At 42.4% G+C, this 72,089-nt stretch overlaps 2 protein-coding genes across 2 annotated transcripts; both read right to left on the reverse strand.

Moving 5' to 3' along the window:
* Positions 1 to 20,535: 20,535 nt before the first annotated feature.
* Positions 20,536 to 31,137, reverse strand: LOC146784388 (gastrokine-1-like). Its single transcript, XM_085636323.1, has 6 exons — positions 31,042 to 31,137; positions 28,604 to 28,657; positions 23,881 to 24,018; positions 23,077 to 23,187; positions 21,529 to 21,673; positions 20,536 to 20,788 (listed from the first exon to the last, which is right to left on the reverse strand). Exons 1-6 carry the CDS (start codon positions 31,051 to 31,053, stop codon positions 20,697 to 20,699), a joined length of 552 nt encoding a protein of 183 aa, XP_085492449.1. The 5' UTR covers positions 31,054 to 31,137; the 3' UTR covers positions 20,536 to 20,696.
* A 2,920-nt stretch (positions 31,138 to 34,057) lies between these two features.
* On the reverse strand, positions 34,058 to 45,456 carry LOC146784389 (gastrokine-1-like). The gene is made up of 6 exons (XM_085636324.1): positions 45,379 to 45,456; positions 44,758 to 44,811; positions 40,081 to 40,218; positions 39,640 to 39,762; positions 37,101 to 37,236; positions 34,058 to 34,321 (listed from the first exon to the last, which is right to left on the reverse strand). Exons 1-6 carry the CDS (start codon positions 45,388 to 45,390, stop codon positions 34,242 to 34,244), a joined length of 543 nt encoding a protein of 180 aa, XP_085492450.1. The 5' UTR covers positions 45,391 to 45,456; the 3' UTR covers positions 34,058 to 34,241.
* Positions 45,457 to 72,089: the final 26,633 nt, after the last annotated feature.

Consider the following 72,089-nt stretch of genomic DNA (forward strand, 5'->3'; position numbering starts at 1 on the left):
AAGTCACTGGAAGAGTGCTAGAAGAGTGACAGGGTATTTGGTGAAAGTACATGCATACTGACTGGAGAATTCAAGCTGTTAAAGACAAGTGTATAGTAGGTTAGAAGCCTGCATGCATACTGGATAGACATTTGAAGCAGTCCATGTGGTAATGCACAGTTCACTGCATGAGTACCTGCGTACTGACTGAATCATTAAACTACTGCTAGGAGACTGCCAGGATGAAACTTTTAAGTTTTTCGGTTTTGGCGCAGTGAATAGATTACTACATGGTACTGGATCAGTCACTGGAGGTGTGCAAGATGAGTGACAGGGTGTTTATTGAAGTATATAGATACAGACTAGTTAATTAAAGAAGTCAAAGACAAGTGTGTAGGTGACTAGAGGCCTGCATGCAAAGTGGATAGACATTTAAACAGTCCATGAGCTAAGACCTCAGACACTGCATGATTACCTGGGTACTGACTGAATCATTACACTACTGCAAGGAGAGTGCCTGGGTTAATCTTTTTAAGTTTTTGTGTTTTGGTGCAGTGAATAGATTACTACATAGTGCCAGATGAGTCAGTAGAGGTGTGGAAGTGGACTGAAAGAGTGTTTACTGGAGTTTCTAGATACTGACTAGTTAATTGAAAAAGCGAAAGACAAGTGTGTAGGTGACTAGAGGCCTGCATGCATACTGGACAGACGTTTGAAGCACTCCATTGGCTAAGGCATAGGACACTGCATGAGTACCTGGGTACTGACTGAATCATTAGAGTACTGCAAGGAGAGTGCCTGGATAAATCTTTTAAGTTTTTGGGTTTTGGCGCAGTGAATAGATTAGTACATGCTCCTGAATGAGTCACGGGAGGTGTGCAAGGGGAGTGACAGGGTGTTTATTGGAGTGTATAGATACTGACTGGGCAAATGAAGGTGTGAAAGACAATTGTGTAGGTGGTCAGAGGTCTACATGCATAATGGATAGTCATTTGAAGTAGACCATGTGCTAAAACCGGATTCACTACATAAGTACCTGGGTACTGACTGAATCATTAGAGAAGTACAAGGAGAGTGCCTCAGCGAATTTATAAGTGTTTGGCTTTTGGCGCAGTAAATGGATTAGTACATGGTGCTGAATGGGTCACTGGAGAAGTGTAAGGGGAGTAACCGGGTGTTTGCGGAAACTGTATAAATACTGACTAGGATATTGAAGGTGTGAAAGACAAGTGTGTAGGTGGTTAGAGACCTGCATGCATACTAGACAGACATTTGAAGCAGTCCATTATCTAAGGCCTGGGTAATTGCATGAGTACCTGAGTACTGACTGAATCATTAGAGTACTGCAAGGAGAGTGCCTGCATGAATCTTTTAAGTTTCTGGATTTTGGCGCAGTGAATAGATTAGTACATGGCGCTGGATGAATCACTGGAGGTGTGCAAGGGGAGTGACAGGATTTTTATTAGAGTATATAGATACTGACTGGGCAATTGAAGGTGTGAAAGACAATTGTATAGGTGATTTGATGCAAACATGCATAGTGTATAGACGTTTCAAGTACTCCATGTGCTAAGTCCGGGTTCACTACATAAGTACCTGGGTGCTAACTGAATCATTAGAGTACTACAAGGAGAGTGCCTCGTGAATTTATAAGTGTTTGGGTTTTGGCACAGTGAATGGATTAGTACATGGTGCTGAATGGGTCACTAGAAAAGTACAAGGGGAGTGACAGGGTGTTTGCTGGAAGTGTATGGATACTGACTGTGGAATTAAAGGTGTGAAAGAGAACTGTGTAGATGGTTAGAGGACTGCATGCATAGTGGATAAGCATTTGAATCAATGCATGTGCTAAGGCCTGCCTCACTCCGTTACTACTTGGATATTAACTGAATGTTTACAGTATTGCAAGGACAGTTCCTGGGTGAATACATAAGCAATGACTGCCTTCTAATTCTACCAAAACTTGAGAACAGGAAAGGTTTTTAAGCAGTTATGCGTATGCAAGGATGTGAAGTACCCAAATGCTTCTCTCACAGTGGTTCCCAAATGCACACAGACTCACAGTGTGATTCTAGACTATCAACACTATCCTAGGAGTTTACCAAAACCCATTCACTAGTCTGGAAGGGGTAAGGGGACTGACTGCACACAATCTACATATTTAAGTACTGCACTTTAGGGTCAAAGCCTGACTCATTTTATCAATGCATAAGCAAAGACTGGCTTTTAATGCTACTAAAACTTGACAACATGACAGGTTTTAAAACCGTTATCTGTCAGCAAATACACAATGTTGCCAAATGCTTCTCTCACAATCCTTACCCAAATGCACACAGACTCACAGTGTGATTTTAGACAAGCAACACTATCCTAGGAGTTTACCAAAACTCGTTCACTACTGTGGAAGGGGTAAGGGGACTGCACACAATCTACATATTTAAGTACTGCACTTTAGTGTCAAAGCCTAACTCATTTTCTCAGTGCATAAGCAAAGACTGGCTTTTAACGCTACTAAAACTTGACAACATGACAGGTTTTAAAACAGTTATCTGTCAGCAAATACACGATGTTACCAAATGCTTCTCTCACAATCCTTACCCAAATGCACACAGACTCACAGTGTGATTTTAGACAAGCAACACTATCCTAGGACTTTACCAAAACTCATTTACTACTCTGGTAAGGGTAAGGATACTGCACACAATCTACATATTTCAGTACTGCACTTTAGTGTCAAAGCCTGACTCATTTTATCAATGCATAAGCAAAGACTGGCTTCTAATGCTACTAAAACTTGACAACATGACCGGTTTTAAAACAGTTATCTGTCAGCAAATACACGATGTTACCAAATTCTTCTCTCACAATCCTTACCCAAATGCACACAGACTCACAGTGTGATTCTAGAGAAGCAACACTATCCCTAGGAATTTACCAAAACTCATTCACTACTCTGGAAGGTGTAAGGGGACTGCACACAATCTACATATTTAAGTACTGCACTTTAGTGTCAAACCCTGACTCATTTTATCAACGCACAAGCAAAGACTGGCTTTTAATGCCACTAAAACTTGACAACATGACAGGTTTTAAAACAATTATCTGCAAGCAAATACATGATTTTACCAAATGCTTCTCTCACAATGCACACCCAAATACACACAGACTCAAAGTGTGATTGTAGACAGCCAACTATCCCTTGTACAAAATACATTTACTAGTCTACAAGATCTAAGGTGACTGCACACATTGCAGAAAATCTTCTACTACAGATTAGTACCAAAATCTTTCTCTCAAAATGATTCCTAAATGCACACAGACTCACGGTGTGATTCTAGACAAACAACACTATCCCTTGCACTACACCAAAACACATTTCTTAATCTACGAATACTACATTTTAGTGTAGAAACATGACTCATTTTGCAAATCCATAAACAATGACTGGTTTCTAATTGTACCAAAATATAAAAACAGCACAGTTATCTGTCTGCAAACACATGAAAAACACAAATGCTTATCACAGAATGGTTTCTACATGCGCACACACTGTCAATAAGATTGTAGACAGAAAAAAGTACTCCCTGCACTTTAGCAGGAGAAACACATTAGTTTGATTAAAATCAAAATAGACCACATACATCCCCTCACAATTAAATAACTCACCTTTCAAGTTGTTTTGTAGATTAAGAAGTATATCAGTCACACACCAGATTTTCTTATACAGAATCTCTGCACTGTGCACCTGTCAGCAAAACCAAAGAATGGCAAAGTTTCCCTCTCATTTTCCACACATATACATGTAAACATCAAATCACATTCCTTCCCACATAAATTCAAAAGCTAACACACATTTCTATTGGTTAAACATTTCAACCCTTTCAAAATGACATACATTTGAACCCTACCCCCAATCTGCCTTCTGCCTGTTACCATAGAAACAGGTCATGGAGCACTGAACTGAGCACACAGGTCACATGTTCAGCACACAATGTTGCTAATCAAAACAGCAAGTGTGCTTGACTTTTCAACATATCAGCTTATCATATATAATTTTCCTTTCAATCACTTTTTGTTAACCAATAAGAATCATGCGTTCAAAAAACAGAAACATGCACCCTACCTTTCAGTGTAGAAGGTTGTCAAACAACCAATGATTTCTTGTCTTTTTTCAAAACTGCATCTTAGCCACCATTTTAGAAAAATCTTACTTTTCAAACTGCCATTTCATTTACAGAAACCATCTGAGTGCATCCAGTCCTCCCTTCGACATGCTTAGAGTGTGGCTTGTGGGACACAGATATATTTTCTGGAGCCAAAGGTATGCAGAAAACAAAGGCATTCACAAAGACCTAGGTTTGCCAAATGTAGACATTAAATGGATTGGACAGAGAGGGTTAAAGTGGCACCAATTGATGCCATTGGTAAAATCCTTTATGCATATCCAACACCCTGACCTCATAATAGTGCACTGTGGTGGCAATGACCTAGGCACTTTGACTGGGGTAGGTCTGGAAATGCTTATGAAGGACACCTTTGCAGAATTGATTTAACTTTTTCCCAAAACTGCCTTTGTGTATTCTGACATACGCCAAAGGCAGAAATGGAACTGGTCCAATCATTTTTGTCCACAAATTGAAAAAGCTAGGAAACATGTGAATAAATCGGTTTCTGCTTTTCTCCGAGACTATAGAATGGGGTCCATTTACAATAACAATCTGCGCTTTCATATGCAAGAGATGTATAGGAGAGATGGAGTACACTTTACTGATGAAGGAAACAGAGTCTGCCTCAACAACTTTAGACTCTGTATATGTACTTAGTTATAAGTACCAAAAACTCTCAATGAACACAACGGCTCTTTTTAGAGCCACTCAAGAACAAAACACTTAAGCTTGATGTTTATCTCCCAACATTTTCAGTTTTTATTCCTTGGATCCGCACACCCAACGCGTTAGGAACCGCGCACCAAATGCGAGAGAAACCGTGTACCCAACGCGTTAGGATGCGCGACTCCTAATTTTACCGTAAAAAAAAAAATAGCCCCTATCACAAATTTTTATTATCCCCGGGGACCCCATCCCCCAAGGTTTATTAAAAAACATTGGGGACTGTGGCGGGAGCCCCAACGCCCCCACGGTCCCAGCCAGCTCCCCGCGTCCTTCGGGAGCCGGCATTGCTTTTCCACATGGGGAGCTGCTAACATGCAGCTCCCCGTGTGGAAAAGCAATATCGTTTGGATTTTGAAAGAGAGAGGAGGTTTCCCTGCTCTCTCTTTCAAAATCCAAACGAAGTTTGCTATGGGAGGGTGGGAGACTCCCGCCCTCTCATAGCAAACAGTGTCCTGGGGTGGGCACCCCAAGACACTGTACGAGCTGGCCCTGGGGGTGGCGGTCCCCAGGGCCCTCAAGGGTTCCAGGAGGGGGGCCACGCAGCCCCCCTCCCCCATTCATTTGAAAAGATTTTGCCCCCTGGATTTGGCCCCCCCAGGGGCTAATTATTAATGAAGCGCGGAAGCCCGCGCTTCGGGGTCTTTTTTTTTGGGGGCGGATCCGTGCACCCTGCGTGCATTTCGCCGTTTAAAAAAAAAAAAAAAAGGGGGCCCCAGGGGGTCCTTCTGGGACCCCCTAAGCAAAACTAGAGGGTCAGAGTATTTATACCCTGCCCCCTTTACATATTTCACACACTTATTTCCCTTCCTTAATCAGCCTCGCTTCTACCGAGGCACAAAATGGCTGCCAACAGTTCCTGGTTTCAAATGTAGACAGACACTTGACAGCCAATTAGCATGCAGCGCGTGATTGGGAGGGTGCGCGCTCGGTTCGCAGAGGGTGCGCATAGGGTGCGCGGATCCTCCGAGGCCTAGATATATCTATCTTTTTTACTCTAATTTTCTCAGGAACTACTGAACAGATTTACACCATTTATGCAAGAGGCACGAGTCTGAACTGAGGACTACTTCTTTGCCAAATTTGGTGTAATTCCGTTCAGCAGTTCGGGCTGTAGCTGCGTCAACAGGTCCTCTGGGAAATTGCATGGGGAAAACGTGTTTTGGGACCCTCCTTTTTTCTCGGCCCCCACTTGACAAATCACCATGAAACTTTCAGGATAGGAGCGGACCGGAGCTGGCCAAAAGATTAGAACATTTCACGAAGATTCGTCAACCAGCGCCAGACTTATTGGGAATAGAATGTTGCGGATTTCCTATGGAAAATAGGTCCTAACTATAACTACCTACTGGCGACCGCCAGTAGTTATATATATATATATATATATATATATATATATATATATATATATATATATATATATATATATATATATATATATATATATATATATATATATATATATTATCTACTGGCGGTCGCCAGTAGATAGTTATAGTTAGGACCTTGTTTCCATAGGAAATCCGCAACATTCTATTTGAAATAACTTTGGCGCCGGTTGACGAATCCTCGCGAAATTTTCAAAATAGGTGGGGCGCTCCGCTCCGCTCCTACCCTAAAAGTCTCGGGGGGATTCGTCAAGCGGGGGCTGAGAAAAAAGGGGGGTCCCAAAACGAGTTTTCCCCATGCAATTTTCTATAGGGACCTTTAGTCCAAGGTACAGCCCGAACGGCTGAACAGAATTACTTGAAATTTGGCAAAGAGGTAGTCCTCAGGTCAGGCATGTGCCTTTTGTATATATGGTGTCAATCTGTTCAGTAGTTCCTGAGAAAATCAAAAGTAAAATCACATACATATCTGGGCGGAGCCTAACCACACATCTCATCGTGAGATCTGATTGGCTGTCATTTCTTCATCCAAGAAGTGTTGGCAGCCATCTTGGGACCAATATACATGATAGCACCTCATTAAAAAGCATTGCAGTTAATAGAAGGTTTTAAGACTTTAGTTACATTATAAATCATTTGTTGATGGTACCATACTCATTTTAGGAATTGTGGTGTGTTCTAAGGTGATTTTACCATGTGAAAAAGCCTTCTGCTGTGATATCACGAACCATGTTTGAGAGAAAACTATTTTCTCATACTTTTCCCACAGAGGTTTGGAAGGTGATCTATAAGCTAAACTGAGAGCATATTTTCTGTAAATTCACATTATCTTTCTCAGTCATGTAAGAATGAAGTCTGACATTCTCAGTAAAACATGTACATCCAACAAGGGCAGAGACTGTCAGTTGATTCCTTTGTGTTCTACTGCAGCTTCCCAGAGTGCTCTAAAGAACAACTATAATAATAATAATAATAATAATACAGCATTTTGTAAAGCGCGAACAGCTACCTCACAAGGAGGTGTCCCGGCGCTAGGAAAAAACACAGCTAACCCAGAGGACTGAAGTGGGGGAGCTTAGCATGGTTGGGTAAAGAGCCAAGTCTTTAGCAACCGCTTGAAGCAATATTCAGAGGGGGCTTGCTGAATTGCTGGGGGCAGGGTGTTCCACAGTGTTGCAACATTAGCCGAAAAAGTTCGACCCCCCCAGCCGAGCCCTTTTTGCTCGTGGGACGGCAAGACGAACGCGGCAATTGGAGCGAAGCGCACGGGCCTGGGTGTATCTCGGGAGCCGGGTTTTCAAATACTTAGGGCAGGTGCCAAACAGAGATCTAAAGGCCAACGTGAGTGCCTTAAATTTGATTCGCTGGCAACTGGTAGCCAGTGCAGTGATCGAAGATACGGAGAGACTGAGTGCTTAAAAGGAATCCGCATTAGCAGTCTCGCAGCCGCATTTTGGACCAGCTGAAGTTTTTGAATAAGGTATTTAGGTAAGCCCAGATAGAGGCCGTTGGCGTAATCCAGCCTAGATGTCACTGTGGCATGGATTACTGTTTTCCGACAACTCTCAGGGAGAAGTCTCAAAATCTTGCGGAGATTCCTCAGCTTACTCAAGCAGCAGCCGACTACTTGTTGAATATGCGAGGTAAAGGACAGACTGTCATCCCACCGCACACCCAGATTTTTTGCTGTTAGGCTGGGTGAGGGGGCTTGTCCCATCTCCGCTGGCCACCATAGCTCTGAGGGTGGAGGGGGGCCTTTACCAAAAAATATCACTTCCGTTTTATTAGCATTTAGTTTTAATTTATTCGTATTCATCCAACAGGCCACATCTTGGAGACAGCCCTTGAAGCTCGAGAAGGACTCCTGCGACACCTCTGAATACGGAAATACCAATTGGGTGTCATCGGCGTATGAGATTGCCTTGACACCCCAATTGGCAATCAGCGTAAAGAGTGGAGCGAGGTAGATGTTGAACAAGAGGGGGCTGAGTGCCGACCCTTGCGGGACGCCACAACTAGAGCACTAACAGTCTTACTTATGACAAAAGTATGGCACACCTGAAGCCATCTTGATTGGAATAAAGTGGTAACACTTAAAACATTTTAATTTACAAAGGAACATAGAAAATGTGTGACACATCTGAATGCCTTCTTGATGGAATCAAAGTAAAAAACTGAAAGTATTTCATACTGAGGAGACTGCAGTAAATGAGGAAATTAGGAAACTTCATAACAAATAAATCTCCCAAGATGGCCACCAGAGACAAAAGAGCCCAAATGTAGCCCAAATATCACCCAGATGTAGCCCAAGTATAGCCCAATGACAGAATGTCCCAGAGTGTTCTTAAGAACAACTAGAGCGCTTACTGTCTTACTTATGACAAAAGTATGGCACACCTGAAGCCATCTTGATTGGAATAAACTGGTAACACTTAAAACATTTAATTTAAAAAGGAACACCATGAGGGGGTTCATTTTGCCATAGAAATTATGATTAGTGCTGAAGAAAGAAAAATTAGGGCACATTTTGAGTGACTTCTCAAATCCTCTTCTATTTCATTAAAAAATTCTGATATGCAGACCGAAACATGCACTTCTAATACTAGCAGCAGACTTCCGTGGTGAGCAGTAGCTTTACTACAGTGATCTAATGAGCAACTAGAGTGCTAACATTCAGAATTTATGGCAAATGTGTGACATATCTGAATACCTTCTTGATGGAATCAAAGTAAAAAACTGAAAGCATTTCCTACTGAGGAGACTGCAGTAAATGAGGAAATTAGGAAACTTCATAACAAATAAATCTCCTAAAATGACCACCAGAGACAAAAGAGCCCAAATGTAGCCCAAATATCACCCAGATGTAGCCCAAATGTAGCCCAATGACAGAAGTGTGCAAAACACTTATTTTTTGTGTATTTGCAGTTTTATATAGTGCAGACTTGTCAGGTATTGGAGTGCTTTACATGAACATTGGTTACATCACAAAAGATCAAATTCATTTTGGTTGTAGACATGGGGAGATTAAGTGATTTGACCAGAATCACAGAATGTTGAGCTGAAGCAGAAACTCCAACCTAGTTCCCCAGTTGCAAAGTCTGCAGCTCTGGAAGTAACACCACACCCTCTCCCCTTGGATGCAACATTTAATCAAGTGGTCAACTGGATAAAAAAACTAAGATTACAAATAATTTAAAAGTTCTTTGTCGCTATTTGAAAACTCCGAAAATATGTCCTCATTTTAGTTTTTTAGAGCACTAACCATAATTTTGATGCAAATAAGACCCTCTCATATATGTAACTTCTAAAGAAAATGCTCTAGGCATTACAGTTTTGATTACATCAAGATGACGTCAGGCATTCCACACTTTTGTAATAAATATAGAATGTTAGCAATCTAGTTGTTCATTGGGATACTGTTGAGAGGCAGAGGCCAGGGGCACGGACTCTGAAAATTGAAGGCAGGTAGGAGAGTACAGAGGCAACAATTTGACCACACTAGGCAGGCAGGAAGGGCAGTGGCAGCACAACAGACTATGGAGGGCAGTGGAAAGGGGGGCAGGGGCAACAAACCAACAATACAGGACTGGCAAGAGAGGCTGTGGCAATATAATAGACCATTGTGGGCAGAAGGAAGAGGCAGTGGTCATACAACCATACATGCCAACAGACCCGTTTCAGCCAGGAAACGTCCAATGTTTTTAAGCTCAAATGGGCTTTACTTGATCTGTTTCCTGTCTACAATCTTCTCTTTTTCATTATAACTCAAAGGGGAAAATCAATACCCCAGTTTTATTTCAAAATCTCCCTCTTACCAAGTTCAAAATGTTCGCAAGTATGGTACATTGGATCATGGTAGGCAGGAGGAATTGGGGTAGGGACATGGACTCGGATAACAGAGGACAGGAGGGACATTGAGAGGTGCACCAAACTGACCCTACAGGGCAGGCATCCGGGTTTGCAGCAGCACAATACACCACACAGGGCATGCGGGACGGGAGTGCAGCACAACAATCCATAGAAAGCAATAGGGAGGGGACAGGACCATGCACATGGACAACAGACAACAGAGGGGAAAGAGGCAATGGTAGCTAGCTGACCATAATGGACAGACAGGAGAGAAAGCTGCAGCATAACAGACCATAAAGGGCAGGAGGGACGGATCAGGGGCATTACAATGGAACCGACAAGCCAAGAGGGAGGGAATAGGGGTATGCACATGGAAACAGAGGGCTGGGGGCAAGGGGGCAGGGCAGGAGCAGCAAGATGACCATGGAGGTCAGGCAGGATGGGCACTAGAAACAAGACACACCATGGAGAGCAACAGTGATGGCATACAAACAGACCATGGAGGGAAGGTGGGAGGGGGTCAGGAGCAGCTAGCTGACCACACAGGGAAGGTGGGAGGGGCCATGGCAGCACAGAAGACCGTGCATGGCAAGCAGGAGGGTTAGTGGCAGCACAATGGCTATGATGGGCAAGAAGGAGGGTGCAGGGGAATGCACGAAGGACCATGGAGGATAGAAGGGAGGGTCAGGACCTGGGCACAGACAAGAGAGTTCAGGGGAAGGGGCCTCACAACAGACCGCGCGGGGCAGGCTGGAGGAGCAGTTGCAGCACAACAGACCAGGGAGGGCAGAAGGGTGTGGCAGTAAAATGGACCATGGAGGACAGGAGGAAGGGGATAGGGGCATGGCATGTGGACAGGCAGGGTGGAGGTGGCAGGGACAGGTTACAGTCATCTGACAATGCTAGGCAGGTGGTAGGGGAGTGGCAGCTCAACAGAACACTCAGAGTAGATAGGAGTGGCCGGTCCATGGAACATGGTGGTCAAAAAGGATGGAGCAGGGGCATGCACAAAGACATCAGAGGGCAGGGGGAAGGAGAATAGGGGCAGCAAGCAAAGCACAGAGGCTAAGCAGGAGGTCAATGATGGGCCATAGAATTGGGCAATGGAGGGCAGGATGAGTACTGGTACATCATGCTAAATGCAGGGCAGGGGCAGCACATCAGACCATGCATGGCAGGAGGGAGGAGGCTAGTCCATGGATTCAGACAACAGAGGATAGGGAGGAGGTGGATGGGGCAGCAAGCTAACTGTTCATAGAAGGTGGGTATTAGGAACTTTATTGTTTTTAAAATGTGTGTCTGTGCGAACTACTTAAAATATGAACAAGTATGCAGCATAATCTCACTTTTATTCAGGAAGAAGAGGACGTTTGGGACTGTGACTCCGGGCTCACTTGGCAGAAACATCCCCTGACCCTCCACCCCCCATCGCAAAATGTAATGCCCGTGAAAAGGGTAGGTGGACGCAGTGTTATATAGAACATAGTCCTGAGAGCACGATTGAAAATGAAAACTAGATATAGTATATGGTATAAACTATGCACCAAAAAGTGTGATATAAGATGAACCGGGGCGTGAAATATAATATGCAATACATTGTGCGCAATGACAGATTCATTGGAGAGCGCGACATAGCACAGGCACTAGCGCTTGCTATGTGATATGCGCCTTGGAGTGTAATATGCACAGGGCAGTGTTGTGTAACCTAAGTAGTCTCTAAAGTTGTAATATAAAATATGTGCTGGGTAGTGTAACATTGCATATGCACTGTGACAAAGATATGGATCCCAGATTGCAATATGTATGGCATAGCGCTGTGCTTTATAACATAGGCATCGAGGAAGGCACGTTAGATGGGGCAATATAACCCGTGCGAAGGCAAGTGTGGCATGACATATTCACGGGGTGGTGTTACAGTACACATGGGCTAGAGAGTGTCATAGCATACGCACTAGCTGGTGGAATACAACACAGAGGTGTGTGGCACTCGGCGGGCAATGGTGGCTGTAACACAGCATTGGGCTCAGCCAGGAGCACGCTGTGACTCTCAAGTGAGGTTTGTCTCCTTTCCAGAGAGTAAAATAAAAAGTATTACACATCCGGTGGTGGATGTGTGTTTTATTAACCGTGAGGGGGTTTCTTGCATAGTTTGGTCGAATTTTTGTCGAATCCCCTTTGAATGGCTTGGTGTGCATGTGTATTAAATGTGCCCGTCAATAGCTACCCATGTTTGTATAAATAAACGACAAGGGTGTCTACTTGGAGAGTACCCACCAGCGGGGGCCCGGGATTAGGCACGGTAGGGTGTCAGACATGTCAGAGCTTCACTAGCGGTGTGAATACATTCTACGTGGATTCATTGTATGCATAGTCGCCTTTTAATGAATATCACGCAAATCGTCATGGTGATAGGTACATACGGTTTGTCCAGCATGTCCTAGGTGTTTCTATAAATATATATATTTTTTTTTAAATAAAAAACAAAGGCCGGCCCCGGGGGATGGGGTCCCCGGGCCATAAGTCGCCTGAGGAGGGGGGCAACACAGCCCCCCTCCTAAAGAATAAAAAAATAAAAAAAAGGCCATGACCTGGGGGTTGGGGTCCCCGGGGCCGATTAAGGCCTTGGGAGGGCCAAATTAATTTTTTTCAACAAAACAAATTAGGGTGCAGGCCCTGGGGGATGGGGTCCCCAGGGCTAATAAATTAGAAAAAGAAAGGGGGCCACACAGCCCTCCTTCTTAAAAAAAAAAAAAAAAAAGACCGGCATCGCGCCGGAGGCCACGCCCCCTCCTTGCAGCACTCTGCAAATGCGCCCCCTGGCCAGTTGTAAGTTGAGGAATTAATTCCCCTTCAATACTGAGGGTCCCTGAGGGCCAACTAGCCCAACAGGTATCTCCAGTATGCGCCAGGGAGCTGCGTTGCAGACAGGTGTTCTGAGGCCACGCCCCTTTTTACACCTCCATGCAACGCAGCTCTGTGGATCTTACTGGAGGTACCTAGTGGGCTAGTTTGACCCTAGGGACCCTTAGGATTCAAGGGGACTTAATCTCTCAACTGAGAACGCCCACAGGCCCTGTGGCGCGTTTTTAAGTTGGGGAAATAATTCCCTTTCAATCCTGAGGGACCCTGGGGTCCAACTAGCCCACCAGGTGCTTCCAGAAAGCACCACTGCTCTGCGTTGCAGAGAGGTGGTGCAGGCCGTGCCACTTTTTACACCTCTCTGCAATGCAGCTCTGTGGCGCTTACTGGAGGTACCTAGTGGTCTAGTTGGACCCTAGGGACCCTCAGGATTCAAGGGGACTTAATCTCCCAAGTTAAAGCGGCTACAGGGCGTGTTTACACAGTGGGGAAGGGAGGGGACGGGGCATGAGGTGACGTGTTCAAACACGCCCTGTGGTGCGTTTTAAGAGGTAGTTTTAATCTCCTGCTCTATTATATACTAGGGGCTTACAGAGGAGGTCATGCTAATCACAGGGGGACCCCAACACATAGTGTGCCCTAATGTATGTAGGTGTTTCACTGTATTCTGAGTGTCTTTTAACATAGCACTGGCTCTTGGACTGGTTAGTCAGACTCAGTTACCACCAGTATCCGTCTGAAAAAGTTGAGGGTACAGGATGATTTTGCAACAAGGCTTGTTTCTGCTCTTCTGTTTGTTCTTTCTGCACGTTATACTTCTTCCTGCACTTTTCTTTGTCTTTGAGGACTTCTGTTGCTTATTTCTGCATTTCTTTTTTTTCTTTCTGTGCGTTTTTCCTTCTTTCTTCACATGTCCTATCTCTGTAGGCATAACTAGAAATTAGCATTTAAAAAACCTTTAAAATTCACTGAAAAAAACATAGGTTTCAGGCACGTTATAGCTAGGAATTAGCATTTAAAAAACCTTAGAAATTCACTGAAAAAACCATAGGTTTCAGGGGCGTTATAGTTAGCTGGACTTTTCATTTGTACAAAACCATAGAAATTCCCCCGTTATAGTTAGTTCAGCTAACTATAACTCGCGCGCCCGCAATGCACTGCTGATGACGTCACATATTACACCACTCATGACATGGTCAGTGACATCACTCATGACATCTCTGATGACATCACTGATGACATCATCCTTGTGATAGAGTGGCAGACCTCCTCTCCCCCTAATATAACCTTTGATACACACATTCAAAAATAGAAATTAAAATTTTCAAAACAATGGACATACCAATACCAGTTACAACAACCTATTCAGTAATTGTAAGATCCACATCCACATCCACTCATTCACCAACAGTCCTATACAGTCACTCATACATGTACTCACTCATCATATGTACTCATACACCTATACATCGTGTTACACAACGCCACTCATCCATAAAGTTACTCACACACATAGTCACTCATGCTAATAAAGAATCAAACATCCGTTTACCTGCATATACAGTTATACACACACCACCACACTTACTTCTACAGAAACTTACACATACTTAGTCTTTTTAACAATCACTTATAGAAACACATACTTATTCATACAGGAACTCTTTCAATCTCTCACTCTCACATGTACTCACTTATATACACCAATAGTCACATATACTAGTTTAAAACATATGTAGTTACACATAGAGACACTATTGAGACAGTCATTCACTCACTAACACACCCATGCACACACTCATCCACCCATACAGTCCTGCACACATGCTGTCTTCAACACATACAAACAGTGAGTCACTCATTCATGCACCTATGCACTACGCAATACCCCCACCGAACCATACAGACATCGGACACTTATACTGATACTCAAAAAACCAACTAATAACCTATATAGACACTCATGTAGCTACTCACCAACCCATGCAGCCACTTATACACAAAGTGAGAGACTGATACAGATATTTACATATTTAAACATTACTCACTAAGCCATGTATTCACTAAGATACACTTAATCAGTCAGTTATACAATCAATTTTTCAAAAACAAATCATCCATTTAGACACTTATATACCCATTTATTCTTCCATCGACCTTGAGATATACATATATAAAACATATGTAGTTTTCAGAAAAACACACATTCACTGGATGATGTCATCAGTGATGTCATCAGTGATGTCATTTGAGATGTCATCAGTGATGTCATGAGTGATGTCACTGACCATGTCATGAGTGATGTAATATATGACATCATCAGCAGTGCATTGCGGGCGCGCCAGTTATAGTTAGCTGAACTAACTATAACGGGGGAATTTCTATGGTTTTGTACGAGTGAAAAGTCCAGCTAACTATAACGCCCCTGAAACCTGTGGCTTTTTCACTGAATATATATATATGTATATATATAGTCCACAAGCGAATGGGAACGCCGGCTGCCTCCAAACCAAAGGGCGCGTCGAAACCATAGACCTCCAAGTCACTGTCCAAAGTAATTCGCTACACTTTTCAACAAAAGCGATCAACACTGTGTCTGTGCGCAAAATTCATTTAATGCCAGCTGAAAATGCTAGACGTGTTTCGCCTGTCCCGTAGTGAACAAGCCTGCTGAACAGGCTAAACGCGTCTAGCATTTTCAGCTGGCATTAAATGAATTTTGCGCACAGACACGGCGTCGATTGCTTTTGTTGAAAAGTGTGGCAAATATATATATATATATATGTATATATATATTATATTTGTATGGCATAACATGTAAAAGTGAGCATCTGTGAGTGTGTGTCAATGTGTACCTGTAAATAAGAATGAGTGAGTCAGTGAGAGTGAGAATAAGGAGCACTGAGTGGGAATGAAAGCGTGAGAGTGAGAAGGCGAGTAAGAATAAGAGTAAGCCCAAGCGACAGTGCTAGTGTGAGTGAGAATGAATGTGATGGAGTGTGAAAGCATGAGAGGGAGTGGAATGAAGAAGGTTGAGAATGAGTGCAAGAGAGTGAGAGAATGTAAGGAGGCATGACTAAGAGTGTGTGAGTGAGTGCATTACTGTCACGATTCCCTCCCTGCACTTTTGTGTTCATCACTAGGGCATCTAACTGTGGGACTTTACAGTGTTCCAATGAGCTTCTGGGCCTTCCACTTCCAGCCATCTGGACTTTATTCTGAAATCCCCATCCATTCCACATCCATGCCGGTTTATTTAGAAGCCAGTCTGCTCTTACAAAAAACTTCTATACCTACATATCCCTGCTCACGTCTTCGTTCCTACCACTGCATGACAAGGATGAGTGGAGGAATTCAGCACACCTGTGGCTGGCAGCTGCTGGCGTGCTCACACCCAAGGAATGTCATCACTGTGCTTTCTTTTAAGCTCCTGTTTCCTCTAGACCAGTGTTGATCATTGTAGCAGTGTGCCTGTTTGACCAAACCCTTGTTTCAAGAATTCTTTTGGTCCTTGTTTCCTGACGATTCCTGACTCTAGAGCTGTGGTTAAACTAGCACTGCCTGTAGTGCTACCTTGATTCTTTGATTTCTCAGCCATCACTAGTTGGTGCACCCTTGAACTTTTTCTTCTTCTGAATTTACATTGTTCTCAGTGCTTACCTTCTTCCCATTTACCTTAGTTCCAGTTTCTAGTTTGAGATATTCCAGCTCCTGCTGTCTCTCCTTCCAGTTCCCATGTGTGGTTTGTTACTTGCTTTCTGCCAAGTGTGTCCTTTCTTTCCTGTTATGCATTCCTCCTTGTTAGCTCCTCATCTTTGTGGCTGTGTATTTAGTTCTACACCTTTGCTGTTACTGTCTTGGGAGTTCTTTTTTGATTGCTGGGATTCATGGACACAGCTGCCAACCTAGGTGGTATCTCTTGTCTACTGTGAGTAAAGTCTTTAAGCTACATTTTTATAACATCACCTTAGGTATCAAGGAAACAGACCCTACCTTTGCATGCACATCCTATTTAAGAATATTTGCAGTCAGTATCTGTAACAGCAATTATGGGTGGGGCACTTACTGAGCTAGTCTTACAGTGGAGATTTCCAGAGTGCTTTACCCCACATTCCCTTTACTGTTAATTTGTTATATATTAATCTTGCACATCTGGCCTGGGTATTAGTTAGTCTGAATGCCAAATTGCCTCTTAAATACCTGTTCATTCTCAGCTTTAACTCTCTTGTTCTCTTATGCAAATGTTCCCCTTTAGAGCCATTTCTCCTAGGACTCTCTGTGTGATCTTAGGCAGCCCTGTACCCAATATTCTGTTTACTTTGTCTACCATGGCAGCGTTCCTGACAATTGGGCATGTGAGTCTACCCCAAGCCCTGGTATACCTGAAGTAATTATTGGTTTATGAAAGCCCATATGGTAAAATGCCAGTGCTGAGAATTGGATATAATTTTTTCAATATGTTCAGGTGCAGCTTGTGCAGGTAAGAGTGGTGGGGTGGGTGGGGTGGGGTGGGGCGGATTCAACATACGGCAACGAGGGAAACTTAAATAAAAAAAAGAAAACCAGGGTTTTCTTTTTTTTTAATTTAAGTTTCCCCCATCGTCGTATGTCAAATCATCCCTCACCCCACCCCACCGTTCTTCCCTCCACGGGTCACGCCTGAATATGGCGCTCCCATGACAGATGATGGTGCTGCCCTTTTGGTGGCAATACTTGGCATAAGTGGCACCTGTGGCAAACGTTGGTGCTGTCAGACTAGAGGTCATTATTTTCATAGGAGACGCCCATAGCAAAATGCTGGTATAGGTACAATGACGTGAATTATTGACATACTTAGGGCACCCATAGCACATTTTGGAAAAAAATGGGGCCAGGCCCTGAACAGTGTCAGGTTTCATAAACGTGGCACACCATGAAAGTAATTGAAAATTTAAAAAGCTGCCTTTCAGAGCCCATGGCGTTTGGGCAAATTTATGTGAAAAGTGTGCTTTAAAATGCGCTGTTTTGCCCACAAATTAATCGGGGGGCAAAACCCCCAAATCCTCCTGGAAGAAGTTAGGCCTCCTCTCTTGGCTTGCTTGCTGGAAATCATGGTAAATATAACGCATCACCACTCTGAAAATTCACCAGCTACCACTGGCAGTAGAAATGCAATTTTTTGACATGAGTAAACATGGCCTGTGAATAGAAGAGAGATAGAGATGGATAGATAGAAAGATAGAGAGAGAGCGAGAGAGAGAGAGTGTGCATGCATGTGTGTGTGTGTAGGTGTGTAGGTGTGTGTGTGTGGGTGTAGGTGTGTGTGTGTGTGGGTGTGTGTGTGTGTGTGAAGCCTGCACTGATGCTTCTTGTGCAATATTTTTTCTGTGTCTTACACGTTTCAGCTGATGACGCCCATGTACTACCTGCTCTGTATTTGTGTTGGGGACGTGAAGGGAGTAAACAGGAACTTTACTGCATGTGCTGTTCCTATATTGTGTGTAAGAGAAGCTCGCAGCTTGTCCTTCTTCCTGCATTCCATACTTCCCTTACACAATGCACTCCATTCTGCAACATGTGCTCATCTCTTGCACCTTGCACTCCCTCTTGGAATACCCCCTCACCCTTATAAACCCTACTTCCTCCTTGCAGACTGTGTAGTTCCTCGCTCTTTACTCACCCTTCCATTCTGCCAACCATTGTGTTTCTATAGCGAAAATGTGGTATCTTAGGTTATCTAACATGCTGCACGCGTGCAGCATAGGCATCACCGGTGCAAGCTTCGCAAAGACAAGGAACCTTTATTAGGCAGGGGTCAGCTGCATATATTTCCTCTGGCACACACACCATGGGCGCATATGCATTTGCAGTGCAAGGGTCCTTTTGTGTGGAAAATAAGCATCTACCTACTGCTCTCCACATTCGACCTCTTCACTGCCTTACCCACGTCTTCAAATAGTATTTCAATATGTAAAAGTCAAAATGAATCTCATTGCTAATATCTGTCTAATTAATGTGTGGCAAAATACCACAATGGTTGGCACATTGTGCTCTGGGTATCAGGTGAGAAGGCGGAGACCACAGTTGTACATCAAAATACTAATAGCAAAAATATTGTCTGACATAAATATTGGGGCCTGAATATTTTTTCATAAATATCATTTTTTGGGTCTAGATTTTCTATAGGTTTCCTTGCATTAACTCCAGCAGCTCGTCTTTAGCACCTCATAGTTTACTCAGGGGATAATTAGGCCTCCATCTCATCTCCTGGTACGTTAGTGTGACGACTCTTGCTTCCCTGAAGCTGCCTGCTGCTGGAGGCATGGCAGTATGGTCTGCCCTGGACAGCCTGCTCTGCAGAAGGTTACTGCCTGCCCAAGGCAGGTATTCATCTTTGATGCAGCCCAAGGGTACTTGCTCCTTCCATTCATATTTATAGAGGAGGAGCTTGCCCTTTTGTTGCCCCTCCCCCTTAGGATACCCATGAGCTCACAATGCGGGTGAACTGCAGTGCCTATTTTGTGACTGTGAATGGTGGCTGTGCATTCACAATGCCTTGAATTCACGCAGCTCTAGTTGTGTGAATGCAAAGTCACGGCACACATTTATAGCCTCATTTCTAAAGTTTGTGAATTGTTAAAATGTTGACAAAAAGGGTATTTTGCTATAGACAAACCCCTGTTTAACAGTCAGAAAAGGGGTTCCAAGCCCCAATAAACATTTTCAAAAAGGAGAGGAGTGATGGAGCCATCCCAGTCCTATTTATGAGCTGCAGCGGTATCCTTCAATGCTTTGCGACTGGGGTCACAAGCCATTGATCATATACAGACACCTGGCTTGGTGGTATCTAGTTCAGAAAGAAAGAGGTGTTCGGCCATTCATGGGGGTTGTAAATTGCACCCTACCTCAATAGTATAATGGGGAAATAGGTTTTGCAACTTCCAGTGAATATTCATGTCCAATGCAGCAGATTAGCATGTCAGTTGCTGCATAAAACGCTAGGAAGGTCTCAAAAGTCAGTGCGGAGTTTGCACCGACGATTTGTGACCTGCCCAATTTCAGTGCTTAATTTGTAAAACCAAAATGAACACCTCGTCAGGACCCATCGCCCATGTCAATTTTGCCAATGGCACTACCAACACAACTCCTAGCCAGCACACTCCTGCAAGTGTGATTATTCAGACTATCCAGGCCCCCAAAGCTATGAGAATGGCTTGGACGGCGGGTATAAATCAATTTTAATGTATAGTAAAATAATAAAAAAAAGTTGTTGTGCCAATCTCAAAACTGGACAAATAGCACCACCATGTGGCAGACTGTCATAACTGTAAGTGTTGACAATTAAAAGTGCCGATGCCGAACCAGAAGCCACGGCTCAAATTAGCCGCTGCCAATCATACATTAGGTTTTAGTCCCCTATGTTTCATTAGCATCCCTATAGGCAATGTGGCCCACTGCTCCATATGTTTATCATCATCCATGTTATTGCTGCGATTATGCTTAATGTTTTGAAGTGGTCATAAGGTAACAGTATTGCAATACAAAACCCAACCATACATTTTTATATTTAATAAACAGTGATACGACAACGATTGAAGCAATGCTACAGTTTATTTGTGGCAGAATTCGAAGAAGCCCAAATGGGGAAGAAAATACAAGCAGAAGGGCAAGTAAAGGTGGTACTTCACCATCTCAGAAAAACACAATGGGGGTCTCCAGACACTGGAAACTCTGATAATCAAGTTCGACAAAATTAAATTTGGAATTCTGCACAGACGTTGATGTCCACGATGAATAATAGTCCAGCATTTATGCATCCGCCAAGGCTGAAGAACAAGTTGTTTCCTGGGAATGGAGAAAAGAGAAACATAAGCACTTCAAATGTACGAGCACCCAGTATTACGCTAGGAACACTACTGAGCAATAGTGGTGGTCACTTATAAGTGAAGATTGCACCAAGAATAGGAGCTTACACACTGGGAAACTCGTCAACAGCTCAAGAGCAGTGCAGAACTGCGATACGCAGAAACTCAAAGCCTATATTGATACACCAACAGACAGGATAGCTAACATTAGCCGATCTTCTTGACTGCTGTTTTTTAAAAAGAACTTTCATAGGGGCATATTATGAAGACAGGCGATAAAATTATCGCCGCTTTAGCGGTAGAAAACTGCCGCTAAAACGGCGATAATGGGCTTGATAATATGCTCTATGGAATTCCAATTGAAGCCCATGTTAGATGTGAAGGACATCTTACCTGGCGATAATTTTATCGCCTGTCTTGATAATATGTCCCATAGATAGTTCTGTACCCAAATAAAGATGAAATTGAATTGAATTGAATTGTATTGAATTGAATTGAATTGACTACTGGTTGTAGACCTGCCAATCTGTGCCAGACTGGCCTAGGTGGTAAATAGGGTATTTTCTGATCACTCGTAAATGCCTCCAAATGACCAATGACTCTTTCTAGGTCAGCACCCATCAAGTTTGTTTCAAAGAAATCATCGGACTGATATGCAGGGATTGGGATGTCCTATTCTAGCCACTTTTGTGCTGAGGCGTGGAGATGTAGGATACTCACCCTGAACCTCCTGAGCAGCGTAGGATGGCACTCCCCGGCACATGGCCTCAATAGGTTTCCCATACTCTGCAAAGTTCTCAGCTTTAGCACTGGTGACGGTATATTGCAAGGAACGAGGGGGTGGTCCTGCAGGCCCTTTGTTATCCTATATAGGGGAAGAAACACACATTCTAATTACTGGACTCGTCGCCATACGCTTTTCATGAGCTCTTTTCGCAAGTCTCCTTTGCCGCTTTACCACTCCCACACATTTCATTTGCCTCTCCTTCCTCTGCATCTCTATTGCATTTCTGGTGCAGATCTAGATTATCTTGTCACCAACACTCAGGACTGTCCCTTATCATGTTTATTGTTTCTGATATTTGGATTCTAGAACTTGACACGTTACTCCAGATGGGACCTCTAGAACTAGACACATTTGACCACGTAAGGCCTATAGAACTGGGCACAATAATCCGGAACAACAGGCAATGCTCCAGATAGGGCTACTAGAGGCTGACACATTCCACTAGATACAGGCTGCAGAACTTAAGACAATGCTCCAGAAGAAGCTTACAGAAAGACACGCAATAATCCAGATATGTTCTCTAGGACTTAACGTGTTATGTCAGTTATGGCCTACAGAACTGGATACGCTTGTGTGGCCCCTTCTGTAATACAGATAGCGTTGGCACACATGTAGAGCCAGCACTATCATCAGAGGGTGTTCCCTATTTTGCATGGGGGGGTGGCCCCATGCAAATGAAGAAATCAATGTGCCTCTGCACCCGCACCAAATTATGGACAGGGGCGCAGAGGCAAGCATGCTCTTAGGAGGCGCACTGAAAGTGTGCCACAAAAAGGTGGTGCGCTGTCAGGACAGTCCTCTCAAGGGATGAAAGAGTGTCCCATAGGCCCACCCCTGGATATACCACTACAAGCAGGTGGAGTCACTCACTGCACCTGCCTGTAGGGGGATCTCTGATCACTTTTAAAAGTGCAGAAGGGTTGCCACCTGCACAGAGAAACACGGAGCAGCTTTTAAACAGCTGCTCTGTATTTCTCGTGACTGCGCCGCAGATTGGCAGCTGGCCCGAGTGCAGCGCATTCTTCCTAATAAGGCACATTCTCGCTGTTTTCACCCGGCGCACCTGCTTTAAAGTGCACCGTGCTTTAATTTGCAAACAGAAACAGTCCGCTCTATCTGCCATAGGGCCTCAGATGTGCTCAATTATATTCCACAGCAAGCTGTAGATGTGTCTCTGAGAGCTGATGATCCCCACGTGGCCTCCAGCAAGGGACACCGAGCTTCAAGTGTAGGCTAATCAATGAGGTATTCAGTGGTCACATCTCTTTTTTACCGCAGGTTATGCTTGTTTTTTTAATCACAAATTTCATCCGAGTTACACTTTTTGTCTGAGTGAATAAATATTAAATGTGTGTACGTGTTTAAAATAGTATCGAGGCCTACCTGCCCTATGGCTGTTTACTGGTTGCTTTGACACATAAATGAATTAGTTTATTGAAGGCACTCATGCACACATTCAGAACCCCCCCCTCCACTGTCACCTTCTTCTCCTTGGTGAGGCGAGCGAGCTCCTGGATGCTGGGCACCACGTTCCTGTTCATCCTGTGGATGTAGCAAGACTTCTTGGCAAAGGGACGGAGAGCAATGAATCCCTGGAATACATAACATTCAATAATCAACATATATCCCTAATCAACATAATGGCTCTTGATCGCATGCCTGTAATGTGTACAGGGTTACTGGAGAGTTCGGCAAGGCATAACACTTGACCAGCTAATGGGAGAAATGATGAGAAAAGTCAGAAAACCCATTCATGAGTTAGCTTGGTGGGTTCATGCAACCGCTGAAGAGAATTATTTGCGATCCACAGTTCAGAAGTTCAGATGTTCATATTCTATCATTAATTTTATAGTTCATTAATTATTATCAGAAGTAACATTTGTGTTTGGTTCTTTGAGACTTTGAAAATAATAATGTTTGGTTTTATGTATTGCCAGCTTCCACACTTGCAGTGCTGTAAATCAGTCCTTGTTGGGGATTCCAAAGTGCAGCAGTGCTCTGCTGCGCTCTTCCAGAAAGGAACTAAATTATTAATATAGTCCTCAATTTGTGTGAGGTGAGGAGCTCCCAAAGGAAAACACCCTGCGGCTCTACCTCCTGCTGCATTCCAGAATGAGCACTGGTAAAGAACTGATGGTCAGTGAGGTTATGCTCCTGTGCAGGAAAATGCCTGCCATTAGCGGGGCGTTCCTTTGGCCCCTCTGCACTCCATTATTGTTTTGGGTAACACACCTGTACTTGTCGATTACCATCTTCATTTGAATACCACGAGCTGTTTTACTCACCGTGTTGTAATCCCAGATAGAGTTGATTGAGTTCCACCCAGCATTAGTGTCAATGTTGGCGATGTTCTTGCCATTGTTAATGTTCACCGTCTGGTGGACGCTGCCGCCATCATTGCCCTGGTTGGTCAAGGTGACAGACTGTGGAGAAAATAGCAAAACATTAGTAATACATTTGGGATCTCCAGAGAATCCCAGTGGGATCAAATCAATGTAACATATGAAGTCAGCAGAAACCTTAAAGTGAGCACTGCAGCATCAGACCAAATGCAACAAGTGGACGCAACATCTACCGAGCAGCCCTGCAGCGTCACGTCAGTCCATGTAAAGAATCATTAGACATGTGAGTGGTATGTCCACAAAGGAGCACCTTGTGCTGAAGTCTACTCAAAAGTAAATTAATTAAGTGGGGGGAGATCTATAGAGCACTACGGTAGGCTGTCTCCACTCTAAAGGAATACTTCATTAGAGGTTGACTCCAGTGCTGAATGACCACATCAGGCGACGTACACCATGACCCAGTGGAGTGTGTCAGCGTCACAGGTGTAAACAAGATGATTCCAATGGAGAAAGCCCCCATGAGTGTACATGTGTCTTGTACAGAGATGTGTCATGAGATGCAGTCTGGAAGATCACAGCCCTAAAGCAAACATGGGAGCACTACAGTGAATGACTACAGGGTTGGTCCTAATCCAAATGGTACCATCATTATAGTGGGGATGGCCTGGTCAAAGTGAAGCACTGATGGTTTGAGCCTGGGATAAAGTATCACAATACTACATCTGCAGATGTTTGATTATGGAGCAGAACTACATTATTGGCTCTGTCAAATAAATTAAGCATTAGTGGTGCAGACAGGATGTCACCACAGTTCAAGTTACATCTAAATTCTCAAATCATTAGATGTGCAACTGGATGTTTACAATCAGAATTAGAGAACCCCACTTTATCCAAAGCATTGACTAATCAAGATGTGCATCAGATATAAAGGTGGATTTTAGTAAAGGGTTGAATCTTATTTTAAGATGAAATCCTGTAGCAGTGCGGACAGTATGTCTAAAAAGCCGCATTGTTGGACCAAGTCTCAGGGAAAGCAGGAAATCATTAGAGGTGTAGAAGGATATTCTACTTAGAACCTTCACTGGATGAGTACCAACCTTAAGTAAGGAGTATCTGATTTAAGGTTTGGTGGTAACCGGATATCCAGTTTCTGGAAGAAGTGCTAAATCTGGAGGACAATCGACAGGTAGGATTTCTTCTACCATATTCCATGTTTAACACTTTCACCAGAAAATGGAGGAGTTTCCATCATCATCCAACTCTCAATCATGCAAGATGGCGACAAAAGGTATATCTGCAGCAACACTGCTGGAACAGATTTAAATGGGAGTATGGAACGGTGGGACAGGATGTGTAAAGTGTAGCAGCAGAGGATCTACTTTAATCTAACATTTGAAATTAATTGAGGTTTGAATGGGATGTCTCCAGAAAAGCTAAGTAGGGTTCGACCCTTCACAAAGTGTCAGGTAATCAGGTGTTCATTTGGGTACCTTGTCGCCAGGATCAAGTATAATCTAGCACGTGGTCGCTCACTGTAGTCTTTATGCATGGCGCTGGACGTTCACTGGATTAGGGTCTGTGCATGAGATGGGACAGTATCCACCCCTTATGTTTAGCCGCTTATATTTTGGGAAAATAGAGTCATCCATTGTGGGATCTCTGTACATTTCCAAAGAGTGGACATGGTGCCTCGTCACGAGTGAGGTCACAAAGCTGAGTTAAGGGTTCAGCCCCATTGGGACAGTAGGTCTTGTTTGTAGGTCTCTCTCTAGCATCTCGAATTTCCCAGCAGCACAGCAAAGGAGAGGCATGGTTCACAGAAACAGAGTACACCTCTTCCTATACATATTCCTGTGCACTAATATTGCTCATGAAAGAGAAAGAAAAAACAAAAGGGCTATCTTTTAACTGGAAATTAAAGTAATTTCTGTTGGTTTGCCAATTGCTTGTCTCACACTTTTGCAGGTCACATGGGTTTCTACGCATGTTACTTAAAACAATGGTTGTTGCACTTCCCTTATTTTGGCTTATTTTTTAAAACCAGAATATGCGATGCAGGAAAAAACGTTCTTATGTGGAATATGTGAGTTTTGCTTTTCTCCACAAAGTGAGCGAGAATAAAAAGCTCCCATGTTATGTTATGTTAGGCGATTTGTAGAGTGCATGGCTGTCCCAGCAAAGGGACGTCCCAGCGCTAAGGCACAGAGGGAGGGCGCATGCTAGGCTCCTGCTACTGGAACAGCCAGGTCTTTACTGCCCTTCTAGAGGCCAGATGATTGAGGCTGTTCCTGATGGAAAGTGGTATTTTGTTCCAGAGAGTTGGTGCTCGAACCTTAAATGAACGACCCCCGGTGTACGAAGATTCCTTGAAAATGTGTACATTCGGTGATTCAGACAAAAAAAAGTATTTGCACCTTCTTACCATGTTACATGCATTATCCTTTAAATACTGTACAGTGTATCTTACTCATATACATGCTCATTATTTGTGCCTCAGATGAGCAATTGACTGAAACTCATACACGAGGAATAATAATGTCAGTAATATACGATTTTAATCTTGAATGTGTGGTTTACATTACTAATCCCTACGTTTTCATACATGCATGTCGGAAATGATCTAATATATATATTGTAACATTTGGTTCACATTTGCATGCATTTGGTTTGTATCTCTCCGTAATGGTGTAGGCTCGTAATATCTAGTATAGAATATTGAGTGGCCACAATAATGTGGCTAAAATTTCAAGGAACAAAATATCGATGGGTAAGTATACCTAGATGTTCTATATCTATCTTCACTTACACATACCGTGAAGATAGATATATCTCTTGAAAATAGCTGTTGATTTCTTTACCTGACTTTATGCAAATACACATTTAAAAAATATATAATAGTGCTCTAGCCTGATTGATTCACGTGTTTTCATAAATGTGTAACACCAATTGAATGCATGTTTATTTATTATTTGATTTAGGGTTTTTGTAAATTACTGCTAGCCATCACTATGGTATTTTATACAAACAAGGGAACCCGAAAAATGGCTAAGGACCACGGGTATCAATTATATATGTAGAAAACAATGGTCCTGAGCAGACACTAAATTTTACATAAAATTAAATATAGACCACAATGGGTTACTATACACATCCGATGTCCAGCCGGACAGGGGATTTTTATTTTTCAGATACTAAAGGATATGGTCAAGGATAATGAAAACACTACATTTATCGTGGGGCAAAATCCTGCACCCTACAGCATGGGGAACGTGCGGGGGGAAAAAAGGGAATAACAATGCAGACAGGTTAGGACAAACAACAGTTACAGGCAAAGACTGAGAGCTGTTGCAACTTGCAGGCATAAATGAAGTTGTAGCAAGTTTGACAAAATAGTGACCCCAACGAGTAAGCACAATGGATATTTGTGGCACTATTTTTAAAAAGTCGACGTTTCGATCCCAAGCTCATTGCTTAACGGGATCATCTTCAGGACTAAATTTATAACATTTGCCTGGTTTTTAACGCCCCAATTGAGGACATAGGGGTATCACATATGGCAGGTCAGAGTGGAAACTGACAATGAAGAACAGCGTTGTTGCTTTTGGTTTGGTCGCTTGCAGTTAAGGTTTCTATAAAACTTAGTGGGCGCTGGAGCGTGCTGCTCCTTGCCTGGATCGGCTGTTGGGTAGTTAGACTGTGGTGCAGATGGCCCACATTTCAATGCGCCAAGGTATTGCTTCAATATACTAATATGTTACAGTCCAAGCTGTGGAGAGATACAGCAATGGAGATCTCTGTCCTCAGCAACAATGTGCTGTGTAGTAACCGGCTCAATGTGGCCCATCTGCACCACAGTCTAACTACCCAACAGCCGATCCAGGCAAGGAGCAGCACGCTCCAGCGCCCACTAAGTTTTATAGAATCCTTAACTGCAAGCGACCAAACCAAAAGCAACAACGCTGTTCTTCATTGTCAGTTTCCACTCTGACCTGCCATATGTGATACCCCTATGTCCTCAATTGGGGCGTTAAAAACCAGGCAAATGTTATAAATTTAGTCCTGAAGATGATCCCGTTAATCAATGAGCTTGGGATCGAAACGTCGACTTTTTAAAAATAGTGCCACAAATATCCATTGTGCTTACTCGTTGTGGTCTCTATTTTGTCAAACTTGCTACAACTTCATTTATGCCTGCAAGTTGCAACAGCTCTCAGTCTTTGCCTGTAACTGTTGTTTGTCCTAAACTGTCTGCATTGTTATTCCCTTTTTTCCCCCCGCACGTTCCCCATGCTGTAGGGTGCAGGATTGTGCCCCACGATAAATGTAGTGTTTTCATTATCCTTGACCATATCCTTTAGTATCTGAAAAATAAAAATCCCCTGTCCGGCTGGACATCGGATGTGTATAGTAACCCATTGTGGTCTATATTTAATTTTATGTAAAATTTAGTGTCTGCTCAGAGCCATCACTATGGTGTCAGCCGAGAGAATTGGTGGTGAGGAATGGGATGCATAAAACAGGTGGGTGCATGGAGCATTGTAATAGCTGTTACAGCAGGTGGTGGGTAAACAGTTTATCAATCAACAATGAATAAAGCCTTTTACATCTGACCATATAATCCCAGTTATATAGCTGCATGTTACCACAGTCTGCATTTTCTACTTACGTCATCAGCCAGAGATGGGGTCAGGAAGACAGCCAGAAAGGCAGCAAGGAGAATCTGAGGAGGAAAATTATAATATAAAATGTCAGGAAAGCTAAAAGCTAGCCCAGAAATAAAACATTCTGCAGCAGAGGCTACTGGAAATGGGTCAATTTATAATATCCACCCAAGCACATCATTTATGGGGTCAATCTGAATCTGTTTTCGGGGCTCAGCTTTTTGTTGCCTAATGCAAGACACGTTGCATCCCAGAAAGGGCAGCTCACAGAATGAAGCAGGTGTCTTTCACACTTCCTCACATTTTTCTCTCACATGAAGCCCAGCTGACCAACCAGGCGGCACTGCTTTCAAGTGTGCGCAAGATGCATTCTTTTTCTCAAATCCTTCAAGGAGTTCCATGAAAAACCTTCCAGCTTCAAGAAGTTTCAAAGTTTACCCTTTAGCCTCATTTGGGTGGAAATCAGTACTTTGGTGACAATTTAATTTGCACAAGATACAAATAAACCTGCATTTATTTGTCATTTCGCAGAGAAAAACGGTAGAGCTTGAACTTTCAGAAAAAATTGGGAATACATCTTGACTGTGTCTAATTAGCGTGTAAATGTGCTCAAATGGAGAGCACCATCTTGAAATGCGAAGAAACACTTAACTCGGGCAAAGGGGCACCTAAAAAGGGAGGGCCCGATCCACAAAAGTAATCTGAGACAAAATCCTAACTTTATGACTTTCAGTATTCCCAAAAGGCATTTATTAGTAGTAAAGTTAGGATTCCTAACACTACTACTAATAAACTGAGACAAAATCCTAACTTTACGACTTTCTGTATTCACAAAAGGCAGTTAGTAGTAGTAAATTTAGGATTCCTAACTTTACTACTACTAAATGCCTTTTGTGAATACCAAAAGTAGTAAGGTTAGGATTTTGTCTCAGTTCAGTAGTAGTAAAGATAGGAATCCTAACTTTACTAAATGCCTTTTGTGAATACCGAAAGTCATAAATGCCTTTTGTGAATACCGAAAGTCATAAAATTAGGATTTTGTCTCAGATTAATTTTGTGAATTGGACCCCTTAACTTTTTCAACCTTACTAATTAAAAAAATCGGCGATTCGCTCAATTTCACTGGAATAATAAAACTTCACATTCTCCTGATCGCTGCACTATAGGTGACTACCTGCATGTGCGTTGACACCTTGAATTTATGTGAAAGCAAAAGCGAATATAACATGATAAATAAGATCACAATCACTACCCTATAACCAGTGCCCTTAGAATTATGTGACAGGGGAGGACCAAATTATGTGTCAGGATTGACTAAATGATGCAGCAAGAAAAGGCAAATTATGCGTCAAAATGCTGCTCATTTTTTTAAAGTATTTCTTTATTTTTTGTCATTTTTACACATAAAGAGCTCTCCTCATTTGCACCAGATTAACACCCAAATACAGCAATAAGTCACGCAAAGGTGACCTACACTCCTCTGGGAAGGGCATGCCACTACGTAGCGCAACACATGCTCCCCTGGGTTAGTAACTTTTGATCCGATTGACCTAGAAATTTGCTTGGGTTAAAATCTGCAAATTATGCAGCAAATGAGAAATATGTGGCAAATGTTGCACCATAATTATGCAGAAAAAAGCACAGCAGCAGAATCATATAATTACAGTAGCTCTGTCTATTACCTAGACACAAAAGTCTCAAATTGATCAATTTGCATGATGTCAAATGTAACAAAACCCCATAATTAAGAATATCCGAAAGTATGACATTTACCCTAACCCTCTCTAAGTGCATAACCAAATCATAACCCTAACCATCACTCTTTATCTTACCATCACCTTTCCCATTTCACTCAAAGCTACTCTCACACTTATGCTTGTACTTAACCTAAACCCTTTGCCTTACCCTAACACTCCATCCACTACTTACCCATACTCTTTCCTCCATTCACGTACCCAATGCTTATCAATCACCCTAATGTCAGCCCTAACCTTACTCACGCCTTATCCTTGTTCATAAAGGTACCCCTAACGCTTTTCATACCCAACTCCCTTCCACTAACCATAACATTAGCCCTATATTTAACCCGTAGGCCAACTCCAGTTCTTCATCTTACCACTTTTTAATTCATATTAGATAACTTTTTACACAATTTTGAAAATCTGCATTGCCCTGGTCTTTTTTTATTTTTCCTCTTTATTACAAATCTTCAGTGTGGTATTTCGCCATGTTGGATTTGTTGTTACTACATTTCTTGGATACCTCCTTCGTTATCACCTAATGCTGTGTATCTTGGATCACCTTATGATAGCCACTGAGGACTTCAGACACCTGAACAGTGTAAGAGGCAAATAACTTCTCTACTGCATTGTTTCTGTCCTCACCCTACACCACAGAAAGTTATCAGCAGGGAAGTCTTATCTAGACAAGGTTGGATACTCACAGTCAGCTTCATTCTGTTGGTTGGTGAAGAGCCTGCCAGGATCTGCCTTTGAGGGCTTCACGGCCCCTTTTATAGGTGATCTGAGGCAGTGGAGTGGGTGTGCTGAGCAGGGCTTGCCCCATGCTTGAGCTCCTCCCTGCGATTCACCTGGATGACATTTTTTAGTACAAACTTTGAATTTGAATAATCCTATGCCCGATTAGATAGCATGCTTATTTACTCTGCTATAGGAGGAGAGTGAGTAATAACATAGGCCCGGCAGTAACCTGCTCCACCCTTCATACTGGCATAGACATGACCAACACAGAGGTGTTTATCCGAGATTAACTTATTAACCTCCTGGGGCAGGACCTGTCTCTGGTAACGCGCAGCGGCGGTCATGTGCTGCTCGCTTGTTATCTGCAATTCTGCCATATCAGCTCTGAGTCGGGCAATCCCAGAAATCAAACAAGGGCTGAAAGTTGAAGGAGTTTAATCATACCCACTCCCGCACCTGCCCGATGAAAATTCATGCGACTGAGCTGTTGATTTAAAATGCTTCTTCATAAAAGGAATACATTTGTTTGAGGAAAAAGACCTCTTAATTTTCCATACATATCAGGGGTGCACTATTGCATAAGACCTCAGACGTTGAGTAACCTGCATTGTTCTTCTAAAATAGTGCTGCTGTCAGCGGCCATTTTGAAAGAAGCGGCAAAGGGCGGGGTCTCCTTCCTGTTGGTGCTTGACTTCCTTAGGGATACGTTTTTGTTTGAAAAAGGTACAATTTTAAATAAAAGCAAAAGACATCACATCTATGGTAACTATATTGCTCGTTTGGTAACATTTGTAATCAGTCGGTTCACTATATGAAAAATAGCAACATTACATAACATAGCAAAAGACAACTATCAATTCCTGAGGTTCAGATAATGAATCTAAAAAACGACTTATAGCGTCTGACCCCATGAGACACTGCGCCTGCTGGGTTGCCTGTGCCGGTTCCCAGTATATGCAGGCATACTGTGGACATTGCATGGCTTACCAAGTACCCTCCTACGTCGGTCAATGGCTAAACTAATAAGAAATGCTTCCTCTATGTATGACAGGCTTGCAAAGTTGCGGCCAATGGGAGACAAAGAAAACTTTTGAACTGAAGGAGAGAATTGGATAAGCTGGCTCCAAGCTCACCTCTTACCATGACTTAAGCTGTCTCTCAGCTCATCATGGAAGTAAAACTGGGCAGAAGGTTTAAGTAAGAAAAGCACAATCAATGCATCGCCAAAGACAACGTTTCTCCAGGACCTGCTCAAGGGTGGTGCAAGTGAATAGTGCAATGACACAGGGCAAAGCCCAGGCCACAGATGTCTTTGCAAAGGGATAACAGTAGACAAGACATCAACACAAGAACTCATGCAAATGGCTCCTTTAAGAGCCTAGCATTTTCTCTGTAGGGATTGAGGTCTCTTAGTCCTAGTAGGACATTGTCTACTCAATAAATAGCTCAAGGTGTCCTTATGGTATGCCCACCTACCTGCTGCCTATTCCTTAGGTGGCGGTGGGCATAGTAGAAAGGATGCCAACTGAAACCTCCCACCAGTAAAAAGCCGCAGTCACTTGTGAACAGAGAAGTTGCACAGTTTTAGACCTAAGTTCAAGTTGAGGAGTGCATCTTGGGTGTCCGGGTCTATCCTCAAACGTTAGTAAGTGCCCCTCAGTGCTGCTGATGAAGAGCAGTGCAGGATGTTTCTAGAACTGTAGGTCATAACTCGGAAGGGAAATGGAGGTCAAGGGTTGGAGCACAAGGTCTGCCCCACAAACAGCAGCTGGAGACAAAGGCTTGATGGCTTGAGGGTTCTGGTGAAGTGTGGTGGTGATGTGGTGTTCTGTGCTTTATATATTGGGGACCATCCTATTGTGCACCTCTCCATCATTCTCTTAGGGCTAAAAGTCTGAATAAGTTGATCATTTGCTTATTTTGTTATATTGTACGTATTATTATATGATACCGTGCCATGTATTCTTTATGAGTTTTGATAGTGTGATTTTAGGTTGCATATTTATATACTTATATTTTGAATAGTGTTTTATATCGGCATAGAAAAAAAGTAATTCTCATGGGTAAGTTCTCATATTTTTTCTCACATGTGACATCACGTGTTACAATCATATTTTCACAATGCCTTTAGAAAACAGTTTAAAGCAGCTTTATTAATCCCTTCAGCTGCAGAGGACATTGTGAATATAAGAGAATTTGGTTTTCTGTCAGGCTGCAGTTTGACAATACCCATCATTCTCAGAAAACAAATTGTGCTTGCAGACAGCCCCAAGCTGCCCGCCATCTGCATCAGGTGCACCAGTGAATAACCTAGTGCTCTCCTCACCATAACAAGCCTTTCAGTGATAATTATTTCTAGTGATGGAAAAGAGGAATCTTTTAATGTACTGTGTTCATAATGTTTAATTTCTGCTCATTCATGATTGCTATAAACTTATTAATAGTTGTACAAATAAAATGACTTGGTCTGGCCTCATATAAAGCCTGAAAACAATCTTTTATGTTTCTTGTGTGTGCTTTTCTGGGGGAAAGAAAACAGAGAGCCCTCATAATACCCTGTGTCTCTGACAGGTGGCATTCTATTTCTGTCTCTTTCCAAACGTGAACTCTCTCTGGGTAAGTTCAGTAGAGTCTTGTGGGGCACCGAGCTGTCTGTTTTGCTCATTCAAGCCTCAAGCCAGAAAATTAATATATTTGTGCCTACCTGAGAACCAAGGAAAATCTTTCGGGTGTGGTCAGGGTGGATCCTTGAAGCGGGACAGTGGTGCATGCTGACAAAGGGCCTGCAAAAGCAATCTGTAGAAAGCCCACCACCCACCATCCATTAGCAAGCTTCACTAACAATTCTCCCGCTCCACCTCAAAGCTTGATGAGCGATAGGGTGCTTCACCCCAGCCCAACCTGCACTTCGAAGTGACCTTAGCCTCATTCTAATTCAACAGAAATCAAACAAAGAAAGAAAAGAAAAACAAAATGGAGTTGGTTTCAATTTTTTTTTATTAGACAAGTAGAGTGAGGCTTTCTTCTATATGGCACACACAAAAAAGGAACTGAAGGTAACTACAGAGGAACTTAAGGATCACAGCTACAGAAAGAACACACTACATGCCAAACACAGGAACATTCAGGGGCAACGGAGAGCGGCTCCAGCTGGGTGCTGTTCTTATATGCCGATGCAGAGGTTGACATCCACCACCCACAGGATTCCAGCATTCAAGCAAACTCCAACATAAAAGCTGGAACCTAGAAGGAAGCGAAAAGAAGGAAGAGGAACTCTAGTCATATTTAATATTTTTTCACACATACCTCACACAGCTCGGGCTCGCAACTACTGAAACAGCTGTTAACATGTTCAAAACATCTTTCTGAGGGCCAAGAATACCAGCCTGATATTTTTGATTATTTAGATTTACTATTTGGGAAAGACATGGCAGGCTTTGGATGCTCGCCAATTATGTACAAAGCTTTCAGCATGTCAGAGACCGGAGAAATTGGAAAGATGAGCTGCAAAAACTAAACAAGCGTTGGCAATGCCAACAGGTCTTGGTTTAATTTTTGCACGCATTGAAACATAGCGTTAGCCCATTAGAGCCAGACACATGTAAGAAACGAAAGCTAGTCTATGTTCAAGGCTCCCCTGCCTTTTTCCCTACACAAAATGAAGGCCAGGTGGCAAGGGAACCTTCATTCTAGTGATTTTATTGTCTCTATGACAGGCACGGGTCCTTACCTCCTGTGCTACATTTCACCTTTAAACAAAAAGAAGACTGTATTGGAGGTAAGGGTGAAGGGATAGCAGGGGAGCCATACTCAATAAAGTTGCCATCAGCTTGAATAAAGAAAGAAAAAGCATCAATGGACCGGGAGAGACTAACGAGAAGCCACCAGGTTAGAAGGGTGTGTGAGGGACACGAGGTGAAAAGGGCAGGAATGGGAGGGTGGCATGAGAGGAGGGGGAGGCGGCAGAAACAAAGAGTGAGACACCTAGGATAGAGGGAGGGGTCAAAGAGAGAAACAAGAGGGCGGTGTGGGAGAAAGGAACGAGGAGAGAGAGACACATGGGAAATGGAACAGAATGGGGCAAGCGGGAGCTGCCACAAGAAGGGAAGTGGACGGGGTGGTAACGAGAAGAAGACAGAGAGGCTTACTGTTGTAAAATAATCCCTTATGCATTCAAAGCAAGTACTCCATTTCAGGTGGAAATATATATTCTAACAGAGAATTGCTTCAGGTGAAAGAGGAGGCTTCTATTGGCTGAGCCATGATGTGATAAAGAACGTCGAAAGACAATGGTCGAAAGAGACAGGCCCAAAAAAATCAATTATTGAAAGGGTGTATCCAAAGTCCACTCTAAGCATGTTATAGACAATAGGTATTTTTGACAGATGCACTGTGAAATCCCAGACCTAAAAACTGCAGTTAGCTAAGTGGCAAATACCCATGTTACGGAATCAGAAAGCAGTGGTACACCAGGGGTTAAATGGCTATCATAAAAAGTCTATCTGTATAAGAAAAACTTTCATTCTTTCTGAATTTCCTGTTGGTCTTTGTGCTTTCACTACCGGCCCATGACGTTTCATCATTTGTAAGTTTTACCTTTGGGGCAGGGTGTTCTGTCTTTTTTTACGTTTCTGGCGTAAAGTACCAACATTTGACATTATAATGCTGCCTCAGTAAATTCTGTACTTTTGTGCCTGTAGCCTAAAGAGAGTCCCAGTCTTTTTTGCTTTAGCTATGGGATTGAGGCAGAACGTTCAATGTTTTTGTCACTGCATAGATTTCAATGCACAAAAACGCCAGGGATAATAGTACTGATACTATGCACACTTTGAGCACTAGTGACATCACAAATATGGCCTCTTGTCTGACTCACCCTCTCAACATCCTCGTGTTTGATTCTGAGGTGACAGGGGAAGGAAGCTTTCTCTTCCTTATGCAAAGTAAAAGTAATCTTACAGCCCTGCGCACTTCCTGTCCCTCCACTGTTTCCATTGACCTCTGAGACCAGGAGTAGTAGAAGACGGAGTACCATTAGTGCCAAATGGCAAAGCAGGGGTCGCAGCTGCTAACCCCACTGACCCCTGAATGACTTTCACGTGTAGCTCATGGGCAGGGAGTTCTGCCTCTGAGGAACATGCATTTGTAATATCCATTTTTGCATTTACTAGATGTTGAGGATTACAGGGTGGGTTTGCGGTGTCAGTGATCATATTAGAAGAGGATTTTTCAAGCTGGCTAGTAGACAGGCCTAGAGCTAATGCCTTCCTATGAATCCAAATCAAGCTGGGCAAGTTTCTACGCACTGACGTATCACAAAATATCATCTGAAAAAACTGAAAGCAAGGCTAAGTCAACTTCCTGGAAATCATACCCGGAAAAGTCCTCCAGGTAGAGAAGCTATTATTGAGGGGAACTTACTCTTCTCACGCCTCTTTGGAGAAGGAGAAGTTATTTTTTAAATAACATTCATATCCCAAGCAAAAAAAGGGCTTGTTCATCACCAGTGTCAGGGTATGGTCAGATATAGAGAGAAACTCAGGCCTCGGAACCTCCCAGAGGAAACTGTGGAAACCTTTGCTCCAGATACCGCAGTCAACACCAACAGCTGAACTACAAGCAGACTGCACCCATACCCCACCCAATCTATAGCACTGGGAGTAGGGGACAGGATATGTGTTAGACACAGCATAGCATGTTCATCCCATCTGATAAATCTATGCTGGGACGGGTACATTAACCCTAATAAAAAGGAGAAAATGAAAAAAGGGATAGAAAAGTTGGCTTTCTTGTCAGTGGGACCATCGCTTTTGCCTCTCAGGGACCTGACCTAGAGCAGCTCTCGCGCCAGACCTGATACCCAGCTAACCAGCCCCAAAGTAAATGACTGCCACTGAAATTGTATGTACATTTACGGAGTTCCAGTTACATTAATTGTATGTCATTTCTTGTCAGGATCATATATGAGGGAAATCTGGGCAGGATCAGGCCTTACATTGTACACTCTGGTTTAGTGGTTACTCACCTTGCACCTCTTCAGCTAGGTAGGTAGGGATTCCTCTGCAGAGGGCTTCGATGGGTCTTCCATATTGGGTCAGATCTTGAGCTGGCATCTTTGTGGCGGCGTACTGCAGCGAGCGCGGGGGAGCTCCCTTTGGGGCCTAAGAATGGAAAGGAAGGGGACAGACAATGAATATTCAGTCATTAAAGCACGTACAGTCATTTGGAGCCTCAGATAATCATTTTCCTTTTCTAAAACAGTCTTCCTCAGCTGTATGCAGGCTAGTGACTGAAAGAGGATTGTTAGTGATTCAAAAACTACTACGTCAAATCGGTGGGAATTTACTGAAAAGTCTGCCCTCATTTTCATTGCCTAAAAACCCACAACCAAAGGCCATTCTCGATCACATCCATATTAGGCAAACTCAGGGGCAGATTCACAAGCCCCGTACGCCACATTTGCGCCGCCATTGCGTCACTTTTGTGACGCAGCGCAAAGCCAGCACCATGCTGCGGGGTATTTACAACATGACGCATCTAGGGAGATACGTCGCGTTGTAAAGCCCTGCGCCACATGTGGGCGTTCTGGTGCGGGGGGGGCGTTCCGGTGCAGGAACGCCTCCTAAAAGTGGCTGAGTGAAATCTACAAGATTTCACTCTGTCACTTTTACGGCCATGCTGCGTCAAAACCCTGCGCCTGCTTGAAGCAGGCATAAGGATTGATGCAGCATGTTAGGCATAGGGGTATCCCAAGCCTTGCTAGAGCTGCTTCACGCTTGCGACGCGACTCCAGCAATGCGTCACCTTTACGGCAGCAGATGCCTCGCGCATCTGTCTATTCTTACCCCATGGTGTGCCGCATTGTAAATGCGGGGCATCCATGGTGGCGCAAGAGGTGTCTGCCATGACGCAAAATAACTGCCGCATCCCTGCTGACATGCAGGGATGCGCCAGTTATTGTAAATCTGCCCCTCAGTGCTTAATTTGTAAAAAAAAATAAGTGCCAGGGAACTCGTCACTTGGCTACTGCAGCTTGCACCACACATTGTCCCTGCCACGCTGCCAATGATAGTAACAACACAACTACTAACCATCACATTCCTACAAGTGTGATACTTCGCACTAATTCAGGGTCCCAAAGCTATACGAAGGGTTGAGCGGCAGGTAATAGTCATTTTTAATATTTATTCACTCCATAATTAACTGTTGTTGAGGTCATCTCTAATTTAGCCACACAGTGCTACCTTGTGGCAAACTGTGAGACACGCCGATTTGACAATTTAGTGCCTGTGCCAGCACCGGACACCACCGGCTCATATTAGGCACTGGGCAAACTATTCCACAACGCATAGTAAACAGTGACAGAGAAGCCACAGTGATAGTTGGAATACTTTTGAGTACTGTGGAAGATTAATTTCGGAACAGTAAAAGTAGTATATATATATTTTTTAATTGTCCAGTTTTTCTCGTTACGAATTGGTCAAAGCATTTCAAATAAAAAATACAAATTACAATGAAAGAAGCACCACACAAGTAATTATTTCTAGTTAATCTGAAAGGATTCACTTAAATAACAGACACTTAGGACACTGTACCTACTGTGACACAGCTTAATCAGAAATCTAGAAAGAGATACTGGGTCAAGGTACTTGGTACTGGTTGAAACTCCTTCTACGTCACAACGTATGATATGTAACTGCTTAACTGTAAATGTCAAGGTACTTATAGAGCACACTGTCACCAGACGGACACCTTGCGGTGTCGCCTTTGCAGTTTCCTGGCACTGATACTCATACAGCTGTGGAACCCCTCCTGGCTTTCCCTGTGAAGTGTCCACTCCTGGGCACCCCCAGGGTGAAGCCAGGCATCCTTAGCACTGTTGGGGCCGGTGTGGAGGCGAAGCAAGCTATTGCCCAGAGTTGCAGCGTGGGGCCTGTGATTAGAATAGGCACCGAGGTGAGAATAGACAGGTCCGAGGAAATTGAGCCCAAGCCCTGCCGAGGCGGGAATCGAACCCTGGTCCCTGGCCAGAACTCTGCTTCAGGGTCTGCCACTCTAACCATTCAGCCACAGTCCTCCACTTAGTTTAGCATTTTAGATAGGGCTCTGAGGTAATAGCGCCTGCAATGCCATAGATTGTTAAAAATTCTAAAATGAGCCTTTAAAGAAAACAATATAAACCGGTGAAACATTAAACATTTTTGATAACAATTCTGGCTAGAACAAGATGAAAAGCTAAGCCCACGTTTACAGAAATATTTGTTCTGAATGAAACTGAATTGAAAATGCAACTGACATATGTACACGAACTTGGCTTAAAACTGTGGGTCACTGTGTCTAGAACTGATCATGCATATGGAAAGAGGAATGGACTCATACCTAAGTATTACAAATTCCCAAGATTGTGCTATTTTGAAGCAATCTGGTTTGCAAACGAGAGCCATCTTTATTTTAGTGCCCAGGCCTGTTTTCTGTCCGAGTCCGACCCTGGTTATGCTCAACAGATCTCAAGTTCCTCAGTTGACAACTTAGGTTTTAGGTCACACCTCATCATTTAGTCTCACCTTTTCAATTGCCCGCTTTTCCTTGGTAAATTGCGCCAGTTCCTGGATGCTGGGTACTTGGTTCCGGTTCATCCTGTTGACGTAGCAGGCTTTCTTGGCAAACACTCGAGTTGCAACAAACCCCTGCAACGCAAGCATTCTAATTAGAAGTCTAGTTTCTGAGTTTGGGCAGAGGCCATTGCAGAGATAGAATAGGAGCAGCAAATATTTGTGACAAGACATCTGAAAATTTGTGAATTATGGTGCTAAGATATAGAATCTCGGGGGAAAAAATAAAACGTCTTTTGTTATAATAACAAATGGCGGTGCTGCCACTATGGAAGGTACAACAGGCCACCCAATTAAACTACAAGAAAGCCAACTGGTGCTTGGCCTAAAACAGCATACAGCCAGCAGACAAGCAAGGGGAGGATTTCTTTTTGCCTCCTGGTCAGAACTCACATTGCCGTAGTCCCAGATGGAGTTCCAGGAGTTCCAGCCGGCGTTGGTGTCGATGTTGGCAACGTGGTCCTGGTTGTTGATGTTCACCGTCTGGTGCACGTCACCACCATTGTTGTCTTTATTGGTGAGCCTGACCGACTGCATTGAGAAACATACACATTAGTGAACTGCAATATAGAGTATTTATTTATTTATTTAATGCGTTTTTATATAGCGCGGACTTTACCCGAAGGTGTCAGAGCGCTTCACAATAGGAACAGCAGCGTTACATGAAGAGAAAATTACAAGTGGGCATGTTACAAAAGCAAACGTTACATTACATGAGGCAAAAGTGACTATTGTGCATGTATCAAAAGCTAACAAAATACAAGAAGAGGTAGCAAACGATACGTTACAAGAGGAAAAAGTGACATGTGTGCAAGTTACATAAGCGTACAAGATACAAGTAGAGGTATAAAACTGCAATAAATGGCAGACACTCAAAACACAAGAACACACTGGGAAGGCACTTCTATAGGCATGGAGTACAGACTTTCCTATAGTGGACGAACTTTCTTCAGGGAATTGAGAGGGCATGAATTAGATTTGCAAGTGTCTTTGAAGTAGGAGAACTTTGAGGTCAGTTTTGAAGGACCGGGAAGAGGTGGTGGTCTGGAGCTGAGGCGGAAGTGAGTACTATCCACTACCCAGTAAAGGTATCCTTTCAGGTATCCAGAAAGCATATCTGCAGCGATGCACTGCACAGCTGGGTGAAGAAAGTATTGTGTAATAAGTCATTTTGAGCTTTGACGTGCAATTGCGTTAAAGTTATTCATCTATACTTTAAGGAGCTTTGGTTCAGGCTCCTTCAGCCAATGGCTACAGGAACCTGCAGGGATCGGTTTGAGACATTGTCAATCACATCTTGGGTTAGTCCACAAGAATTATTTAGTCTCACATTCTTTGGATGTATCCTTCTGCCTCCACCGGAATACAAGTGGGCCGAGTTTACATCAGAAAAGTACACTGATGTCACACATTTAGTAATTTACCTCATTTATGCACAGTAACACAAAACAGTCATTTCATAATTGTTTTGCTCTGGCCTAGGTATTTTGTTTATTGCTTTTGCTAGTGCGAGAACAAACCCACTGGCTTTGCCATTGCATGTTTTATTGTGATAATAGGCTTTCATTTTTCTCGTATAATGAATAACTCTTGTTTCTGACATCCAACCCAACAATTATGCTTTACTCCTCCAACCCAACAATTATGCTTTACTCCTCCAACCCAACAATTATGCTTTACTCCTCCAACCCAACAATTATGCTTTACTCCTCCAACCCAACAATTATGCCTTACTCCTCCAACCCAACAATTATGCTTTACTCCTCCAACCCAACAATTATGCCTTACTCCTCCAACCCAACAATTATGCTTTACTCCTCCAACCCAACAATTATGCCTTACTCCTCCAACCCAACAATTATGCTTTACTCCTCCAACCCAACAAGTATGCCTTACTCCTCCAACCCAACAATTATGCTTTACTCCTCCAACCCAACAATTATGCCTTACTCCTCCAACCCAACAATTATGCTTTACTCCTCCAACCCAACAATTATGCTTTACTCCTCCAACCCAACAATTATGCTTTACTCATCCAACCCAACAATTATGCTTTACTGACCCTTGAAAGAGTAGTTATTGAGTTGCCTTGCATTGACCTACTGAGCTACACTGAATTGCATTGATGAGAAAACAACTGAAAATACACCAAAATCTAGGTTGCCCAGACTAATATTTGCTCTCAGATAAGCAAGTACGCTTACCAATTTTCAAAAATTCCTTTGTATCGTTCCTAAAACAGAACACCTAGAAGAGACTTATTTTCCTAGAAAAAAAGGAATATATACTCCTGGCAAAGATTCACTATACTTTCATCAGTTGCAGGTTGGAGGTCCTAGGGGAGGGCTAATTATGTCTTAATAGCTATTGCATTACATTCCAGGACTCTTGTTTAAACGTATTGTGAGATCTTGGGCCTATTGCAAAAAGGAAGTGCCACATGAAAAGTACAACACAGGAGTATGTTTTGTTATCATCTTGTTTTTGTCGCTGTAGGGAAAATCAATCTGCACTCAAATCACAAACAACATTTTGACATTGAACATATGTAACAACTTCACATTAAGAGTGGAAAGGATACATGGCTATCAGTGACGGACAGTAATTTTGATAGGGAGGGGGTGGGCGGGCCACAGACGCACACAAATACACTCACTCACACCCATGCATTCACTCATGCGCACATACACCCATTCACAGTCAGTGATGAGTGCTGACCCCTCCCCAATCTGTGATGAGGTGTCACTGATTGACAGTCAGCCCTGGCCACTTCAGGGCTTAAAACTGAAGCGCCCAGGTCTGATGCAATCAGCGACTCTTCCCCTCATCACGAGGGGGAGGGACTCGAGGAAATTTTGCAAGGCTAAGAAGGCCACCCCCACAGGGCTGTGAAATCCTCAGCCTGGTATAGTTGAGCTCAGGCACCCAGGAGGATGTGCATTTAGTGCATGTCTAGCTCTTGGCTGCCTGACCTGAAGAAGAAGAGAGTCTGTCAGGCTGACCTTTGCTCACCCTAACAGACACTCTTCTTCTCTGATAAAGTTAAGGGGGCGTTGCCCTTTCACACATATGGAAGGGCCACAGCTGATTACTTTATCTAGCCTTGAACCTCTGCCTCCTGTGCCTAGAGGCTCAAGCCATGCCGCACTGAAGACACTCGGACATTGAGGCAGACCACTAGGTTGTGTTGCTTGCTTCCTGGTACAAAGAGGATGTGACCTAGACATTTCTTCAAGACTGCTCACTTTGTATTGGTATTGACTGATATACACAGTTTTGGTTTCTTCATGTAACATAACAGGCAAGCTAATACACGGAAGTAAGCATGCTGCTTTGAGCTAACAACAGTAATTGTTCTAGATATTAAAATGCAATCAGTCAAAAATGTCCATTCCAATTAAGCAATGTCTATCAAACAGCTATGCTCAAGTTTATTCTTTTTTAAGTTGGAAGGAATATGGTCATTGGCCGGTAACCATTCAAAAAATGTTTACTTGTGTGACAATATTTAGTAGTAGAGACATATTGATGCTGCATTTGGTAAATATAACAAAGGGAAGTTTTGCAAACATCTATAACGTATCCTAAGCTGGTTGATAGTGGCCACCACTATAAACAATATAAATATATATATCAATTCTGCTTAGTCATGCTCATAATTGTACACAAATTAGACCAGTTTCAGCAATGATTGAAATAGGCTGATTGAACTTTGATACAGTCAAGAATGCTGACCCAGATCAACAATTCCAATCTCAGCATTACAATAATAATCCCTACTTAAGGGTTCAGGGTCAACACTTCCGATCTATGTTCAGCAGCACAGATCCATCGTTAAAAATGTCAATCCATGGACAAAAATCTAGCTTGTAGAGCACCACTGCGGATCCGTGTTTAACAGTATCAGTATGGGGACATCAGTGTCATATAGCTGTCAATGCTAATCCATGGTCTCCAAAGCTGATTTATGTGAACAATGCTTTCTGATCAAGGATCAACAACCAAAGACCAATGACGTCAATCCAGGGTTACCAATGCTGATCTCTTGTCAACATTGCCAATGCATGCTTAACAGATCTAATTTACGGTCAGGAATTTTACTTCATGCTCACCAAATGTGACCCGTTTTCAATAATGGTGAAGCTTTATCAATGATCAAAAATGCTGATCTGTCGTCAATGATAATAAATGGGCAAATCTGACCCACGGTCAACTACACGGAAATTTGGCCAAACATACCAATCCATTATCAACAAATAGACTTTATGGCCTACAATTTTTTTCTCTACAAACAAATCTAAACCGTAGTCAACAACAGTGATCATTGGGCAATAATATGAATCTATTGTCAACATTTTAGATCCCTGCTGATGATAAATGTTGAATAATGATCAACAACACCAGTGTATTTTCATCCATGCTGATCCCTGATCAATCAAGCGGATCCATGACCAACAAGGGAAATCTATGGCTTTACTATTTTGATACAAGCTTGGCAAAGCTAATGAATGGCCAATAGTACTGATCCATGGTGCAAAATGCTGTGGTGAACAAATACCTTTCATAGCCATCAATGCTAATCCAGAGACATGTTTTTCTATAATCAGCCCCATAGCATTAGGCGGACAGGTTTAAATGGGCAAAGGACAGACAACAGTCGTAATTTGGTTTGACACAAATGAATGAGGGTTACCACAGATAAACCATGAGCAATCATCATAAAACCTGCACGTATTCTGCCCAGAGGGCACTGTACACAAATTCTAAGTAATGTTAATGACTATGGGTCAAGGAGAATTAACACCATCAATCAAAGACCGAGAAAAATATTGTGAGTTATTGTCAGCAGTGTATGACACAAAAAGATTGGAAGATATAAATTAATTTTTATGATGATCAAATGCAATCAAAACACTCACCTACCACCAAATGCAGGCCTAACACTGCCCGTGACATCAAATATGAAAAACCTAGAATTGCTACTCTATTGTTAAGTGAAGTAGTTAACTGCTTTCCATTGCTGAGCCGACACTGATTCTATTGCTATCCCAACGTATGAGATCCACTTACATCATTGGCCAGAGATTGTGTCAGGAAGACTCCCAAAAGAGCAGCAAAGAAAATCTGAAATGCAAACAAAAAATGATCGGTTTTGTTATGCCTCACACAGATAATTATTTTATTGCAAACATTTGATGTACTCAATCAATCAATCAAACTGCATTTGTATAACGCGGCTAATCAACCCTGTGAGGCTTTCCAGGTGGTGGACTACAGCTGGGTACAGACTTTTGATTTCAAATGATACAGTTGCTGGGAATACATTTGTCTAGGTGTGCTGAACTTCGAATTACAGTGCTCTGAGTATACACTTGTCAGATGCACTAAATTCACACCTTGAATTCACATAGGCGACAGAAGGGGATCAGTCCTGGAGAAAGTGGTATACATAACACTCATGACATTTTATGAAAATACCTGGCCCAGGTGCCATCTGCCTGGTGTGGCCCACATAGATCTAGGGTACTCTTCTACATTTGATCTAAAACATGTTGCTCATTCTTTGGTATCCTGCTTACTACCTTACACCCAATAGTGAGCAGTCCCCTCTTACAGGAAACTCATTCTTCTAAACCACACCTTTATGCTGAAGTTCCAGCCACTTGAACGCAGAGTAAAGGATCTACTTACAGCAGCCTTCATGTTCCTCTCCGGTGGGGCGGCACGCGGATGAGAAGAATCTAGCAAGGAGTGGGTTACCACCCAACACCAAAGGCTTTATATCCATTTTAGAACAATTGCAAAGGTGGGGACAAACTGTTATCACAAAGGCACCTGTCGTATCTTTTTGGGAAAGTCTTCATCACCTTGCTGTATGCCAGGATAGATTGCTGTTGTACACCTTGGCAGCACCTGCTGTTGGAACCTTCCCAGCCTTGTTGGTTTTGCCGCCATGCCCAGTGCGCCCATGTTGAACGGATGTGATAAATGTTTCAATACATTTCAAGACTGGTTTACCTTGGCAGAGATTCCTTGGCATTCTGTCACATTTGAGTGTAGTCGACATGACTGCTCTTTATATCAGAATATTTAAAATGTTCTCTCACTCAATCATGTTCATAGTCAAGTAGTGTGTTTTAAGTTACAATACATTTGACATCAGTATTTGCTTTGACTTACCCTTGCGACGTGCCCATGTTGATGGCCTGGCATTAATCAACAGTACATTATTTTCTAAAAACATCAGTGTGATGTTGAATACGTCGTCATTTTTAAAGGTACTTTCCATTTATGATCAGCACGCCATGATGCAAACACCACACTCACATTCTCAGCTGAGTTAAAGGCTAAGGGGAGAGGTACATTTTGAGAAGATGTAAAGATTTACCATTTATATATTGATGCATCACAGGGAATCCCAAAACGGGGCGACCGATTACATGCAGGGCAGTCAAGTGCAGGCCACTTAAATCCGGAAGAGCAGTGCAGGATAGGAAGCAGTGCTTAATTTGTGATGGTGGTTGTCAGTGGGAGCCGCCAACACTCATTGTTGGAGAAAGACACCTATTTTCCTCATCAGATATTGACCGAGAAAAACAGAGAGAAAAACACAAACACACAGCGTGAAAAAACGGAGGACGAGAAAGACGGAAAAACCGTCCCAATATGAGAAAGCAGCAACCGGCAAGAGTGGGATAAAAGGCCAGGGTGTGTCAGGTGGTGGATGAAAGAGGCACGAGCCGCAGCACCAACATTTTGTTGCACTGGTTGCGGAAATGTGAGTAGTGCATTGTGCATCAGCACTTATTCTTTTGCAAATTAAGGGGCATATTATCAAGCAAGCGATAAAATTATCGCCAATTTAGCGGCAGAAAACTGCCGCTAAAACGGCGATAATGGGCTTGATAATATGCTCTATGGAATTACAATTGAAGCCCATGTTAGATGTCCTTCACATCTAACATGGGCTTCAGTTGGAATTCCATAGAGCATATTATCAAGCCCATTATCGCCGTTTTAGCGACAGTTTTCTGCCGCTAAAGCGGCAATAATTTTATCGCCTGGCTTGATAATATGCCCCTATGCACTGAAGGGAAGAGTCGGATTTTGAGCCTGTCATACTCTCTACTGTCTTCAGATAAGCTGAGAAGCACCCAGGAAGAGAAAGGAAGAGTGCTGGGGTGTGCAGTGAGATGCATACCAGCAAAAAGGAGATTGCATTTACATTTTACGAGAAACTCCTTATCTGTAATGTTGTGTCTTTGGAAGACTTGTTTAGTTTTGGAGGCAACATTTCCAAAATTAATGAGAAAATGGAGTTAAACCAGATGGTGTAAATGCTATGATATATGGTGTATAGAAAAGCATATTTTGCAGTGGTCACCTGCATTATTTGTGGGCTGATACTCCTGTTTTTTTAAAACTCTGCACACTATAGCACTGCTGTGCATTCCCCAGTGCATGTCTTCTGAACTGTAAAACGTGATAACATTGGATAATCCCTATTTGCCACATTTAACTTTCCTGTAGTGTCCTAGTTATGGTGTACAAACACCATAGGCATGGACGCTTAATACCACTAGTCGACTGAAGCACATGTTGCGCAATCCACTAGGCCTACGTACGCAGCCTAGCTAACATATCTTTTAAACTTGCGGGCAGACCTGTCAAGGAACCCTTTTTGACTTGAGGAAAGCATGCTTTTAAACATTAAGTAAGATTTCCATATCCAGGCCTTCAAGCCCACAGAGAGTGACCAGTTTTTAAATGTGAAACATGTAGGAAATTAGGGTTGGCATACTACTACAGTGACTAGCCCCCAAAAGCTATTTTCACAGTGCTTAGCTGTGGCTTGTTCTGTTACACAATTTAAATACAATTAAAATACTATTTTTTGTATCTTTATTGAATAGTGGCGGTACCAAGGCAGGCACTGCCATCGGGATTACGATATTCCTTTTCCGACAGCTTTTCATGGCAATTTGGGGGCCCCAAATAGAAACCCTGTCTATTTCACTCTGCTGAATTGCTGCTCTTAAGGACTGCTGCCCTGCTGTGCTGACCTTCTGCCTGGGTGAGAAGGATTGGACCTACATCTAGTTTCTTTCATTGTGGGGTTAAAATAGCATGTTTCCATACAGAAGGGATGGAACCAGTGCTGACAGAGAAATTACAAACATTCAGCATGATCACCACAAATTATATCTAAAGATGTCATTCATCTTCCTCAGGGCATGTCTCAGGAAAATCGCCAGAGCAGGTCTGATAACTTTCTCTTTTTAAATTCCCCCCCAAAAAATAGAACTCATCATCAGTACCCCTAAGCACCAAAGACTAATTTGACTCAACACTATTAAATGAACTCAAACTTAATGACTTCCACTCAACTTTCTCCTCTATGAAATCCTTGGGCTTAACTGCGGAAAACAAATAATCACTTACCCTTCACATGTTCAAGTTAGCTAAATCTTCGAATTTTAGCAAGCACTCTCTGAAGAAGACTAACTATGTTATGTTATGTTAATGAATTTGTATCGCATGGCTGTCCTGGTAAAGGGACATCCCAGCGCTGCTTGCCAGGAAGGAGAGTGTGAAAGGGAGATACTGATCAACGGAAAAGTAAGGTCTTCACCGCCCTTCTAAAGGATAGAAGGTTGGGGGTGCGTCTGATGAAAAGAGGCAGAGAATTCCAGAGGGTCGGTGCAAGCACCTTAAATGAACGCCCTCCTTCTCTGCTTCTGTGGAACCTAGAAACGCTAGCCAGATGAAAGTCAGCTGAGAGTAGGGCACGCATCGGGATGTGGGGACGTCAAAGATCGCTCAGAATCACAGGGCTGAGCCTGTAAGAATTTTGTGCTTAAAGCAAAGTGCTTTAAAATTAATTCTTTGCTCTATCAGCAGCCTGTGATGGTGACGCCGAAGGTCGAAGACCGAGCAGTGCCTAGGTAGGGCAAACAGCGTGCGGGCGGCAGCGTTCATAGTGCGCGGTAGCCTTTTAATCACAGATTGATAGTGCTGGAGCAGAGTTTTCATTTTGAAAATTCATGGGCTTTTGAAGCTCTGGCATGTCTATGCGTTTTATTGAATTATTAATAATTAACAATTAATTATTTGGAGTTTGTGGAATTTTGAAAGTTCAACATTGTTGCACTTACATTCCTGACGAAAGTAAAGACCTGAAGGTCTATATCAAAAATATTACTGATTTGCATGAAGAATTAGTACCACTTGAAACTGGGAGTTTATGGACTAAAATAGCTAATAAGATGATAGCTGTTAAGGATTTTATTGCAAAAATAGGTGGTACTATTATAGGTAGAATATTGTTTCCGTTGTCTTGTATAATTGTTGCTTTACTGATACTAAGATTGGTGTGTGTGTGTTGTAAAAACAGGAGAGGGAAAGAGAAATTGAAAAATGAAAAGAAAAACAAGTATTTGAAAAATTCGAAAAGAGAACCAGAAGAGATTGAATTGGAAGAATTGAGGGAGAATGTTTATTTAGAGACAAAGAGAGATGATGAAAGAGTGACTGGTGTGTAATGTTGTGTAAGGGGAAAAGACATTTCTTATTTCTCCTAAAAATGGGACTAAATTGTCACTAATTTTTTTTTTGGGTTTATTTGGTGATAAAATCACCAAAGGGGGGATTGCTGGAGCAGAGTTTTCATTTTGAAAATTCATGGGCTTTTGAAGCTCTGGCATGTCTATGCGTTTTATTGAATTATTAATAATTAACAATTAATTATTTGTCTTGTGCAAGTGTGTTACACTAATCAACTTGTTTGTCCAAACACAAGAGAAAGTTACATGAGGGTTAGCTTATTCGTGCTGTTTTTGTATTTACAATAACGTGCAAGTTTTCATGTTTAAACGTTGCTGTGTGCTATTTATTTTGAGCACCAAACGCTGTCTGAATTAATGCTTTTTATGTCGCAAAGCTAGATAAATGCATACACATAAGGGTATTAGTGGGGTTTACACTGTTTAATCATTATGCTGTAGTAACCTTTATTTTGTCTCTTTAATTAAAGATGGTCTATTGTGGCCTATGGAGGCCTAATCCATGATGGCTAATTTTGAAGCCTGGCCTCGAGTGAATATTTTGTGATGTGGCAAGGGAGACCCCTGCTGGAAATCGGTTGAAGACAACTGACCATAGTCCTTGAATGAAAATTTCCATGAGGACAGCAGCAGTTTTGGGTGTTCTCCAAGAAAAGTGAAAGTGTCCTTGGCAATCTCGGAAGACAAAGGAGCCTTAGAGGAAAACTCTGAACTGTAGCTCGGCTGCCGAGGGAAGCGGAATGAGTTAGATACTTTAATAGTTTCTGTTTCTTGGTTCCTGTTCCGTGGTTATGTCCTGTGACTTTTCCTGAGCGGAGATTTTCAGATGTTGCAATGTTACATCTCTTCCTTCTTGTTCTGCTCAGTGATACAGTTTTACTTGCCAATTTTATGTGTGTTTCCATTGTATTTTTCACTATAAAAACTGTTAGTTTAGGGAGGGATCTCCCCACTCTTTCCCCACTCTTTCGCTGATCTTTTGCTGCGTGAACATGCATTGCTGAGGATCGATGCTGAGGACTTTATCTCAAGAGACTTTACCGAGAGACTGGTCCTGACCCGTTCTGACACTTAGTTAGAATAGGTAACTATGAGAAATGATTTATTCTGATTGATTTACTATTGACTAATTTTAGATAAAGCATTATAATTTTAAACATGGTGTTGTATTTTCTTTCTTGTCCATTATTGGGTTTATATTTTTGATCATTATTGTATATGATGTATAGATTGTGATAGTCACTAAACCTAGATCTTATTGGCCTCGATATAGATGCTGGGTGATCAGGAGGTTTTCTTCCCACAGGTTTATTGCTGGTAGAGTTTTTGAATGTATGTTAGTGAAATGGGCCCTAGCGTATGATGAATGTATGTGCGTGTAACTGTGAGATTACTCTATCCGTGGTAGTGGGGATATTTAAGATACCCAGATCTCTATCAATAGGAGCCAAGCAGCAGAACATTGCAATAGTCCAGCCTGGCCAGAACAGTAGCTTGAACAATCAGCTGGTGGGTGTGAGGGTCAAATAAACCCAGTATGGGTTTAGAGCCACGCAGCAGGCCAAAACAGGTCCCTGCAACAGACTTGTCGTGGTACTCGAAAGAAAGGGTGCTATCAACCCAAATGCCTAGATTTTTTACGACGGTTTATGGCAAAGGGGGGGGGGGGTGGCGGCGCTGAGCTTCGGAGGCCACCAGTTGCTGCCCCAAAGATGTGAGTCTCTACCTAGTAGGAGGATCTCAGATTTCGTAGAGTTCAGCTGGAGGCAATTAGCCTCCAGCCAGGCAGCGATGGCGGTCACATCCTCCTTTGTTGAAGGAGAGTATTATCTGCGTGTCGTCCGCATATGACTATGGGGAGATGTTGCAGGCTTTGGCCAGCAACACCAGCAGCTGGACGTACACATTGAACAGGGTCGGAATAAGCACCGATTCCTGGGGGATGCCGCAGCGCAGGGAGTGCGTCTGGGAATGGAACGGGGCGGTGACTTGAAAGGACCTGTTGGTCAAAACTATGTAAACCAGGCGAGGGCTTTGCCGGTGATGCCAATCTCCCGCAACCGGAAAATCAGGATGTCATGAGAGACCGCGTGGAAGGTGGCACTGAGATCAAGCAAAATCAGTGCTGACGTTCTGCCCTCATCCAAGGATGCTCTGAGTTGCTCAGTAACTGCCAATAGCATTGACTCCGTGCTATGGCATGTCCAAGAGCCAATTTGAGAGGGATCTAGTATGAAGCAAGATTCCAGATACTGAATCAGAGTAGTGTTCACATGAGATTCCATGATTGTAGCTAAAAAAGGAAGCAAAAAAATCGGACGGTAATTCTCCGGTCTTGAAGCATGTAATGACCGCATTTTCAGTAGTGGAATGACTTTTGCATGTTTCCAGGATTGGGGAGACTCTGCTGATGATAGAGAGAGATTAATGAGTTCCAGACAGCTAGGTTAGAGGCAGTCTTGAAACTTAAGGAAGAGTTGCAGTTTAAGGGGGTCATCTGGAGACCCAGATTTTATCTTAGTGAACAAGGCCTGTAGCCCTTCGATGGTGATTAAGGGGAGGGCAGGGAGGGAGTGAATCTCAGTGCCAGAAGATCGCCTTCCAGGGGGTCCAGAGCGTCACTCTTGGAGGAGAAGCTGTCATAGATACCCTCTACCTTGTTGATAAAATAGGTGGCCAATACCTCACATTGAGCATTGGATGTTATGATGTTTTCAGGTGACAAAGGGGATTTCACCATATCTTTCAGCAAAGAGAAAATCATTTTCGAGGGGTTATTGTTGGATTTGATTTTATTGGTAAAGGATTTCCGTATCAGTTTATGATAAACTTTAATGGTCGTTTTGTATTCAAGCTTAGCAGTGGGACTGTATGAGCATCTCCAAATGCGTTCCAACACTTTGCAGTTCTTGCTAGCTGTGGTGAGTGAGTCATCAAACCAGACATTGGCCTGAGCTTTCTTGGCATGAGTCCATTTGGCCGGGACACATTTGTCTAGAGCCTGATTGATCCACTCCCTGAATCGGTCATTTGCCGTCTTAATCTTAGTGGGCAATGCCGGCTGTATGATGCCAAGAGTGTCCACGGAAAGTAGAGTGATCTAAGTTATGCCAGAGTTGTTTATATATAGGATTGCGAAGAACCTGGGGATTGGAGCCTGCTGAATGTAGTGAGAAAAGGACCAGATTGTGGTCGGTCCATGTCATGGGTAGGGGTAGCGCGACCTCAAGAAGCGACATATTGGAAAAACAGTGTGAAGGAGGTGGCCAGCCTCGTGTGTGGACCCTGGAACTAGTTGAGACAGTTGGCAGGCTGCTATATCACCTAGGAAGTTGCGAATTTCAGGGCCATTATGGGACTCCAGGTGGAGATTCAGATCTCCAATAATAGTGAACTTGGCTGATTTAAGCGCAAGAGCGTTGGCAGTATTGACTACTGCGTCTCTGAAAGGTTTGGACGGCCTTGGGGGACGGTAGATAAGTAGGTCAGAGAACATGAAGTTATCAGTTAGAGCCATTTTAAAAATAACGCTTTCACAGTCCTGGATGGATTCCTGGATAAAGCTACATGTATAAATAGCTTTATAAATCAGTGCGATATCTTTGCCTCTCCTGGACCCTCTATTCACATTTCTGTGGGAATTTAAACAAGAGCCATCGACATATAGTCCCCCTTGAGGGTCAGATAAGGGAACATCAATCTAATCTACCCATCCTTTCTTCTCCTTTTCCTTTTCAATTTCATCATTTGGCAGAAGGGAGGGGTAGTAACATGGCTGAGTTCAAAGTGGCACATCATTTAATCACGATATCTTTCACGAACAATGCTAATTTGTAGCCAGTTAGACGTGCACTGGTAAGGTGCGGTGTCTCTTTTTAATCAAGGGCGTGGTCACAGCATGGGGTACCATATCTGTGAAATCAGTAACTAAAACGAGTTCAATTGATTGTCTTATGGAGACGACCACCGTCATACCGCCCCTAGACAGCACTCTTCTATGCGTTTGTGCTGTTGGTTTTATCGCTTCATTTATGTGTAAGGTAATTTCCTTTCCTTTGAATTTGCCTAATCCTTCAAACAATTGTGGATGTTTCCTTAAGATTGGATGAGCCATTGAAATATTACAGTTCATTGCCAATAAACCCATAATTTGATCAGTTACATTGCTTAATAAACAAGGACCCGGAAATTCACCTTGCAACACATGTATATCTTTCTTACTTGTTATATTTCCATACCTTAATGTTTCTTCAAATTTTCCTAAGCATAGAACTGGATGTTTGGCACCCCACTTAAAAACACTAACATTTGATGGTGTCAGTATAGGTTGTTTTTTCATTTTCATATATTCAGTTATGCACATTATGTTACACGTTGCTCCACTATCCAATACAAAAGGGACTTCCTGCGATCCAACTAATATATTTATACACATAGTTTTTGTTAATGTTTTCTCTTTTAATCATATTAATTTGTTGACAAATGTTATTTTCTTGTATTATGTCACTTTCTTGCATCATATATAATTTTTCTGATTGCTCAAACTCTTCCTCAGATTCTCCTTCAATTTCTTCCATGTGTCTTATGTATTTTGTGTTTCCATTTATTTTTTTAATTGGATACATTTTTCCCAATTTTCTTTATTTTCCTTTCTAAATCTACAAACGCTTGCAAAATGGTTGTAACCTTTGCATTCTTTACATTGTTGTCCTATTGCTGGACATTTCTTTTGGTGTGGAAACTGACATCCACATCTGTAGCACAATCTTTTTCCTTTAAACTGCATTTCATTTTTTTAAACATTTGTTTTCTTTGACATTTCTCTAATTTGTTCAATTGCTTTAATTCTTCCTTCTTCCATATTTGTAGCATGTTTCTGAGCTTGTGTTTTTGTTTTCCCCATGCAAATTATTTCTTGTATATCATATTTTATTCCTAAGAGTATTTTTCTAAACTTTAGTGAGTTACATCCTTGTATTACTCTTAGTCGAATGGCTTCTTCATTGTTACATTTTTCAAATTCACAAAATGCCACTACTTTTTTAAGTCTCGTAACAAAGTTATCCATTGTTTCACTTTCTTCCTGACATGCTATATTGAAATTATATCTTTCAAAATCCAAGTTTATCTGAGGGTCAAATTTCGCATTTAAACATTTCATAATTCCTTCGTAAGTGTCTTTTTCATTTTCTGGAAATGTGGTTATTAGGTCTTCAACATCATCACCTACAAGGTTGAGCAATAGGTCTTTTGCTTGTTCATCAGAGTATTTTTTGCATGTTGCTTTTAAAAAATGTTTAAATCTCCTAGTCCATTTTTCCCATCTTTGTGCAATATTTTCTTGTTCAGACAGACTGAAAGGCAATGGTCTTCTAAAAATAGTACTTGAAATGCTTTCAGTAGCATCTTCTTCATTGTACATATCTGAATTCATATTTATAATAACATTACTTGTTTCCTCTTCAGTCATGTTAATGTATATTGAGTTAAACTATAATTAAAGCAAGCCTTCTGTGTCTTTTCTTGCTTTATTTATTATAATGTAATCAATTTATTTACCCTTAGTTAATATGATGTGTTTAAATTGCAAATATAACTTGATATTATTCCTTGAAGTCCTTTCTTTCTTTCAATATTTGCTCTTAAAGTCCTTTCTTTTACTTTTTTCCTTTTCAAGTCCTTTCTTTCTTTCAGTTTCCTTCAGTTAGGCTAGATGCTTCAGTTGAAAGAATGAGCAAAGGTAATGAAATCCTTGTAAACTATTCATTTGTTTGCTTAATCTTGTTTATTTAATTTATTTGCCTGTCTTTGTTACTTTTACACCATGTATAAACTCTATTGTTTATAACAGGCTTTGATAGGCTTCGTTTTCAGGCACACGCTTCCTTTGACTCGTATTTTATTTGTTTAGGGAAAGCTTCTGTTTACTAATTTAATTCCTCAGCCCTGAAAGATTTCATTATTGGCTTAGCTTTGATGTTTTGATTATACGCGTTGAAATATATGCGCTGTTGAGTCTTTGTTTAAAGATGTAATCCTGCTCTCTTCACACTTGGTTGCACGCGCTAACACAGACGCGCTGCCAAGTGTTTATTTCCTTTCAAACACTCGTTCCTTTCATGCTTGGCTGCACGCGTAAAAGCACACGCGCTACCAAGTGTTTATTTTCATTTGGGAGTTCGATCTCGTCACGCTTGGCTGCACGCCTTAAGTATACGCGCTGCCAAGTGTTTATCTTTAATTAAGAGTTCTATTCTTCTCATGCTTGGTTGCACGCGATGAAACACACGCGCTGCCAAGTGTTTACTTTTCAATTATGATGTAAATTTCTTTTGCGCTTTGCTGCATATGTTAAAGACTTTGGGCCCGATTCACAGAACTAACTTAAGACAAAATCCTAAACTTACTACAATTTTGGTATTCACAGAAGGCACTTACTCATTTCGGTATTCACAGAAGTTAGGAGTCCTAACTTTAGGACTCCTAAATGCTTTCTGTGAATACTGAAAGTCTTAAAATTAGGATTTTTCTCAGTTTAGTAGTAGTAAAGTTAGGACTCCTAACCTTAGGACTCCTAAATGCCTTCTGTGAATCCCGAAAGTCTTAAATTTAGGACTTTTCTCAGTTTAGTAGTAGTAAAGTTAGGAGTCCTAACTTTAGGACTCCTAAACTGAGAAAAATCCTAACTTTAAGACTTTCGGTATTCACAGAAGGCATTTAGGAGTCCTAAAGTTAGGAGTCCTAACTTTACTACTCCTAAACTAAGAAAAATCCTAACTTTAAGACTTTCGGTATTCACAGAAGGCATTTAGGAGTCCTAAAGTTAGGACTCCTAACTTCTGTGAATACCGAAATGAGTAAGTGCCTTCTGTGAATACCAAAATGAGTAAGTGCCTTCTGTGAATATGAAAATGGTAGTAAGTTTAGGATTTTGTCTTAAGTTAGTTCTGTGAATCGGGCCCAATGTTTATTTCAATTTCACGCTTGTTTATCTTCCACTTATAATTAACGTGTCATACGCGCTGAAAGCTTATTTTGGAAAAATGAACAGACATTCACGTTTATTCTCGAGTATTCAGTTTAGATGCATTCATTTGATTTCAAAATTAATTAATATGAAGCCTTATACGCGCATGGTTAGCTTGTCCTTCTAAATAGCTTTGAGTTTTTTGTTATATCTTCTAAACAGCAAATTAATTTTTAAATCACTTACAGTTTGAGTAATAGTCTATTTCCTGTGTAGATCCTGTACAGTCCATGTGATTTCTGTAATTATGGTTCAGCTTCCAGCACTCTGAAATCCGCAAACTGTCAACAGTCAGTCGCAAAACATTTCTTTAAAACTCCTATAGCATATTTCCTTCAGGAAAGAAATCTTCACTCTTCATATGTGTCCTAATCCCATCCTCGTCGCCAATATAAAAGAGTCTTCTAGACTCAATAAATAAAATTTAGTAGAGTCCTTTAATGGAGCTTGTAAATCAGCTTCTATATTCATCCCAGCATATCAATTGAATGCCCCTTGTGCATTCCTAAAGTCTTAACATTCTTTTAGAACTAATGACATCATAATGTCATTTACACATTACTACATTCAGTAGGGCTCATGCGGTAGCGTCAAAGACAGAAAGTGCACAACAAGCTGTCTCGTGTACTTACAACACAAAACAGCATGCAACAATTTGTGTACCAAGCACAGGAGCCGAAGAAAGCGCAGTTTGTTAGTTGCCCAAGTGTTAGTTGCCCAAAAGACTGCTTCAAGCATTCAGGATAAAGTCTCATGCACTTCTTTATTGTATTAGTAAGGAGCTAATCTCCTACCCCCCTTCGACAGTAGGTGACCTAAGTAGGTGGCCTCCTGTCGACAATACTTACCTGCTGAAAGGCATGCTTCATGGCCATTCGAAGCTAAATGCAATAACTATTTAACTGTACTGTCCCGACTGCTTTGCCCTGTGTCTGAAATGATGTGCAAGTAACTAATCTTTCAAAAAATGTTTTTTTTTATTGAACCATAGATGCTCTGGCTTACTGCATAGTCCTAAGAAGCCCAGCAGAGCCTCTGACTCCTACCAGTCAGTGTGAATCCGGAAAAAGACCTATTATTGAAATAAATAGTACTGCCAAAGAATGTATTTTAGATCAGTGACAGAAAAATATTGAGCAGCAAGAGCAACCATTAGCAGGAGCATAGCAATGCCTAGAACAGCAGGAAGTTGGGGAACCACATTTTTGTTAACTTCACACCAATCAGTCACAAAATTGTAAACACAATCAAAATAATGGGTCTATTACAATTTAAAAGTCAACCACGCCTTTCTCAACCAAATCCTGCATCAGCACAACAAGTCTCCCTGCCCCGCCAATTGTATCCGACAGTAAGGGATACGAGGCAAGATAGCATTGTCTATAGCTTAGATCAAAACCGGCGACATCTGTAGCAATCCCACCTCTGCATCGCATGTTGCCCACAAAGTGAATGGCACATCTGCAATACTCAGGGGAAAAAACAAACACTAGTCACTACGTACATTAAGACCCATCATCACACATTCACCTGTCCGAGAGCAGTAATAGTAGGATGCTAAACCCATCACATTCTCACCACAATTAGACATTTACACAAATGGAGAATCCATGGTAAAAGGACCAATAGTCAAAGCAAGAGGGCGCAAAATGTGTGTTACAGCTAATACATCCGAAAAACCCACCGAAACACTCATAATATTCTGCTATGTTAAATATGTAACAGAAAGAGGCAATGTAGAAAAAATACTCTCAAATGTCTACAACCTACCTGCTATTTCAGAAAACACATTAGGAACAAATCTGTGAAAAAACAATCAAATCCCCTTTCAGGAGGCAACTCCTGCCCACTATAATCTAGAAACACCTTCAAGTCAAGTAAAAAACCACATCAGACACACTCTCATCTGTCCTCTGGCGACAAGCCATTAACTTACCCCCTTCCTTTTTCTTCGCAGAATAAGAGAACCCAAAGGCATGACAATGCGGCCCAGCAAAATAATTATCCCTGTTAATATCACACAAAATCTGCGGCGCAGTATCTTTGAAAACACTGCTCCTACAAACCAAGCAATATAGCTGTCATACTCTTAAGGACAAGCCGTTGCACAAAAGACTCATAATTTTGCCACATTCCACACACCTACCACACGAACCCACTGAGCACCTTTCTTAGCTATTACCCTCTTTCCATCGTTTCCCACTCCAGATCACACATATGGACCCACGCGTTCCGCCAATTTCATCCAGTCTCTATCCTCAAATCCACCTACCCGTGTCCCAGTACTCACCTTTATCGGGGGATGAAAAACCACAGTGGGAGTAGCAACAGAAATAACAGACATTATCATCATTGCTGGCTGTGCCACAAGTATAAGCGTTAGCGATAAAGGATGCTGAGGCAATAGGTGTGTCAGGGGTACTACCAGTCACAATGGCCACAGGTGGCAGAGACAAAGAAAAGCAAGATGTGCCATAGCCAAGGCAGCCTGAGCCGCATAGCAGGTGCAGAAGTAGCAGGAATAGAAAGAACAGGTTTATAGATCCTCAACTATTCTCTCACATATTGCACACAAAGTACTCCATAAAGGAAGAAAACCCTATTTCTATGGACATCGAGGCATAAAAGTCAGTCAGGACTCTTAAAGTGTTCAGGAAATATAATGCAAGGGTGGGTTCAACATATAGCTAGATCAATAATTAATAATTGCAAAATCTCCCATGAAGAGAAATAAATGCATAGGACAAATAAAAACTTTACAAAGCCTGTTAGTCAAAATATAAAACGTAGGCTTTTAGCATCTAAATCTGCACTTGGTCCGCGCTGTTTATCTCTGTCTGACTCTCTGTGTCTCTCACAGAAGCTGCACAATCCCCCCTCCTTTTTCCTTCTGCAGAACTCAAGAAAAAAAACCTGTGTATTTCTGCATGCGTTTCATGAAGAGGCAGAACAGAAACGGCAAGAGAAATTCTGATCTTCCAAAGCAAACTAAATCACGAGTTGTGTATTTCATCTTTCCTACTACTCTTTAAGAATTCTTTTTTATTCAGCAAAAATACATGCTACCTTGAATGTTCAAAACACAATTTCCAAATTAAATGCACATTCTATAGTGAGGTCAAATCTAAATTAAACACACTCAAATCGATCATGAATTAATTAATTGAGCATTCCTTACACTACTTATCAGACTAAAAGCATCTGAGCAGGCCCCAATCATTGCTCTCACTCTTCATGCACAGAAATTTCTATGTGCCACTCCCAGAATGCAGTCTATGGCTGAGACTCAAAGGAGCTTTTGGCATCCAGCAATGCCTAAAGCTATAGGTGAAATCTGGGCACCATCAACCTGCCCCCTTTTTGTACATTCCTTTCCATCCTTTATCGCCTCTATTAGCCTTCTTCTGCCATGTTCAAAGGAAATCAAACATAGACTGCCTCCTATTCCTATGTAAAAACACACATATATATTATTACTATTATTTCTGTTCAAAAGAGCCGATCAAAGTCCATTTCAACTCGACATTGTCCCTCATATATTTGTGCCATAATGTACTAAACATAATAGAGCCAAGACCTTTCTTCATGCGCATCAATATTAAGAGTGCCTTCTGGAGGCGCCAGCTGATCTTCTTCCAATCGAGCATCTGCAGAGCAACAATGACAACAAGAAACTAATTCCAGGCATTTTCAAAAAGGGGCCAAATTCATTATTTTGCCTGGCAAAGCAATTGCTAATGCTTTTTTTTTTTTTTTTTAAGACGGTCCTCAGACCGAATCACATGCAACCTGAAGTGGTACCATGCTCACAAAGAGCACAAACAAATTTAAACACTTGTTCCAAAAAACAGTCCTCAGACTGCACCAAAGAGACTAGCTCAAGCCCCAGGCATTTTCAAGAGTAAGCCAAATTCATTATGTTACTTGGCAGAGTGTCCACAGACACTCTGTATCTAAACGGTCCACAGACTTACCAAGTTCAAGCAAGCCAAGAAATGGTCTACAGACCATACCCAAGATTATTCAAAATGGCGCCATATTCACCAAGAATCAAGACAAACTCACCTGGTGCACACAGGTCAAACAAACTTATTCTCCACTGCCGACTCTTCGGACCAAATGGTCAGATCCAAGGGTTTTGCCTTTTCAGGACCCAGCCGAGATGACCACTGGACGAGGCACCGATCAGACAGGCGGGGCAGCTGAGAGAACTAAGCTCTGTCTTGTGGGGATCCCCGATCTGCTCATCCGACCTGACGCGGCCCCGTCCTCCACATCCGTTTGTGGGCATAGATGGCCCACCCGGTGAGTCCCTGTTCGGTCACCAACTGATGGAAATGACCCAAATAGGGTCACCCAGATCACTCATTACCACCTCTTGGCCTTCCAAGTAAATGAAGAGTCGGTCAGACAGTACAGAATACAAACCCAAGTTATTTATTAGTATTGCTCTGCAGCGGAGCCCAGTCTGACCAGCCTCATGAGATAGCTGCAGAGGGACTAACTTCCCCCAACATAACACAAGATATTATACAATTCCAAACCCCCAAGAACACGCCTAGACTGGAAAATTCCAGTCCAGGCACAAACAAACAAAGGAGGCACAGAAGGATGAGCTGAAGTCCTGAGACTGGTTACATGTTATCTTCACTCCAAGGCCATTTCATCCATGCTTACCATTAGAGAGAAGGTGGGAACAAGCCTATCTAACAGCTAAGGTATGCAACAATAGAGAGTACATTCATTAGTGTAGCTGAAATCGGCCTTGGAGAAACACGATTAAAAATGCATGGAAACAGTTTTCTGCTGAGGCATGCAAAATGAGGCAGGATCTTAGCTTCAATCATAGAGCAGAATGGTGGCTACTAATAAAATGGTGCCATGAATGCTAACTTAACACAGTATAAAGCACGAGCAAGGGGGCAATAACATTTTCAATTCTCTTAGTAGCAGTGAGAAAGGTATGTGGAAAATCAAATAAAACACCTGAGTGCTGAAACGCACCTGGATTCAAGCGGTTTGGCAGCCTTTGATGACCAATAGTGTGAAGTGTTACGTAAAACCCAAACAGTTTTTGTAGGCAGGGGTCACTCCCAAGAATGAACTTTAAAGTTACTGTCTCGGTGATGAAGCAAGCTCTGAACCCGGATTGGTATTTGGCAAGGAGAGGGTTATCAGTTACATTGTTGGTTCATGGTTTAGGTACACAGCATTCAATGGCTTTACCTGGACATTTTAATTTAGGGACAGGTCTAAGGTTTTCCACGACATTCTGATTAAGATTTGTCTTTTTCAGAGTATGATGACATCCCTCGTTTTAGAGGGTTGGGGAAAGTGCAGCTCGACAGAGAGAGAGATAGAACTGGATTGATTAACCGATGCCAGGATTTTTTAAATATATGAAAGTTTGCTTTGACGGAATAGGTCAGGATGACATGTAGAAAATCTTTAATGAATCTAAGTTCCTTCATCATTTTTGTGAATTTTTCCGGTTTTATAGACACAAAGATTATCTAGGGTGTCTACGTTGTATGGTGTAGATTGTAAATTAGGGAGAATATTAGACATATTTTGGTCCCGAAACTTCCTATTTTGCTCAAGAAAAACTAAAAGAAATTAATTACAATTGGCAACTAATAGTAGTGATGAGGACGCAGAAAATTTGCATGGGTTTTCATACATGTATTTAAAAAAGGATATCTACTGGGTTGGAAGTTTAGAGATTTTTTCCTGTATACAGTTCGTTTTTGCTGAAAATATTGCTTCTTTGTAGCCCTTTCTCAAGTACTTGTGTGTGATAAGAAGCATTGAGGATTTTGAATTATTCTGGGCTTAGTCAGCATTACATAGATTTCTCCTTAGTTTGTACAATGAATCAATAAACCATGGATGGCTCAGCTGGGGTTAAAGGTATTTAAGTGTGATAGGAGCAATGGTGTAATTGATTTCCAAATTGTTCTCTTATTCACGTTTCGAATGGTGTCAGTATCCTTGGAGGGATCAGCACAATGGATTACTGTGGTATGTCAAGAATGGTTGCTTTTGGGTGTCTTCTTCTTTTTAAATGTGATTTCATCAGTTGAGATTAACTGTTAATCAAGATGAGAAAAGCTACATGGAGATGGACTCGCAAGTATAAAAAAAAGCTGAATGGGTAAAACACTTCATTGATGCTGAATCTACAAAGATGTGGGTGTGAACTTACCTTTTACATTGGTTTGGTATTAACAGAAATTATGTGTTTGGAGGAGGTTATCTAGCTCACACAAACATTGGACTTCGGATTTCCATAGATGATATTAAATAGGCCTAGGCGGAGTTCGCAAAAAGTGGCTAAAAACTCCGCCAAGATACCCAGAGTGCAGCTAGCGGCGGGGTGCATTACCTCACACCATTCACACTGATTTTTAGCACCCAGTGTTTGCCTCGCACTGTAAAATCAGCGTGTACGGTGCAGGAGGACGCTGCTTCTTTCTGCTGCTTGACTAGAAGTTCTACTCTAGAAGTAGCTTCCTCAACGCGAACGGAAGATTTCTCAATATGAGCGGTACCGACCATCCACAACAAATCTCACTGGGAAGCTGTCTGGCGTTGGATTTTTCTTGCTTGCGCTTGGCAACTTATCGTTGGGGAGTGCGAGCAAGGAAAAAAAATACCTCGCATTGTTTAGAACTCCACGAGCTCCACAGAGCGCGGACTGAGAAAAACTCAGCAAAATCCGCAAGCAGAGTTCACCGCTCAGGCCTAATATGAAAGTGTCTTAAAAAAAAGTGTTCTTGGAGGAGGACATTTTTATGGGCTTGTTTTAAGTGATCTCATCAATGTACTTAGTTTTTTGGTTTAATGTAAGAAGACTATATGGGAGATTTGGAAACCGAGATGTTAAATTATTCATAGGTGTTGTGGGAGGTGATATGAAGTACTTTATATTTTAGATAGTCCTTAGAAATTATGTGGATCCTACCTCTTGTTTTAGGTGTCCATCTTTACATATGATTGAGTATCACTGCGGATGGGTTATTGCTTGAGATCCTCATTTTTCCAGGATTCAGTGATGCATAGTGTATCTAGTTTATGGGTGTTGATTAGATTGGCTGTATAATTAAGACATCACTTTGTGGAGCAAGCATATTAGATTTGACAGAGATGTCTTGTTTCCTTATCTGGACAATTGATTATCCAGAAGAAGCATTGAGGGAACTCAAGAATCTGCAACCATTCCCCAAATTCCAAACTTTTGCATCCTAGAACTGCTCACTTTTAGATAGATCTCCATATGATGTTCGGCCCACCAACCAAAGCTTAAAGGTTGAGGTTAACTCTTTCTTTATTGCTTTCTCCCAGTCAAACTCCTCTCAGATTGTGGTTGAATGTTCAGGATCACATGACCTCCTGCGTGTTTACAATTACCTGAGAATATCTGCAACCCAGGCCCGTTTTGTTCTCATCTGCTTCGCTACTGGTGCCTTGGGCACTAGACTTGATGATTCCAGTAGCTGCAGCCCTCTGTCTTCAGCTTCAGTGATGATTAAACACTCAGTGCCTGGTCAGGGGAGTTCCTCTATATCTGGGAGTTCTGATGTTGTTGACTATGAATGCCAACTCACTGGGATTGGGAGCTACTCTGAGAAATATCTCAGCTCAGGAAAGAGGACACTGTTGGAAAGTCCTTCCCAACTCTTTGTGGTCCTTCGATCTCTTTGCCTATTTCTTCTGATGAATTATGTGCTAGTGCACAGAGACAATACTATGAGAGTAGCACACATCAATGATCAAGGATGGCCATATTCATCCTCCCCATGTCTAGTAGTGGCTCTACAGTTGGTCTCCTGGCCAGAAACATGTCAGTTATCTCTTAGGGTTTCTCACATCAATGGCCCCTACAATTTTCAGGCACACAGATTAAGGAGCATGTTACTCCCCCCACCATCATAGGATCTGTCCCTTTGCCCTTCAGTCCTTTAGACTATGTGCTACAGATTTGAGAAACTCTCATTAGATCTATTTGCCTCCCCCAGAATGTACAGGTTCCCAGATTTTGATCCCAATTTCTCACTCACAGGATTGGGTAGTGTATGCTGTCACTGTCCCATGGTCTTCCCTCTGTTTTCTTTAATTTCTTGGCTATTGATGAAGAGTCAAGATAAAGCAGAAGACGCGAGTCTAGTTGTTCCATATTGGCCACACAGATCCAGTTTTCTCCTCCGGCTGCCCATGGCTCTTCTTCAGTTTTGAAAATCACTCTGTTCCTTTTCTCTCTCTTATTCTAACAATGTTATCTATTCGGGACGCTCTCTCTCCCTTTCTCTCTCTCTCTTGTTCTCTATCTCTCTCTCTTCTCTCTCTCTCATAATGGTAGTTGAGAACCCTGGGTTGCAGAGCAATGGAATCTTAAGGCACCTAACTGAGGCTGTTCAGAGTTCTGGACGTCTTTCTACATTGAAGGTCAATTCTCTGCGCAGTAGGATTTTTTACATTAGTGTTCTTTGCATTTTATTTCCGCATTTAAATATTAATTTCCTTCTGTTCTTTAGCTTCTTTAGAAAGGTTTTGAGAGTAATTGATTAGTTTCCACCCTTAGAACTTAATGGGTAACAATCCTTGGGGAAGATAAGCTACTAGCATTCTGCCTCTTACAGGGCTTTTCCTTCTCGTGTCTGGTATTATGCCCTTTCATTCCCCCACAGAATCTTTCTTTGGTCCCTTGTGCCCTTCAGGGGTCTCATATTGAACCCTTAGGTTCTATAGAGTTACATTGTTATGTGATGAAGATTGTTTTTACTCCTTCCAGCTTATTGAGAGCCTTGGGGTTTACGGTGTGGATCTCCCTTTCTCAGGGTCTGCATGATGGGGTAGTTCTATGACCTTCAACCAACGGTTGCTATTTTGGCCTACAAAGATCATGACATTTTAATACCTGTTTTTGTTCCTCCTCCTTCCACACTAGAGTGTTATTGTACATCCTACAACCTTATTGTCATTTTTGGTGTTGCCCCTCAGGATTGTAAATCTACCTCTATGCTGATCGATTAAACTACGATTGTTCTATCCTAGGTATTCCTTTTTGTGGATATATTCAGAGTAGATCTATTTGTTACTTAGCTGACAGACACTGAACAATTTTTAGAGATAACTGAAAACTGCAAGGTATCCACTTAAGCGTCTCCTCTCCCCTTTTTCAGCATTTTTACTAACCCTGGGCGTAGTTCGCGAAGTACCGCTACGCGTAGCTACGCCAAGTGCACTTCGCACTACGCGAGCTACGCGAAGCACTTCGCGAACTGTTTAGTACCCTGTTCGCACTGTGCAAGATGCCGTTTTCAATGATTGCACAGTTCGGACAAGCATCCGGCACTGTGCAATCATTGAAAACGGCATCTTGCACAGTGCGAGCTGTAGTTTTCTGCCGCTCGAGTAGATTTTTACTCGAGTGGCAGCTTTCTCAACGCGGACTGGTAGTTTCTCATCGCAAGCGGTCGCGAGCATACACGACCACTCGCAATGAGAAACCTGACCTCCCCGCATTAGGAATCTCGCTGGGAGGTTTATTTTCCACGCTCGCGATCGGCAACTTGATGTTGCTGATCGCGAACGAGGACAAAGTCTCGCCGGGATGTCGTTTTGCTTGCTCACGGTCGCCAACTTGACGTTGAGGACCGCTATGCGTGTTTGCACTGTGCTACATGCAATTCGCGTAGTGCGAAGTAGTGCAAACTTCGCAAACTACGCGAGCATAGCACAGTGCTTTGCCCAGGCTTAATTTTTACCCTCAGAATCCCATGTTAAGATGTCTTTCTTTTTTAAAATGAGGTCTCTGTTTTATTGTGTCTCGGCATATTTGTTATTTTTCTCACTAATACATTTACTGGATGTTGCTTAATTAGCCACTGCTTGAGCATTTTGGTTTTCGATTTGTTTAGTTGATATCCAAGCAAGGGAGAAGGCAGAAAAACAAATACTCCCCACATTGAACTATGTTCCAAATAGCTCTGAGTGAAGGGGTGAGGGAATTGAATCCGACAGTCATTCGGGAGATTGCTCCAGCTGTCGAAATTTCTGAAATCCTCACATATTTTTCGTCCTTTCCATCGTTTCAGTGGGTGTTTGCCCTTTCTTCTTTCTGCCTTTTGCATCATGCTTTCCTTCCTTTGTTATACCTCTTATGTACTTTTGTCCATCTATCCAAATACACATCCATCCTTCTTTGTTCTTTTTCATCCACCATCCTTCCTCCTCTCCATCTTTCTTTATTTCATCTATCTTTATTTATCTCCATGCTTCTTTATCTTTTCCTTCCTTTCTTTTTCATCCATCATGCATCCTTCCTTCTTGATATCCATCCATCCAGACATCCATCCATCAATCTTACCCTTCTCCTTTCTTTCAGATGTCACTGTGTTTTCTTTCTGTTCATAAATGTTTTCTCTGATTTCAACATTCCTTCCTTTTTATCCACCATTCATCCTTTCCTCCATCTATTCCTCCATCGTGCACTACATTCATCTCTACAGTCACCCATTCATTCTTTCTCTCCCTCTCACCATCCATCACACCTTTCTTCTCTCTATTCATCCAAGAAGGCAGGGTAAGTCACTGTGTTACACACCGTGCCTATCCATCATTTTAGCTGCAACACTGTTGCGGTCATCTGCTATGATTCAAGGTGCGCAACATTCCTGATTGTAGGGTTGGATTTAGGGATCTCGGGGTAGATTTATGTTTCCTGGCGCATCCCTGCAAATCAGCAGGGATGCGCCAGGAAAGATGCGTGATGCAAGTTTACCCTTGCGCCACCACAGATGCGCAGCATTTACAATGCGGCTCATCATGGCCCAAGGATAAACAGATGCGTGTCGCATCTCCGGCGGCAGATCGTTCTCCCACCTCGCTGCCAAGACCTGGAACACCCTCCCCATCCCCCTATGGCAGACCCAGGACCTGCTAACCTTCAGAAGACTCCTCAAGACCTGGCTATTCGAGCAGTAGCAGCACTCCCTCCCGCCCCCCCAGCGCCTTGAGACCCTCACGGTTAAGTAGTGCGCTATACAAATGTTATGATTGATTGATTGATTGATTGATCTGCCGGCGTAAGGTTGGCGCAGTGCTGAAGTTGTGTCGCGGGTGCGATGCAACTCCAGCACTGTTCCAACCTGGCCTATCCTTAACATGGTGCGTCACGCCTTACGCCTGCTTCAAGCTGTGACGGAATGCCCCCGCCTGCGCCTGAACGCCCACATGAAACCTGACGCAGGTTTCATGTGGCGCGGGGCTTTACAACGTGACGCATATCCCTAGATGCGTCACGCTGTAAATAGGGTGCAACGTGGCGCATGGTTTACGCCTACGCTGTGTCACAGAAGTGACGCAACGGCGGTGCAAAAGTGGCGCAAGGGGCTTGTAAATCTGCCCCCTCATTAGGTTTATTGAAAAGTACGTTCTTGTGTTACATACTCCCATACATTTTATGGTAATTATTTGATACCAAAAAACCCGTCCCCTTTACCCTGACTGAGGATAGGGATACCAAATCTCACTTTCTGGTCCTGATCAAACGCAATGGATCCGTACTGGACTACAGAGGACTGAAACATGTTGACCTATACACATTAGATTGCCTCTCTTCATAACTAGAAGTAAACAATCTACACATACCTTTTATCCTTACCTCGAGGACCCCAGATTAAAAGTATCTTTGCGGTACTCCTTAGGTAGTTTTAATTCTCCACTTCACTTATCTCCCACACACCCACACTCATCATCATGGCTTTTTTACTAAAAGATCTCTGCTAAAGATCCCTCTCGCAGGGCCCGCTGGGTATTGCGGTGCCGACCCCACGAGGAGCCAAGCCCGATGATGAAGCATGATACCATCAGAGGTGTGTGAGGGCACTAATTCCTAATAAGGAAGACTCCCCACTCCCTCTGCTACAAATCCTACCTGAGATACACTACCACAGGAACAGATACCCCGTTGGTAATCTCATTGAGGTAGTAATACCATATAAGTAATTACCAGAAAGATTAGGAATAAAGAGTAATGACGAATACCAGTAAGTAATTGGGTCATTGGCAACCATGTACTAGTGCAAAAATGTTTTTGAGCCCACCTTTGAGCTAATATCTATCAAACAATTTGTGCGTTCTGCTTGTAGAAGGTGGTTACTGTTTGCACAAAAACTTCTGGAAAATGGGGGCATTGTCAGACATAACGTGAGCAAAAACTGTTGCATAATTCTCAGCATTTTACTTTTATTTATTAGTCAGGCATAAAACACACCCATACCCAATGCAAGTGTGTGTTTTACTGGGGTGGCTTTCCACCTACAATTAACATATGAACCTCAATCTCCCCATTAATGTTATTATCTCATAGCTCTTTCTTCCCTTTTTATTTAAGAAGTATTCAGTTCAAAAAGCTCAGGAATACGATTTGAGAACATTGGTTCTCCCATAAATGCCCACTCCTGCTGTTCTCCCAAGAGGGTGGTGCACAGCACAGCACAGCAGAAATACATCTGCATATACTGCCAAGAGGGATTAGCACATTTGTTTTCTGGCGGCCTGTGACAACGGGCGGGACTGGCCAGAATTTGAAACCCTTCATATCTGCACTTCTAGATAATCAGCTTTACAAACCCTGAAATCAAACAAGGGCTGTCAGATTAAGTAATTGCTATCATATTCACTACCACACCTACCTGATCAAATCCCTGCTTGCTGTTGAGTCAAAAAGCGTTTCAGGTAAAGAGATATTTTACCCCCAGTAAAAACCTTTTTTTCAGTTAGAGTAAAGCCAGACTTTCAAATGCATTCAGCCAGGAAATCATATTTGCATGAGAGCACAGGGCTGAGCCTATGGTGCTGTTATTTTCATTTATGGCTTTACACCTGATTTAGAGTTTGGGGGATGGGTAATCCATCACAAATCTAAGTGACATCCCACCTTCTGGCCTTTGCTCAGAGAGCGTCCTGGGTCTGGCGCTCAACACCGATTGGGCTTAAAGGGTCTCAACCCTCTCCACCCCACTCGTCGTGTGGTCTGGGCTACAGCAGCTTCCAGGACATACACAGGGGCATATTATCAAGACAGGCGATAAAATTATCGCCGCTTTAGCGGCAGTTTCGGCGATAATGGGCTTGATAATATGCTCTATGGAATTCCAATTGAAGCCCATGTTAGATGTGAAAGACATCTAACATGGACTTCAATTGGAATTCCATAGAGCATATTATCAAGCCCATAATCGCCGTTTTAGCATCCAAAATATAGGTAATCAAGGGCATGAAGTGCATAAAAAAGCATGGCATCTGTAAACCTAAGTGCAATGGGGGAAGGCTAAAAAAGAAAAACATGGCTGCTCAATATTACATCCACACAGTCAATGAAAAGTAAATGCAAGTTATAGTAATTGGTGGAAAATGTGTCATTTTACGTTATGAAATCTCTATTGGTTAATGCGATCACTTCAGTAGTGTATGCAACCAGACAGTCCTAATTTTAAGACTTTCGGTATTCACAGAAGGTATTTAGGAGTCCTAAAGTTAGGACTCCTAACTTCTGTGAATACCAAAATGAGTAAGTGTCTTCTGTGAATACCAAAACGAGTAAGTACCTTCTGTGAATACGAAAATGGTAGTAAGTTTAGGATTTTGTCTTAAATTAGTTCTGTGAATCGGGTCCCCAGAATATTGTGCTCCGGGTCAAGTTGCCAATTGCCTATACCTGATCTTTCTGAAGTTTATGCTAATGAAATAAATTATGCTACGATCAATTGTTAACTAATTTGGGTCCTGTTCTCATGAAAATGAACAAGATCACAGAGGTTGAGCACGCTAGGGCAGATTTACAAGCCCCTTGAGCACGCACCGGCGGCGCATTTTAGTGCCCCATATCTACAAGGACAGGAAAAGTCACCCTGCGTGACTTTTCCTGTTCTTGTAAATATGGCCCCTTTGCACGCAGCACTTTGCGTGAAAGGGGCGTTCAATGGGTGTTGCTGTGGGTGTTCCCATGCAGCACACATGGGACCAGACACATTTTCAGATTTACGAGAAATTGTAAGTCTAGAAATGTGTCTAAATGCCACGTCTCCGCAGGGGATGCATAGGGAGGTGCAACGAGGAGAAATGTATTAATTTCTCCTCTTTTTTTTCTCCTTCTAAGCGTGCTGCATTCTGCAACACACATAGAAAGAGGAAATCACCTCCGGTGATTGTTTATGTACAGGAAGGTGTCCCTTCCTGCACTTAAACAATCCCCCCACGACGCAGGCATCCTTGCACCATGGTGTAAGGGTGCCTGCGCTGGCGCATGGCAGCAGTTTGTGCACCAGCGCAGGGGGAAGCACAGAGATGCGACATATTTTTGTAAATATGTTGCATCCCTTTGCTTTGAAAGTGACTCTGCGGTGCAGCCAAATGGCTTGTGGCATGCACTGATTCACTTTATGTAAATCTGCTCCTCTGTATTCTTTCTTCTTATCCAGTGACACTGCCAGCGGTCGTCTTGACTGCTGCAGTAAAGTGGGAGTAGGAGTTCACCTTTGTGGTCTGTTTATTTATTCATTTATAGAGTGCCTGGTTACACCACCGGTGTGTCCCGGCAGGAAAAGAAAACTCAAAATAAAATCATAACTCACTACATGAATGGCACTACTGTTTCTCATTTCAGTAACTTTTTAACAGTTTGTGCGGAAAAGAAATCTCCCTGTTAAAGTTGGCGATGCAGGTCAAATATGATACTAAAAACATAACATCTATTATCGACAGAAGCCTAGCGCTCAGCGTTTTGAGCAGGTATTGCACTAATGCTGCCTTTGCATGGTACATACCCATTCAAATCCTGCTCACAGAGGTTGGTAGATGTGTGCCCAATTTGAGCATAATTACTTAGCAGTGGGTAGTGTTGCAACAAATAAAAATGACTGAAAAGGTTTCGCAAAGCCAATAGGTTTATGTCATAAAACCTACTGGCTTTGCCAATGCTTTTTAAAATCTTAGATAGTGACTGTGAATGCACGTATATTTAGGGCAGACATGTTAGAGTAGGATTAATTTAAATATTAAAAAATGCATTAAAAGGTGGCCCCCACAAATGCTTGTGATCCACATCAGCCATTTCCATCTTCGGAATGGAGCACGAAGGTGCCAGCTTTATGCGGTAGCGGTGATACTGACGATCGCAGTTATCACTGGGATATGCGACCGGCTGGCGCGTGATCCCCTGAGGAGTGGGTTGCAAGTACGAGGGATGGCAGCAACCACTCGGTCCGGTGTGGGTCACAAGTGAGGTGAATACTGGTTACCCTGGCAGCCCTGATGAAGTTGCATAGATAGGTAGCAACGAAACATGTTGGGTTTTGGCTTGTGAAAATGGCTTATAATAAACCATTTTTTAATTGAGGACGTTCACGGCACCAAATAAAACTACATTTAGAAAGTGAGTTGCACCTCATTTTAAATTTGAGAATTGCATTTCTTTTCTCACGGGGACTAGCGGGCACTTTAGTGACACAAGCACTGACAGTGCATTTGCACACATTTGTTTCACTGTTTCTTTCCCTTTCCTCACCTCTGAGAATTCTATGAAAAAGCACACATTTATTTTTTTATTTGGGTAAGAAAGTGACCGATGATGATAAGTGGGTGAGCTAGTGAGTACCAACCAGCAAGCTTCCCTTGGTGTTACTACCGTGAAGTACTTTCTTACCTTTCCCACACTTTTCACAAATTCTGTTTGGACATAAAAATTCTTTCATAAGGAATTTTTTCTTTTATGAGATGTGGTGTATTGACGTTTCTTTTTTTAAATT

Source organism: Triturus cristatus, chromosome 11 (genome assembly GCF_964204655.1).
Source record: "Triturus cristatus chromosome 11, aTriCri1.1, whole genome shotgun sequence".
Taxonomy (NCBI): Eukaryota; Metazoa; Chordata; class Amphibia; order Caudata; family Salamandridae; genus Triturus; species Triturus cristatus.

Excerpts from the sequence above, each read along its gene's own strand:
- LOC146784389 (XM_085636324.1), bottom strand. Across the intron at positions 39,763-40,080 it reads CCATCTGGGACTACGGCAAT|GGGTTTGTTGCAACTCGAGT; the intron begins GTGAGTTCTGAC and ends CTTGCGTTGCAG. Across the intron at positions 37,237-39,639 it reads AAAAGCGGGCAATTGAAAAG|GCCCCAAAGGGAGCTCCCCC; the intron begins GTGAGACTAAAT and ends TTCCATTCTTAG.
- LOC146784388 (XM_085636323.1), bottom strand. Across the intron at positions 23,188-23,880 it reads CTATCTGGGATTACAACACG|GGATTCATTGCTCTCCGTCC; the intron begins GTGAGTAAAACA and ends TATGTATTCCAG. Across the intron at positions 21,674-23,076 it reads GCCTCACCAAGGAGAAGAAG|GATAACAAAGGGCCTGCAGG; the intron begins GTGACAGTGGAG and ends TCCCCTATATAG.